This window comes from Perca flavescens, chromosome 15, assembly GCF_004354835.1.
Source record: "Perca flavescens isolate YP-PL-M2 chromosome 15, PFLA_1.0, whole genome shotgun sequence".
In the NCBI taxonomy this organism is placed as follows: Eukaryota; Metazoa; Chordata; class Actinopteri; order Perciformes; family Percidae; genus Perca; species Perca flavescens.
In genome coordinates this window covers 34,080,303-34,152,391 of record NC_041345.1, presented here as the reverse complement: position 1 = coordinate 34,152,391, position 72,089 = coordinate 34,080,303, and the positions used below count along the sequence as shown (strand labels likewise).

The window sequence follows — 72,089 nt, the reverse complement described above, 5'->3', positions numbered from 1 at the left end:
GTTCCTTGTGGGTCTTTTATTACATTGAAGTAATTTCACCTTCCACATTTTGATGACACATAGACACCACATTTGACTAAGACTCTTGAAAGATTATCTAATAGATACAAATTATCACTAAGGAATGACTTGGGTTTAGTTAGGAAATGTATGCGTGATGTAGGTCATAATGATTTTTGTTCACTATTTCTTTGCTCACAGAAATAAGCTATTTCCAGTGAAACTACACACATAGAATAACTGAATTTTATTTGTGCTGTGACAGCACTTAATGATGTTAGAGACAAGGAGGGGTCAGTCTTATTCTGATTCTTCTCAACTTTCACTCTGTGAGAGCTTTGATAATTGCACTGAGCGTGTTTCAATTGATTTATATTAAAATAACCAAAAAGGGGGGGGAAGCATTTGATGGCATTGGATAATTTAATTATCAGCTTTATGGAAAATTTGACTTCGCCTTATGGGTAGATATGAAATTAGTAAATGTTCACACTTCACACCAGGTTATTTTAATGTTTAAATACATAACACTTTCTTTACACAAATTATAAGGCAGTAGTCTGATGTGACATTAACCAGTGACATTTATGTCCAGGGTTTTTAGCAGATTATGTTTGGTCTTCAGATTTGTTTTGTTTGCTATGTTATTACCCTAATCAAGAAAAAGAGTTCTTCATTCTTATGGTAAATATGATTGAGCCTTCTGACGTATTCCGTCTTTCTAAATATGATAATAATGTTTGGACACCGTCTCTGATACTTTGGGAGATTGATTCATTTTGTTTTATTCTTTAAACATAACTCAACTATTGTGTTGCCTCGTCGCTCTGTAGCCGCGGCTAACGCGGCACAAAGTCGCCACTAGCTGCACTGTACTTATCGTATTATTACGGTATTATAACAATGAGATAAGTACAGCACAGGTTATGAAAAATAGAATTTAAAGACTGTGTAAAGTGAATTCAGTCATTTTCTTCTAAACACAGCTAGCTAGGTCATTAATGTATTTCTCAACAATGTGTAAAAAGCATTTAAACCATTTTGACAACTAATTTCATAAACTTATCAATATTTTTAATCATTCAAATTTGGCTGAGTGGTTAATAACACTTTCTTCTTTAGTCTGACAAACTCAAAACACATTTATTTTTACTTTACACAGACTTTAAACTAGTTAGATGTTTGTTAGATGTGGTTGGCTAGTTACATGCCAACCACAGAATTACCACGGCTAACGCTAGTCTAAAGTAGCAACTAGCTAGCTAAGCCAAGGTAATTTTTTCAGCAAATGATGCTTAACTAGCAACGGTTACATGGACACAGAAAAGTTTAGCTACGTTACATCAACACTGAAAATACTCGAAAATACTCACTTACCTTGAATACACGACAAAGTCAAAACTTTTCGAGCGTGAAGCGCGTGAAGCGCACGAAGCAACGGTTATTTCAAACGACTGTGGAAGGAGGTGTTTCTTCTTCCTCTTCTGAATTTCTGGCAGACTGATGTGTATGTGGGAGGCAAGGATATAATATATGAACTTATTTATTCGTATTTATTCTTATGATTGTTAATATTATAAACCATGTTGACAACCCTCAAACAAAAAATAAATGAGAGAGAGAGAGAGAGAGAGAGAGAGAGACAACCCTATAACCCAGAACATGGGTTACTCTTTGAAAAATAACCCAGAAACCCAAACAACCCAGAAACCCAAACAACCCAGGCATTGGGTCAAAATATTTGCCCTATAACCCAGAAAATGGGTTACTGTCTGAAAAAATAACCCATGATTTTAACCCAACACAAATAACCCAGAAACTGGGTTGAAGAAATAACCCAGGAGTTTTTAGTGTGTGTGTGTGTGTGTTTGTGTGTGTATCTGTGTGTCTGTGTGTCTGTGTGTGTGTGTGTGTGTGTGTATATGTGTGTGTGTATCTGGGTGGAGTGGATATGACACATGCCTGTGGTGTGGGAGATCTGGGTTCTATTCCCACTGTGATACATCAACCAATGTGGCACTTAACATATGACATATATAGCAACTGTAAGTCGCTTTGGATAAAAGCATCAGCTAAATGACATGTCATGTAATGTATCTGTGTGTGTGTGTGTCTCTGTGTGTGTGTGCGTGTGTGTCTGTGTGTCTCTGTGTGTGTCTCTGTGTGTGTATCAGTATGTCTGTGTGTCTGCATGTGTGTATGTGTGTCTGCGTGTGTGTATCTGTGTGTGTGTGTGTGTATCTGTGTGTGTGTGTCTCTGTGTGTGTGTTCATGAGTCTCCCTGCCTGAGAGTAAGAAGTGTCTCTGAGGTGGGATGTCTGAGCCCCGATGCACTGTAAATGTTATGGCTGCAACTTATGGTTATTTTTAATCAATTAAATGTTTAGTCTATGGAATGTAACCATAGTTACAAGCTATAAAGACAAGCGCGTTTTGCAAGATTTCATGCGCTTTCAGCAGAGCAAAAATTATTTCAATATGATTTATTATTTTAAGTAGTGGCTCTAAACCTGCTAGCATTTACAGCACTTCTCGGTACTTCGTGAAATGGTCACGTTATTTAATCTATGGATTCGTGTACAAGGACACGTTTTTCAAATTTTTGGGTTGGTGAGGACGATTTTTAAACTAATGAATTTCAATGGGAAGCATATTTCGTTACACGATTACAGTAGCGAGTAGTATGAAATGCCGAAAATCGACATAGTGAGGTTGGTTGGGGTGATGGATGGGTCAAACTTTCACCCCGGAGACCGGAGTTCGCGTCCTGGCGTAAACCCCAACCGTCCCGTTGTGGCACATCAGCGTCCCTGTTGTGATGTGTAGCGGGAGGATGAGGACCCAAATGCAGAGGGAGGCAGACAGGCAGGAGATGGTGGAACACAGGAATTTATTAACTGAAAATAGCAGTACAAAGACTGGAAAACTCACAGAAATAAACAGACGGGCAGAACACAGGCAGGAGTAAAACTGACGCAGGAACGGACACAAGGCACAGGGAGGAAACACAAGGTCTTGGCTACAAAACGATCTGACAAGACACAAAGGGATTCACAGAGGTTAAGTACATGAGGTAGGGAGCAAACAAGGAACAGGTGGTAACATCAGGTGAAACACATCAGGGCGGGGCAGGACAATCAACAAAGGCAGGAAAACTCAGGAAGTAAATTGGACAAGACAGAAAACCAGACTATCAAAATAAAACAGGAAGCGGGAACAACAGACAGAAAACATGGCATCAACTAAACACAGAAACTTAACACTAGACAACACAAGGGGGAACAGAACACAGGAATCAAAACACAATACACAGAACAGTAATAAACACAACAGAAATAAACCAACAGGTAACAGAAATGGAACAAAATGCAAAGCAAAACACTGAAATCATACAAAACAAAAAACAAAAAACAACCCAAGGAGGGCGACCAGGGAAGCAAAAGTTCACTGGGGCACAGGGGAGCAGAGAGCTCCGGGGCACAGGGAACAGAGGGGCCCTGGGGCACAGGGGGACCCTGGGAAAAGAGAGTCCAGGGGGCACAGGGAACAGAGGGCCCCGGGCACGGGGAACAGAGGGGCCCTGGTGCACAGGGAACAGAGAGAGAGCCCCGGGGGCACAGAGAACAGAGGGGACCGGGGGCACGGGGAACAGAGAGAGAGACCACTGGGGGCACAGGAAACACACAGAGCACTGGGGGCACAGGGAACACAGAGCACTGGGGCCACAGGGAACACAGAGCACTGGGGGCACAGGGACACAGAGCACTGGGGGCACAGAGCACTGGGGAGGGACCACTGGGGGGCTGGGAACACAGAGCACTGGGGCACAGGAACACAGGGGCACTGGGGAGCACTGGGGCCACAGGGAACACAGAGCACTGGGGAACACAGAGCACTGGGGGCACAGAGCACTGGGGGCACAGGGAACACAGAGCACTGGGGGCACAGGGAACACAGAGCACTGGGGGCACAGGGAACACAGAGGACCGGAGAGGCCTGGGGAAAAACAGAGGGTCACTAGGGGGAAAACAGAGAGGAGCCACTCGGGGGGGAATAACCAAGAGGGGCCACTCGAGGGGAAAACAGAGACACTGGACAAACTTAAACGGGACCGACTCAGACAAAACAGACAGACAAATCAGACTGGGACAAAACAGACGCGGACAGGACAGACTCGGACAGGACAGACTCGGACAGGACAGACTCGGACAGGACAGACTGGGGCTAAACTAGGGCTGTAGCGATACACTAATCTCACGATACGATACGATACACGATATTCAGCTCACGATACAATATATATCACGATATTCAGCCAACGATACAATTTGATACGATTCGATATAATTCAATACACTTACATCATTTTCTGAAAGATTTAAAGGGGACAGAGTGATTTTGGTGACATCTTGTGAGTGTTCCATTTCCTTGGATTTAATTAATTGAACTGCATTAATTGAAGTAATGTTTCTGACTGGACAGAGAGTCTACAGCAGGGATCATCAACTACATTTTTTTCAGAATTTTTCTAAGCACTCTGGCGACTGACTGACTTTCAAATGAAGAAAATAAAATGAATTTATACCTAATACGCCTATTCTTTTTCACTTTCTTACTGAATTAATGCTATTTTTTAATTTTTTTTACATGTATTAGTGTGAGCAAACTCCTAAAAAACATAGAAACTCCATAATGATAACTGGCTCTTTAACTAGAAAAAGATCTCACACTAGGAGGCAGTTCACTGAGGAGTGATGGTTAAAGTCTGTGATTATGGAAAAATTATTGTAGTATGCAGCATCCTGATTGGTGGAAAATGCTTGCAGAAAGAAAGGCTGTTGTCAGGTAAACATGTCACTGTCAAAGAGGCTGAAGCAAAAAGTTGAAGTGGAAAAGCCAAAAGCCCAGCTTTAATGATGAATGGACTGATAAGCAGGCTATACACTCGTCATGTATGCCTCATTTGCAATGAAACAATGATGTTACAAAATAATACAACCAGCATCATCATCATCACTCGAACATAACGATCGCGTCATTCACGTGCATATTAAGTAGGTTTAATTGTAGCCTATTTACAGAAAAGAGACCAGCGTGAGTTCATCTGCCCCAGCGGCCGTTGGTAACTCTGTATCGTTCCCAGTCAGGTGCTGCGTGTTTTAACCTTCAACGCACACACAAATCTCGGCGCAGCTGCGTGTGTGGAGCTCGGGCATTGCTGTACAGACTCCGGGCATGTGAATAGAGATGTAAATACAGGGGGCTGGGTTTTTGCTCTAAATGCTTGAAATGATAAATAAAAGAACACAGTTTTTCCTCTTTACATTTTGTGAATTCATGATTACTCTGGGGGCCAGACTAAAAGCTTTGGCGGCGGGCCGCCAGTTGACGTTGGCTGCCTACAGCGACACTAGCGGCTGGCTGACCAAATCGCTCTTCCTGCAACGTGAACGGGGGTAAACACGGGGGATTTGAATGGGACTTATGTATCGATACTTGCGGCATAAAAATCGATACTTTCTTGGGGAATAAAATATCAATTTATATTGCAGAATCGATAAAATTGCTCAGCCTTAGGCTAAACAGACTCGGACAGAACAGACTCGGACTCAGACAGGACAGGCTCAGACACAGACAGGACGGACTGGGGCAAAACAGATGCGGACAGAACAGACTCGGACAGGACAGACTCAGACAGGACAGGCTCAGACACAGACGGGACGGACTGGGGCAAAACAGACTCAGACAGGACAGACTCAGACTCAGACTCAGACACAAACACAGACGGGACGGACTTAGACTTAGAGGCAGGGAAAGTAATAGGGACACAGATAGTGAAGGGGACAGAGACGGGCACAGTGACCGGAAGGAAGACGGGCACGGTGACAGGGACAAGGATGGGCACGGTGACAGGGACGGAGACAGGCACAGTCTTAGGGGCGGTCCCAGGGGCGCCAGAGACTGGCAAAGTCCCAGAGGCGGTCCCAGAGGCGGTCCCAGAGGCGGTCCCAGAGGCGGTCCCAGAGGCGGTCCCAAAGTCCGGAGAGGCGGTCCCGGTGAGGGGTCCCGGAGACGGTATGGTCTCAGGGGCAGGGGATCAGGGGACAGCTAGCCAGCCGGGGATCAGGAAAGCTGCTAGACAGCAGGGGATAAGGGGAGCTGCTAGTCTGCCGGAGATAGGGAGGGCTGCTAGCCAGCCGGGGATCTGGGGCACTGGACAGCCTAGGAACTCTAGGGAACTCTGGGACTCTAGGAGGCTCAGGGACACTAGAGAGCTCGGGAACACTAGAGAGCTTGGGAACACTAGAGAGGCTGTCAGCCAGCTGAGAATAAGGGGGGCTGCTAGCTAGTTGGGATTCGGGGGAGCTGCTGGCTAGCCGGGACTCGGGGGAGCTGCTGGCTAGCTGGGACTCAGGGGAGCTGCTAGCTAGCTGGGACTCGGGGGAGCTGCTAGCTTGCTGGGACTCGGGGGAGCTGCTACCTAGCCTGGTTAAGGGGGAGATGCTAGCTAGCCTGGTTAAGGGGGAGATGCTAGCTAGCCTGGACTCAGGGGAGCCGCTACACGGCCGGGACTCAAGGAACTCTGGGGGGCCGCTACACGGCCGGGACTCAAGGAACTCTGGGGGGGCGCTACACGGCCGGGACTCTGGGGAACTGCTAGCTACTTGGGGCTTAGAGAGGCTGCTAGCTAGGCTGGAGCCAGTGGGCCTGCTGGCTAGCAGGAAATCAGGGAGGCTCTTAGCCAGCCAGGGATTAGGGAGGCTGCTAGCTAGCCTGGGATCTAGGAGGTTGCTAGCTAGGCTGGAGTCAGGGGGGCTGGTAGCTAGCGGGGAGTCAGCGAGGTTGCTAGCTAGCCTGGATTCTGGGGGACTGCTAGCTAGCTGGGGCTCAGGGAGGTTGCTAGCTAGCTGGGGGTCAGAGAGGCTGCTAGCAGGCCGGGAGTCTGAGGAGACGCTGCTGGCAGGCCGGGAGTCTGGGGAGAGGCTGCTAGCAGGCCGGGAGTCTGGGAAGGGGCTGCACGTCAGCCCAGAGTCAGGAGAGCTGCACGTCAGCCCGGGGTCAGGAGAACCGAAGGGTTGCACGTCAGCTTGGGGTCGCTAGGGAGCGAGGACTCTGGGGTGAACAGCGGAGCATGGCGACTGGAACCACGGCGGCCTTTTCGCCGTCTACGGCCTCCACGGGTCCCACAGAAGACTGCCAGGCGGGTGCCCTCATAGGACTCCTGGTGGTTGGGGGCGTCTGAGCAGTCCAACGAGAGCTCTGGGGAAGCCGGTAAAGGGGCAGGCTGGCTGACAAAGCATGCACCGACGGCCACGGTGTTGGCCGACTGGGGAGGAGGCAGGCTGGTGGTGGGTGAGTCACTGGGGGTGGCTTGTACACACATAGGACCAGCTGTTATAGAAGGTACTACACACATAGGACCAGCTGTTATAGAAGGTACTACACACATAGGACCAGCTGTTATAGAAGGTGCTACGCACATAGGACCAGCTGTTATAGAAGGTGCTACGCACATAGGACCAGCTGTTATAGAAGGTGCTACACACATAGGACCAGCTGTTATAGAAAGCTCTGGACCTCAGCTGTCATGTAGATATTGTCACCAAACCGTACCCACTGTAAGCACTGTCATATATGGTAATACACTATTTTGACCTATTTAAAATTTTAATTAATAATGAATTCATTAAATAGGCTTCATTCCATTTCAGATCATATCGTAGTTCTATTTTACAGCATACTGTCATATTTCACCGGTATTAAGACCGAAATAATATGATTTAAATAAATAAATGAATGCTATGATAACATCTAAATAAATGTTGATAGATTTAGCGTTATAGTTTTAAAAATATCAATAAACAACAAAGCAATCCAGCAGACTGAAATAATAACATTAAAAGAAATAAATATAATCCATGATAAGATCTGGTGAATACATTGTTATTAACGGTTATAGGGCTAAAACTACCAAAACTTTCGACAATATCCGACGGTGAGGTACACCACTTTCGTTGGAACTTGACTTCAGGGGAGCTTGACCATGCGTCAGACATTTGATGAGTAGGGAGTGAGACTATGTTGGTTTTAATGCTCAGGTCAGGTCCGTGGTTTTGATGAGTTTTGTGTGCAACAGCGCATTCTCAAGAACGGGTTTTTATGATCTTGTACAACAATGTATGTTTAATTTAAAGCAATTATGACCTAATGTATATTTGCGTTTATAGTGGTGGCGCCCTGTAGCAGCTGAAACAGCCTGGGGCAGAAATTTTGGCAGATTTTAGCAAATTTGAAAAAACTGAAATGTTAACACATATCCTCCTTAAGCAGAAACATGTCTGCTAATTTCTGCAGTTTTTCATTCTGGATAAACGCTGAAAGCGGTATATACTGTATTATGCAAATCCCGTTTGGGTCTTTTGATGAGATTCTGTGTGCTTGGTTTAACAAATGGCAAAAACAACAAAAAATGAAGTCTTTTTAAAACGGTCAAAGTGTGGAGTGGAGACAGTAGTTTATAAACTGGTAAAATATCAAGAATATTAATACGTTTGGGAGATTTCTGCAAAGAAGAGTACAGGCCGAAGAGGAAGAATAGAGAAGGGGAACCGCCCTGTCCTCCCACTGACCTTATGTCTCAACCCACATTTGATCATATATTCAGTGTTTCCCAAGAAGTGCAGACATTTCTTCGCCAGCGTCCACCAATCACAGCAGGCAGACATTTCTGGGAAACCTCGTCTCACATAATTCCGTGAAATGAACTTGGCCCCTTAACTCAAAATCTGTGGCAGTTTCACGGAAACGCTTTAACGTATCACCAGAGGGATATCGCCTTCACCGACGGCCGCCAGAGGGATATCTCCTTCGCCGACGGCAGCCAGAGGGATATCTCCTTCGCCGACGGCAGCCAGAGGGATATCTCCTTCGCCGACGGCAGCCAGAGGGATATCTCCTTCGCCGACGGCAGCCAGAGGGATATCTCCTTTGCCGACGGCAACCAGAGGGATATCTCCATCGCCGACGGCAACCAGAGGGATATCTCCTTCGCCGACGGCAACCAGAGGGATATCTCCTTCGCCGACGGCAACCAGAGGATATCTCTTCGCCGACGGCAGCCAGAGGATATCTCCTTCGCCGACGGCAGCCAGAGGGATATCTCCATCGCCGACGGCAGCCAGAGGGATATCTCCTTCGCCGACGGCAGCCAGAGGGATATCTCCATCGCCGACGGCAACCAGAGGGATATCTCCTTCGCCGACGGCAACCAGAGGGATATCTCCTTCGCCGACGGCAGCCAGAGGGATATCTCCTTCGCCGACGGCAGCCAGAGGGATATCTCCATCGCCGACGGCAGCCAGAGGGATATCTCCATCGCCGACGGCAGCCAGAGGGATATCTCCATCGCCGACGGCAGCCAGAGGGATATCTCCATCGCCGACGGCAACCAGAGGGATATCTCCTTCGCCGACGGCAACCAGAGGGATATCGCCTTCGCCGACGGCCGCCAGAGGGATATCTCCTTCGCCGACGGCAGCCAGAGGGATATCTCCTTCGCCGACGGCAACCAGAGGGATATCTCCTTCGGCGACGGCAGCCAGAGGGATATCTCCATCGCCGACGGCAGCCAGAGGGATATCTCCATCGCCGACGGCAGCCAGAGGGATATCGCCTTTGCCGACGGCAGCCAGAAGGGATACGCCTTCACGGACGCCCTCCAGAGGGGTTTGGCCTTCGACAACCTGTTTGGCCGCCTGAGAGGCTTTGCCTTTGCCGCCGACCGCCCGAAGGATTCTGCCTTCGTCGCCGGCCACCTGATGGATTCTGTCCCCTGTTGCCGAGGCCTCTCTGTTTCCCTGTCCTGGGGCCTCTCTGTTCCCTGTGGCCCTTCTCTGTTCCCTGTCCCGTGTGGCCTCTCCGTTCCCTAGCACCATTTGACTTTCTTTGTTGTTCGTCCGCTCGTCCCTCCTCCTGTCCCCCTCTGCCCTCCCGGGGTTGGCTTTTGTTTTGTTGGATTTTGGGACATCTGGGATCTGTCTTTGGTTTTTCCTCCTTTGTGATTGCCCTAATGTGTTTCACCTGTTTCCCAGCCCTAGTCTCACCTGTTACTTGTTTCCTCATTTACTTTGTGTATTTAGTCTCTGTGTTTTCCTTTGTGTGGTGTGGGAGCATTAGTTCTGTTCTGTGTTGGGATTTATGTTGTTTTGTCTCTGGTGATTTTTGCCTCCAGAGGCCTGTACTACGAAGCACGATCAACTTGTCCTGGATTTCTTTCAGTAATCTGGCTTCACTTAACCTAACAACCGCGGTCCCGCATAACCTGTACTACGACGCTGGTTATCAACTAGTTCAGTCAACTCAGGGTTTCCCAATCCAGTGGCGCGCGGTGTTTGCGCACCACGACCAATTGCAAACATCTACCAGAGCAGCATGTTATATATAAGAAGAGCAAATTATAATTCTCCATAAATATGAAGAACACAGACACGGTTTTACAGGGAAAACGCAAAACAGTCGCTGCTTCCTAAAACAGGAAGGAAAGCTGGCAAAAAAATAAATAAATAGCCGACGCTGTAGATGTTTAAATCACAACGCTTATTAATATCACTTCCTCATCAGTCAGGACCAAGATCTGACCATAATTACATTTGTGCTTTCCATAAACTGTTGTTGCTTTAGCCTGTTATTTCAGTTGCAACCCTGGCAGTGGAAGCGATCGTTAGAGCAAATAAAAAATATAAAAACATAATTCAAACCGATGTGCGCATTGGCGACACACGGCTCAAGAAGCCGATAAGTAATTCCCTCCCATTAAAATATATAGGCTATATTTCATAAAAATACCCATGTTAACGGGGTTGTTGGTCTCTATAAAAATAAATGTAAATGTTTTAACTTTTATGAGCGCACCCCTCTCTCCACCTCTCTCCCCCTCTCTCTCTCTCTGCACCGAGCTCCGCCTGATCTTCTTTAAGAACGGTGACGCCGTTATCAATCGACCTATTGATTGGTCAGTAGGCGATGCTTTTACCCCGGTTGATTTCTGATCTCCAACTTAACCTGCTCCCCACCAGGTTAGGTGTCCAGCATGAGTTACCACGGTGATTGAACCCGATAACAACTGATCCACCTTTGTAGTACAGAAAATCCTGGGTTGAACCTTAAATTAGCTCGTTAACGCCAAATCCTGCTTCGTAGTACAGGCCTCTGGTCTTCCTGTCTTTTGGATTATTTTGTGTTTATCTGCCTGCCAACCTCTGGACACTTTCAGTTGTAAGTTTTTGCTTTAATAAACTCCTTTTTACCTGCTTTTGGGTCCTAGCCTAGTCAATCCCTCAGCAAACTCTGACAAATTCTCTGTTTGTGTAAACGAAGGGCACAAACGAAGGAAAATGTCTCCATTTGTCAAAATAACCGTACGTGTAAACAGGGCCTTAAACACTGAATGTTAAAGCCTGAAGAGTTACCACATGGGGAGCGCAAAACAATCTGGCGAGCTTTAAGGAGTCTCCCCCTGCTGGAAGTTAGAGAGAATGCAGCTTTAAAGGAGAACTCCAGGCAATTTTTACGGTAATCTTGATAACTATAAATATTTGAGACCTGTCAATAGAAAAAAAAAAAAAATTAGCCGAATTGGTGCTAGCAACACGGAGCTGCTTCAGCTAATGCCCAGAGCTCCCACTTAGCTAAAACGGCAGTTATGGGGGCATAATATAAAGAGTGCCTTTGTGCCTCTTAATAGACACAAAATGCAATTAAAGCTGCGAGCAGCGATGGACGGGCCCTCGCGCCTTTGCGCGCGTTGGGGTTACCGGCGAACTCAGACACCGCAAATCATCAACAATGAAAAGGGAACTCCCCGCTGAGTTCAATGATACCTCACACAAGACTCTAAATCATACGGTTCATTAGCTGTGAAAAGGGGCGTGGCTAAAGCAAGGGGGGCGGGCCAAACCATCACCAATGAAGAAGGAACTCTGTGCTGAGTTCAATGATACCTCACACAAGACTACATTAAACGGTTAAAATGTTATGAAAGGGGGCAGGGCCTGAGTAAGTGGGTGTGGTTAAACTATAGGGGGCGGCTCAGTATCACATGTAGATCACACATTATGAGTTTCATGTAAATCGGATAATTTTTGTCATATAAGGCGTATTTCCTCTTGCCAGTGGGGGGCGCTATGACCAAAAGTCAATTTTAGCCTGTAGGTGTCCTCAGGCCTGGACCCTTGATAATCGTGAGAAATTACTTAAACTACTTCTTTGTTCATCGCTAAAGACTCAAAATGGCCGCCACGTCATGCCCAAAAGTTTTTCTTTTAATAAATTTTCATCGTTAAGGTGTTGGGATGGTACAGACCAATTTTGAAGTTTATCGGATGAAATCTCTAGGAGGAGTTCGTTAAAGTATAGCACCTTGACTTTTAGGCCTACTTCCTGTTGCCACTAGGGGGCACTATGACTTTAAGTAAATATCGGCCTTTATTTGTCCTCGGGGTTGGACTCGGTGAAATGCATCTGTAACTTCTTAAGATGGCACAGACCGAGTTTGAAGTTGATCGGATGAAATCTCTAGGAGGAGTTCGTTAAAGTACGACATGTGGAAATGGCCAAAATCGCACTAATTTTGAACTTTGAAATCAAAACGGCGGACTTCCTGTTGGGTTTAGGGTATGGCTCTAATGAAGTTTTTTGTACATCTTGACATGATACATATGTGTACCAAGTGTCGTGAATCTACGTTAAACGAACTGCAGGGGCTCAATTTTTTTAACTTTCAAGGGGGTGCTAGCGAGCCATTTATCTCCGAAACCCTTAAAATACATAACTTTTCACCAGACTTGATGCGACCGCCAAATTTGGTGAGTTTTTGAATATGTTAAGCCCCTCAAGAAGCAGAATTTATATGTTTACAACAATTAGAGTTATTGTTAACACTATGGAGGAAATATTTATTCATAATTCAAATTGAAAGTCCAAATTGAATTTTCCATTTGGCTTTGGCTTTTGAATTTAATATTTGGCTTTTGAATTTCAATTTATCATTGGCTTTTAATTTTCATTTAATATTTGGCTTTTGAATTTCAATTTAACATTGGATTTTAATTTTCATTTAATATATGTCTTTTGAATTTCAATTTAACATTGGATTTTAATTTTCATTTGGCTTTTGAATTTCAATTTAACATTGGATTTAAATTTTCATTTAATATTTGGCTTTTGAATTTCCATTTAACATTGCCTTTTCATTTGGACTTGACACATGTCAATGTAAATGAGGAGGCGTGGCCCAAAGGCTGGTGGGAGGGTCTGAAACCAAAGGGGTGCAGAGGCACCTTATGAGCAGCAGGGGGAGCTTACTGCTGAGGAGCACACTGTTAAGCATCTGTCTGCAGATTCACCACTAGGCTGGCTCTGGTTTCACATGATAGAAAATGATGATGGAGGCTAAACACAAACCACATTTCCTGCTACAACCGTGAAGTTTTCATGTAGTTACTATAACTGGTCCCGTGTTAGTGAGGACTAGATTAGGACTGGATTTAAAGCTGATTCTGGTTCCCAACTTCGCCCCAGGTGTGTCTGTTTAAAACACGACTCAGACAACTTCTCTCTTTTGATGTTATATTTAATTAAGCAACAGTAGAAACATGGGTGTGGGTAGCTCTGCTTACGTGTGTTTGTGTGTGGTCAGATTTTGAGGATGAACACACACACTTAACAGTGTGCTCCTCAGCAGTAAGCTCCCCCTGCTGCTCATAAGGGGCCTCTGCACCCCTTTGGTTTCAGACCCTCCCACCAGCCTTTGGGCCACGCCTCCTCATTTACATTGACATGTGTCTAGTCCAAATGAAAAGGCAATGTTAAATGGAAATTCAAAAGCCAAATGAAAATTAAAATCCAATGTTAAATTGAAATTCAAAAGACAAATATTAAATGAAAATTAAAATCCAATGTTAAATTGAAATTCAAAAGCCAAATATTAAATGAAAATTAAAAGCCAATGATAAATTGAAATTCAAAAGCCAAATATTAAATTCAAAAGCCAAAGCCAAGTGGAAAATTTAAAAAATAATAATATTTTTAATTTGATCTCGCTTTGTTTTCCCTTTGGACTTTCAATTTCTCTTTGGACTTTCAATTTGAATTATGAATAAATATTTCCTCCACTTGCTAAAATCACAATTTGAAGATGAAAGTCTAATAGGCAAACATACTTTTCTTCATGCAGGTTTTGTTATGAACAGTATTAAAGTTTGGATTGATAACGAGGACATTATGGGTAACAATTGAGCGAGAGTCTTTTCAGACTTTAACATTTGATTATATATGTGTAATGGGAAAAATTACATTTAAGCATAATGCCTTATATTTTTATGTTTTATTTCTACTTTAATTCTCTCACATTATTGAAACATTATTAAACTGCTGAGTTGTCCAGTCTGGAACATTATGTGAGCTGTTTGTCTGAACCGATAAAGGTACAAGGTCACCCTAAAACTATCTCATGTTTTCCCATGCCAGTTAAGATGTAACTGGGGGGGTGAAAGTCATACAGGGAGGAGGAGGTGAGATGGCTCCAAGATGTCTCTTGTATTTCTCTGATTGTCTTCACGTGTATCAGATTGCCTGTCAAAATTGTAGCGTCATAATAATCTAAGTGCGTGTGTGCTGTCACTCTGAAGATGTATATAAGTCTGGTGTTCTGTTCACTCATTGGAGAAACTGACTCCACACTGGGCTGCAGCCTTTTGTGAAATCATGTTGCTCCATATTTGCAAATATATATTTTTTAATAAAATACTAAACCCAACTTGGTTCTAGTCTCAGTCTGTCTTATTTTTTTCAATTTACATCTACATTTAAATCTGAAAAACTCTCCCCCCTGCTGCAAAGGAAAGTTCCACGACAAACATGGCAACGAGAATGGGAATCATGCAACATTGGTTCACAAATGATTTCTTTTTGGATCAAGACTACTGTCAGCTAGTGTAGGAGCCAAAGCCCTACTTACTGAAATAATTCCAAAATGGAGAATTCCTACCAAAATCTGAAGTATAGTGGTTTGCATTCAAAATGCAACATGCCTACATTTGACAAAAGCTCTGCTTATTGTACTGAGGTATAGAATGTGCACGCGCAAGCAACTTAACCTGTCACCTTTTAGAGATTTTGTTTACAGCACCTCCACACATTGGACTTGGGTGAAGAGGACACCCACCAGACACACCACTGTGTGAGGACCAACTGGTAACGGATTATGTCTCAGTGCAAAAGGCACAAATTCCTGATGACATGCTAACAACCACAATGAGAGCAGCAGAGCCACTCAGTGAGGTGATTGGTTAACCCTCACTGTAGACTAAGCTTACAGAGCAGCAAGGCCATAGCAACACACACACACACACACACTCAGAGATAAGAGAAAAACAGGAGCTGTGCATGTAGAGTTCAGCAATGATTTTGATATAGTTTGTCATGAATTATAAGAATGTGATATGTTTCCCATATCAGGTAACAAATTGGATAAATAGAGGTCAAATTGGAAGTACTTAGGTTTGTTCTATAGGCCTAAAAACTTTAATTCATAATGATTTTTAGAACTACCAGACAGCAAGTAGTATAACTTTGGGTTGCAAACTAGAGATAAAAAGAAAATAAACATATTTTTGTTTAATTTGTCTTAGTTTATTGGTTATATTGAAACCAATACAGGTTGATATGAGATTTCAGTCTAAAAACAGTTAATTTAATATTGTACTCTAGTGAGTTTTTTTTTTTTAGTAAAACTGCACTAAAGACTTTGTTTGTATTTTGATTTGCTATATCACAAATAGGTTCAAACTAAATTAATTGATGTTGACGTTGAAAACACTTTGGTGAATGGTTTTCTTTTAAAAGAAATGATTTATTGAATTTTGTGTTGCTTTTATTCAGGTTTTGCTGTGTAACACAGGACAGTGTTAATGGCTAAACCACTGAACAGATTATTTATATGTGCTGCGTTGTTTTGAGTCATGAGCTTGTCATGCCTCAAATAGAAAGGATATAGTAGCAATAATAAATTGGGTGTTTAATGAATGGGGTGTTCACATCATTTTTTTAATTTAAAAACTATTCTAAAGAATTTAGTTTTGTTTTGATTGACTTTCACTATTTACTGAAACACAACCCTTAAAGTAATCTAAAAGAGAACAATTACAAAAGCAGTGTTTCCTTTTTAGCACAATGGATGTATGGATTTTATAGAGTTAAACCAGCATGAGGGAAAGAAATGCAGTTTTATAATTATTGATATTCATTAAAATAAGTAGACACTTTTCCAAGTGATAATATTGATAAAAGAACAAATAATGCTTTTTGGAGTTCTGTTTTGTGCCACACGGCGCCTCATTTGTGTCAGTCGGGTCCATCTCGCCCCCCCTCCAGCTGCAGGACCAGTAAAAACTGTCTGGAGGTTCGGACCAGCAGACGGACTGAGAGAAGGAGGGGGGGGGCACCGTTCTGCTCTGACACATCTGACACATTGTGAAGTTAAGTAGCACACAGACTCACATTCTGAAAATACACACATTATTAGGAGAAGATAATTAGAAGTACTTATTTTTACTTTTAAGATAAGTATTCAGTTGATGTGTCAGGAAATGTTTAAAGTACGTTTCATTGTTCGAATCTGAATTGGATTGATGAAAATTTGATAGAAATAACTTTGGCTTTAGGTAAAGTCTGACATAAAACATCTGTAAACTATTTTTGGGTAAATACAGGCATAAATGATCCATTCAAAGACTTCCTAGAAACCTGGTTTGAAAAGGGGAATACCTTAATTTGTATTTTTTTAGTCTTTTGCACTTGCTGCATCTTTCCTGGTGACCTGTGTAAGTTGTGTAAGGGTTGTGTGAGTGCTGAGATGGGGTTTGAAACCATGATGATTAAATGTATCAACAACTTGGAGATATGATTAAGACTAAATATCTAAATGAAAATGTTTAATATTGATGTGACTGCTTAATGATGTACATTATGAGTAATGTACTGAGACAATGGTATACACATATTCATTTACTATTTACTCTCATATTTATATGTTTACACGAAAAGTAAAATATAATATAAGTTAAAGATAACTCTTATAAACAGTAAAAGATAATACTTTTATACCATAAAGATAATAATATATAATATACTAGTATACTTTATAAATAGAAGGGATAAAAATTCAGTCAGGAAAAGCTTAGAGGAAACAAGTTCTTTAGAGAGAAGTGCACTGGATGACTGGCTCAGGTTACAGCAGGCGTGTCCAGCGAGGAGGAGTCTGACACAAGGCCTCGTGTCTCGGAGCTTTCAGCACACCAACATCAAAACTGGAATTGACTCAAATGCCTAAAAGTTTAGAAAAAAACAGAAGTTGCCTTTCAGGCCAGTTCCTGCTGGTACCAGAGAGCTAAACGTACTTTTGAATTAGGATAATAGGTTTCCTATTGATGGATTGGATAGGAGTTCAAATTAACAGTTACTTTCAATCGGAAGTCAATTATATTTGATCTACTTCTTGCTTTTATCTGAGGGAATTTCCCCACTGGGGGCTAAATAAAATCTTTCTTATGTCATATAGCTCATAAACAAACATTTGGTTTTTGATTTCAAAGACAAATTATGTCATTTTTAGGAATAACTAATTTGGATTTCAAAGACAAAAAAGTTAGTATCAGAATTTTGTCAAATGCTTACAGATGCTATTTGTAATCTGACATATTTGGGTTAAAAAGAATTAGGATTTTTTTACACAAAACATATGTTTATGAAATATAATGTTTTATTATCATCAAACTGCCCGACCAATATATAGGCCTACAAGTGCAACTGAAATGATTAGTTGCTAAATCAATTAATTGATTGACAGAAAAACTGCTTTGATCGTTTCCAGTTTCAAAAAATGGTTGGACTTTTCGATATTGCTGTTTTTATTGTACCTTAAGTACATATTTTTAATGGAATATTGGTGGTAACAGAAAATGTTTACTATAACTATCTGTATGAACCTTGTTTAATTGACTAACCCCAATGTAGCAATATTTTTGAATGAATGATGACATAGATCAAACTTTGAAAAGCAGTGTGTTTAAATGCTCCTTCTTACAGAGGCTCAAAACAGCCAAGAAGGGGACTACACACACACACACACACACACACACACACACACACACACACACACACACACACACACACACACACACACACACACACACACACACACACACACACACACACACACACACACACACACACACACACACACACACACACACACACACACACACACACACACACACACACACACACACACACACAGACACACACACACCCGAAACAATGGTAAAGATTGTTTCCAACGATTTGTCAAGTGCTTGTGGACGAACCTCTGACAATGGAAGAACATGGAAGATGCTATTGGCAAAAATAGATATAATCATTAAAGTAATTTGTGTATTGTGATTATGTTGTAATCAAAAGGGTGGAATGTAATGGGAAAAATTATATTTAAGCATAATGCCTTATATTTTTTATTTCTACTTTAATTCTCTCACATTATTGAAAGACAGTTTATCTCAGTTTCTGCTTAAACTACTGAACATTATGTGAGCTGTTAGCCTGAACCGATAAAGGTACAAGGTCACCCTAAAACTATCTCATGTTTTCCCATGCCAGTTAAGATGTAACTGGGGGGTAAAAGTCATACAGGGAGGAGGAGGTGAGATGGCTCCAAGATGTCTCTTGTATTTCTCTGATTGTCTTCACGTGTATCAGATTGCCTGTCAAAATTGTAGCGTCATAATAATCCAAGTGCGTGTGTTTTGTCACTCTGAAGATGTATATAAGCCTGGTGTTCTGTTCACTCATTTGAGAAACTGACTCCACACTGGGCTGTGGCCTTTTGTGAAATCATGTTGATCCTATTTGCAAATATATATGTATTTGATAAAATACAAAAACCCAACTTGGTTCTAGTCTCAGTCTGTCTTATTTGTTTCAATTTACTAAACTCTGAAAAACTCTCCCCCCTGCTGCAAAGGAAAGTTCCACGACAATATGCACAGTATTAAAGACAGATATTTAGTTATTTGCACTGTGTTCTGCCATTATCTAATGCTAGGGTATTTCATGCTGTCCTGTATTCCATACAGTCGGGCCATCTCATCCTGCATGCGCTCTGTAGCAGACAATGTGACGGTGAGACAGCGCTGATTAAATATAAAGAAAAAGTTTTGATTTAGGATTTGAGTTGGATTTTACAAGATGTTTATGGAACAATTATCACTCAGTACAAGTGCAAATAACACTTCTGGATTTTATCTTCATGATAATGTGGATGATATGGAGAGAAAAAACGTGTGTGAATCACCAATACTAGAAAATATTACGAGTAATCTTATTCCCACATTGACTCTCTGTAGTCTGACTTCAGTTCACCACCTCACCATCTGCGTCACCAATTCCCATTGTCTCCAAAATGTGCGTACGCATGGGTCAGAGTTTGCGTGGAGGACCGCACATTCTCCCGTCAAACTGTCAAAATTTTGCGTCGATAAGACCCTTATGACCCTCTTTTATAAATCATACATTGAGTCTGTACTAACATTCTCATTAATCTGTTGGTATAGTAATCTCAGTGTCAAGGCCAAAACTGCTCTTTCCAAATAGTGAAGGTCAGCAGTAAAATGATAGGTGTCCAGCAGTGTAGCCTCACTGACCTGTATAATAGACAGGTAGTTAGGAAGGCCAATGCAGTTATCTCTGATAGCTCCCATCCCCTTCATTCAGAGTTTCAGAGCTTACCTTCTGGGTCTCGGTTTAGATTACCTCCAGTAAAGAGCAATAGATACAAGCACTCATTCGTCCCGACAACTATCTCTTTTCTAAACTCAGCCCGGAAGAGTAGAGAGACTATAACTATTAAACAGTGATGGGGTTATTAGAATACATATAGTATTGACTGATGGTGATGATGTTGTTGATGAAATGGTGATTATCAAGGAAATTTGTATGGAAATGTTGCTATAATATTTTTAGGAGGAATATGTTAGATGTTCCTTTTAACATATGGTTCCTTTAACATATGGTCATATTTATCTTCTTAATTTCTCTGTTGTTTAACCAGAGCTTGTAACATTAAGTATTTTTATGTAGTTTGGTCTTGCATTTTTGACTGTCCTGTGTTTATGTCTTGCTGCAGAACCAATTGCCCTACGGGGACAAATAAAAGTCTAAACTAAACATAACACCGATCATGATTCCAGTTGGTAAGAAGTGTAAAAGTGATAATAAAGAGGCAGAGGTCTCCAGCCTGACCATACTGGAAGCTATTCAAAGCATGGGAAAGAACTTTGATAAGCAATTAGCACAACTCAAGGAGCAAGCTAAGCAGAGCAGCTGTATGATTGCAAGCTTAACTAAAGCGTTTCAATTTAATTTACCTCTTCGATAAGATTGCTCCTGACATGGAAAAGTGCCAGCTAGAAGACACCATTGACATTGTCCACCGGGTTGGCCGAAAGGAGGACAACAAAAACTGACATGTGGTCATCCTGTTTGCCCGGAGGCTGGTTAAGGAGGAGATATGGCGCGCAGTAAGGATTCCCCAGTATGCAAGGAGAGAGGCGTCCGCTTTGCTGAGATGCTACCACTGGAGGACAGGGAGGCGACGAAGAACCTGTGGCTGCAGATTGAGCAAGCTCGCTGCAAAGGCAAACGTGCTTTCTACCGTGGACCTCGTGGATACATACAGGGTTGACAAATAGGCTAAATAGGAAGAAAAGGTTTGATTTACAAACTTAACATGAGTGTAAAACAATAATATGGGACACTTTATCTGTTACTTACAGATAAAGTGTTACTTACTTACATTTACAAGTTACTTCTAAGTTCTGTTGTTGGATTGGTTATTTATCCATCTTCAGTGTTCAATCGCACTTTTTCTTCTGCTACGTTAAATGTGAGGGGTCGTAAAAACTTAGTCAAAAGGAAAGCTTTATTTTTATTTTGCAAAGGGCGTAAAACACAATGCATTTTACTTCAGGAAACTCATTCTTCCGACGCAGATGTACAAGTTTGGACTAACCAGTGGGGTGATCGAATATTGTCACGGAACCAATAAATCTGCTGGTGTAGCAATCTGTTTTAATAGGTTCCCAGGAGACATCATTACATACAGAGCAGATGGGGAAGGCCACTGGCTAACGGTCGTTTTAAAAGTTGAAAGCCATTTTCTCATATTAACCAATGTGTATGGATATAGAACTGTTGCTCAAAACAAACAAATGCTTGACAAGGTTACTAACACTGTAGCAGAGCTTAAAGCTCTCCACCCCACAAACTTAATTTTAATGGGATGTGATTGGAATATAACCCCTGATGAATGGAAAGATAGATGGCCTTCTACATTTTACAGTAATCATTACAACCCCATAATTAGAGAATTTATGAATAACAACTGCCTGGTTGATATATGGAGAGGAGGAAAAACAATACACATGGTACAAACCTAATGGTACATGTATATCTAGAATTGACTACTGTGTTGCTGCTAGTTCATTTGGGGAGTATACCTTTCAAGCTTCGATCACTAAAGCCCCTTTAACTGATAACTGTATAACAGAAGCAACTAAATCCAACATGTAGGAAACAAAGGGTACTGGAAATGTAATTGTACTTTGCTAAAAAATAAGGATTACTGTGCAAAAATAAATGAAATAATAAGTGAAATTGAAACTACAGAATCCATAAATAACTATTGTAATAAGTGGGGATATGTAAAATATAAAGTTAGAGAATTTTCTATAAAATTCAGCAAAGAACTTAATAAGGAAAGGAGAAAAGAGGAAAGCAACTTGTCAGTGTTGTAGTAAGCCTGAATTGAATAGTGAAGACAAGGAGAAACTAATGAAATTACAAAACCAACCAGATAACATATATCTTAAAAGAGCCCAAGGTGCATGTGTAAGGTCAAGAGCTAAATTGATTGAGGAGGGAGAAAAACACACTTCATATTTTTGCAACTTAGAAAAGACAACAAAAGAAGGCAATTACAAGCTTACTGATAGAACCAAACTAAATTAATAGAAAAAGAAGTTTTCACTTTTTACAAAACGCTCTACACATCTGCCTACTTCTGTACTGATTCTATTAGCTTTTTTGACAAAGTCATACATTTCATACCAACCATTGATGATGTATTTAAAGGAATTTGTGAATCAGATTTAAGAATAGAAGAATTACATGCTGTTAATTTGAAATTGTCAGTAAACAAATCCCCTGGCTCTGATGCACTCACCGCTAGCATTTATACGTTTTTTTGGAAGGACATAAAGCAGTGTTTCTCAACGGGGGTGGTACCCCCCCAGGGGGCGTTCAGAAGATGATGGGGGGCGTTGGAAGCAATATTTTGGAAAGGGGGCGTTGAGGTGCCCTTGGGGGGCATTTGTTTGAAAGCTAGTTTAAACCAAAGATTCACAATAACAACACATGTTTACACTTAAACTACTAAAAAAATCTGTGGTCTGCACCAATAAAAGCTGCCAGTTCACGGCACTGGCACTGGACGAGACGGGTATCAGAACTCTTCTGTGCATCTCTCAGCTTTGTTTGGCGTTACTCCGTGTTGCCTTCATGGAAACGGGACGTCAGAGCATCATCTTAAATGAGCTCTGTACTACGTGAAGCTGCATTCAGATAAAAAAAAAAAAAAAAAAGCAATCGCCAAACCACTAGGCAACACAAGGAATAACAGAGAAGACAGGAATAACCGAAACACAATACATCAACACAACAGGGAACAGAAATGTACAGAAAAGGCAGACACAGAAAACATACAGAAACCAATAAGGAAACAGAAATGCACAAACAGGCAGCAGAAACGGAACAAAATGCAAAGCAAAACACTGAAATCATAACACACTAACTTTCAAAGGTTGTAAACTTATTTCCATTTGGAAGTAAATCCTTCTGCTTTTACCCCTTGATAAGTGCCAGCTTGTTTTCCGTTGGAACAATTCGATTATAGATTTAGATTTGAATGAAAAATAGATTTGAATATTAAATTGCTAGCTGTTTCTGATTGGCTACTGTTAGTGTGTGTTTACCTAATAAAAGTTTGAATGTTACATATCTAGTTATTCTGATTGGCTGCTGTTATTTAAATTGAATGTCAAATGGTTGCATTTTTTTAAACACTTGTAAATATAATTTCTATATTCACATGGGTTTTTGACACCTGGGGAACTAATAAATATGTTGTCATTCAATGATATGATTTTGTGATTATTTGTGATAACAATAGTAACAACAATAATAGGCCTAATATTAGGGCGTAATCATTAATATTTGGGGCAACTAGCCACATCTACATCTTATTTGATGGGGGGCATTAGGGACCTGGATTATGGATAGGGGGGTGCTGGCCCAAAAAAGGTTGAGAACCACTGACATAAAGGAAGGAAATATGCTGTTAAAGGCACTACAAGAATGTATAGAGAGAAGTGAATTGATGCCAAGTATGAAACAAGGTCAAAGCCTGGCAAGGATAAAAGAGTAGTAGATAATCGTAGACCAATTACATTACTCAACACTGACTATAAACTGCTTTCAGGATGTATTGCAACTAGACTTAAATTAGGTTTGTCCCAGATAATAAACTAATCTCAGTCTGAGTTTCTTGGTGGAAGATCTATCCACAATAATATAAGACTGGTTTTAGATTTGATCGATTACAGTCATCTGTTTATAGAAAGTGGATTTATTTTATTTCTAGATTTTTACAAAGCCTTTGATTCGGTAGAACACCTATTTATTTAAAAAAACAATTTTAAATATTTTGGATTTGGTAAAAAATGTATAGATTTAATTGGCATGTTATACAGTGACATTAACAGTTGTGTAGCTTTGGAACATGGTACCTGTCCGAGATTTAAAGTCAAAAGAGGCATTAGGCAAGGTTGCCACAGCCCCCCATTATTATTTATCTTGGTTGCTGAACTTATGTCAATCATGATTAAAAATAATGGTACAGAAGGCATAAACATGTTGGGCAAAAAAATTGTAATAAGTCAATTTGCGGATGATTCTACATTATTTATGAAAAACAAAAGGCAAATCCCCAAAGTATTAGACTCTATTAATCAATTTTAATTAAATTAAATATTGATAAATGTGAATTATTTACTTTACATGATCAACTCGCTCACGCAATTTGTAACATAAAGGTTAAATCACAAGTCAAATACTTGGGTATAACTGTCACCAGGAACAAAGAATTAAGAGAAAAAGAAAATATTTGTAAAAGAGTAGAGAAATGTAAAATCATTCTAAACTCATGGTTACAGAGGGACATTACCATATTTGGAAGGGTCCTTTTATCTAAAATGGAAAGCCTCTCAAGAGTTATATACCCTGCATTTGCATTGGAGGTTTCAGACAAAATGGCTCAACTTTTTTTAACTTTATCTGGAAAAATAAATGTCATTATATCAGGAAAGCGGATGTGATTAAGAGTGGTGAAGAGGGTGGACTAAATGCTATTGATTTTTTGGGTGTTCTTAAATTAAAATGGCTGAATTCATTTATTTCACACAAAAGCTCTTTTTGGTACTCCATACCAGATGCAATTTTCCAGTGTTCCTGGCTTTAAAGAGAATAGTGTCACTTTTCATATTCTTCCCAAGGAACCATCCACTCGACGGGCATGGCTGATGTTTTTCTATAAGAAGATCCCTGTGGAGTTCAACACTCAATTATTTGTTTGCTCGAACCATTTCACCAAAGACAGTTTTCAAAACCTTGGACAATTTAAAACGTGATTTGCTAAACTGCTATTGCTGAAAAAATGGGCTGTTCCAACTGTTTGTTCATCACAACCGCAAGCTGTAAGTATGATTTTGTCGCTAACAGTTATTAACAATGCTAACATACAGGGCTGTTACAGTAGTACTCGAGTCCCGGTCTTGGACTCAATGGTATTTGGACTTGGACTTGTCCCTGTCCCAAATATGGCTTTGGTCTCAACCGAGTCCAGGTGTCTTTATTATATTCATAATATTGGAGGAAAAGTGAAACACAGCTTGGACGGGGAGTTTAGACAGCTGGCTACGGCTAACCTGACGTGAGCTAACGTTAGCGCAACAGCGTTAGCCTAGCCTTTCAGGTAAATATTACGAAATGCCTTCGGAATTTTCTATATCTGCATCCATGTTGTCAACATAAGACCTGCAGCGTTAGTGCTCCGTTTGTACCATCATTGTATTGAATTTAATGTTAAGCTTCGCTCCTATGACATGGGCTATAGGTAGCCTGTACGTATGCTAATGGACATTAGCTAATGCTGCTGAGTAAGCCAGCACCTTTGGCAGTAGAGTTTCGGCGAGCTAACCTTGACAGTATTGTCGCACACAATTGTTTGAAAAGACACACCGTGCCTTTTCCCGGAGATCCTGGCCATTATTTTAAGGCATAAACCAACCATAGGGGTCCACTCTGTGGTCACTTATTTTTTTTCCCCAGCAAGATGGCTAACTGAAGCTGAGTACAATCATGATAGTTTGGTTGCTAAGCTCTAACATTACCCACCTATGTCTATGCCTTTAGCTTCGGAAAAAAGATGTGGGAAGAACTAACGTTATCATTTCAAATGATATCTAGTTAATCTGTTTAAAACAGTGTTGTTTAGATACAATATATTTATTTGCATGCATTGGCATCTCACGGGACACAACTGTCTCGTATGACATTGAGACCTCACCTACGAAGCAAAGGTAACCATTGTAATTATTTTTACAAAACCAGATTTCTTATGGTGTTTGTGTGTTCCAAACATGTGCAGCATTATGACTGGGTAGCTTTAGAAGAGCAGTGTTATTTTAGATTATGTTTACCATGATGACTGAGTAGCATCTTTTATCAAGTATGTGAGCCATGAACAATTTATAGGACGAATAAAACTATTCATACTATTGATCTGTATTATCAGTGATTTTTCTGATCTCAATCAATTGCATTACCTTTTGTGTTGGAGGCCTGATTGAAAATAATTTGGTTAATAGGTATTAATGGGTTTATATATAAATTATTTAACAGAATGGTAAATTGTGTGTTGAAGATGCATTTTCATTTACTTGTGCTATTGTATCACAGCAGTACATTGTCCTTAGGCACTAGCAATTCAGACACCCCACTAAAATAGTCTCCCCCTCCACCTTTGAAGGCATACAGGCAACAGTGCTATGCCAAAGTGTGGCAGTAGGCACAAGTGCTCCCTCAGTCTATGGGCCATTATCTTCAACTCCTTTGAAGGGTGTGAGGCCAGCAAAGAGACCTCGCCTTGAATTTGAGGAGGAGGTGGAGGATGTTTCCTATGCTGGCACTGAGCCTCAAGATTCCACATTTGATCCTGCACAGTCAGTTACAACGGAGACGGAATCATCTCAGCTTTTGTAAGCAAAGTTGCAACTCTCAACAATGCATCATTTAATGCAGTTATTTACATACATTGTGACTCTTGATTTTTGACTGAGATGGACAATGTTGATTTTTCTTTTATTATCTCTTGCAGTACATCACTGGTTTCATTGTATGGTGATGCAAAATACATTGTTTTTGAGCAATGCCCCCTCAGCCTGTTTGAGACTTGCCCTGTGTGCACAAGGGTCTGTAATGTCCACCCATGCAGAAAAGGGTCCTTCCTAGCTGTTGACCAACTATGCCCTCACTGCCAGTTCTTCAGACAGTGGAAGAGTCAGCCAGTTATTGGGAGCACCCCTGTGGGCAACCTTCAGCAGTCTGCTGCCATTTACTTTTGTGGAGCTTCATTTTCAAAGATGAAAAAGGTACTTTGATCTTTGTCCCCTGCAGAATGTGTTTGTCTTAACCTTCATTTCCCAACTGATTTAGTTTTAATTCTTGTATAGATTTTTGAGGCAATGCAGCTGAGAACACATACTTATGATGCCTTCAGAAGACATGCCAGAACATACCTGGAACCAGCTATAATCCACAGCTGGACTGAATGGCAAACACAAAAGCTTCAAATGCTCAGTGTGGCAAACAGTGTCATTCTCGGGGGTGATATGCGAGCAGACTCACCAAGTACACTTTTTTTTCTCTCTTTTTAAAAGTGTATGCATTATACCAACAATTTCAGGTGAGGTGTCGCCTTACACTGAATAATTTCACTCTTATGTTTCTTGACTAAAAATGTAAAAACTATTGCATTCTAGGACATTCTGCAAAGTATGGGAGCTATACAACGATGGATGTGCAGACCAACGAAATCGCAGACATACAGCTGGTGCAGGTATTTGAAATCACATGCATATGCACAAGTAGTACTGAAAATAGTGTCATTAGAAACCCTTATTAGCCGTATCTGTAGTATCAGTGTTACAGTTTACATACAGTATGTGGAAAAATGGTCAGATAAGTGTGTGTACATAATCCCCTGTTTTGATACAGAATGGAAGGTTAATGGACAACTATTGTATTTGTGTCTCTCTTTCTACCACAGAGCAACGAGGTGGGGGGAAGCTCGTACATGGAGAAGGAGGGTCTTATAAGAAACTTGGACCTCCTACATGGAAGTGGTGTGAAGTTGGACTGTATTATCACCGATCGTCACCCTCAGATCCAAAAGTTCCTGCGAGAACGTAAAATCACCCACTATTATGACGTATGGCATGTAGCAAAAGGTAATGTGAGCTTTTATTTATATATAAAGTAGTTAAATACATACATATAAAGATGTAGATTATTGAACACTTTTGTGAAGTGGTTATCAAAACTTTTGCATAACTTCAATGAAAACTTAACAATTTGTATATCTAAATATTTTTGCTATGTAAACTAATTTCATTAGGGTTGTCAAAGAAGCTCAAACAACTTGGCAAAGACAAGGACTGTGCTTTGGTGAAAAAATGGCACAAAAGCATAGTAAACCACCTGTACTGGTGTGCCACAAGCTCCGTCTCCGGAACAGAGAAGGTAGCAAAATGGAAGTCTTTGTTGAACCACATTCAAGATGTCCACAGTCATTCTGATCCAGCTTTCCCTAAGTGTTTACATCCACTGAAGGCCTCAAAGGACCATAGCGTGGTTTCAACCAGGTCTGTATTTTAAAGCAATGATTACACATTTGTGTGCATCTTCATCAATAGTCATGGTTTTAAATTACAATTTAAATTTACTTTCTCTTAGGTACGTCAGCTCTGAACAGAATTGACAGGATCCTAAAAAAAAAGAGGTACATTACTGATGTTGGAAAGCTTAGCCATCATTTCCAGACATAAACTATGGAGTCATTCCACAGTGTCATCCAGCGGTTTGCTCCCAAAAATATTATTTTCCCCTTCATTGGAATGCTATGCAGGTATGTACACTCCCTATTAACTTCATCATACAACAAAACAAGTCTTTAGAAAGGCATATGTGAATGGAAGACAAATTGTCTGCAGAAACTGGTTTTGTTCAGTGAAGGTGTGAGACATGAGCAATGGTCTGAAGACATCATGCCTAATTGCCGGCCATCTAAATGCAAATCATTTCAGTTTTTGGCTGCTCTAACTGTAAAAGCCGGTACACACCAACCAGACGGCCGACCCTCGGCAGAAAAGCCAGTCGAAATGATCAGTCGGGTCCCCGAGGTCCAAAAAACTGCCTCGGAACACACTGAGGCGACACCGACTTGAGAAACGTAATACATCTCCATAACAGCAGGCGGCGCTACTCTGTATTGTTGCCCAAGAAATGAAAACCGGCAGCTGATTGGACGAACGCGTCACATGGGTTTGTTTTCTCCGGAAATTCAAAGCTTGACTGTCATGGCGGCTCATTCAGAATATTATCTCATATTGTACTAAAATAGTTCACTGAAACATGTTTCTGAAAACATTTTAAGCGAGAAATAGGCCGTGCAGTTGCTGAATCTGTCTTCATTTCAGCTCAACACTGGTTAGAGTACAGCTTCGGCACAGCTTACAGGTTTAGCAACTGCTTTTGCTGTGAGTTAACTGGAGTATTTTGCTTGTTGTGTGCAAAAGGTACTAATACAATTGTGCTACAAAATTATTTTTTTTAGGTTGTACCTTGCAGCCATGCACTTCAATGAGAATGCTGAGCGCCCACAATGGAAGACAGCCAAGGGGAAACTTATGTACAGACTTCTGTTCCCAAAGGCCAAAAGGGGAGGTTACAACGTCAAACAAGTCAAGACAGAGCCAACAATTTGTAAGTTTAAAAATGTTTTTTTTAAATTACAAACATCAAATAAAAATGTGCAACATATAAGCGCTAAAAATAACTTTTCACACACTACAAACAACAAATCCAAATGTGAAACGGTACAGGTGCTAAAAATAAATTTTCACACACAACAGGTTATGTCTTAGACCTGATGCGACTGGTGTTTGAGGAGATCATCCATGACCCCCTTCCTTATCTGGATGCAGTGCAGCGGATTCTTGTGCCCCAGGACCTGTGTGCTAAGCTTGACAGGCCTTCCATGGACGATGCTGTTGCTGAACATGTGTCATGGTTCAGTCAAGGGGGGGTCTGAACCTGACGTACTGCCCTGAAGCATCCACAAACTCCCTCCGTATGCGCAGCACCACACAAGAGGGGATCACGACACGAGCACTCCTTCCAAGAAAACCCCAGCACCAGCTCACAAACGTCCTGTAGGCCAAGTGTCTGCATTGTCTGAAAAGAGAATAGGGTGGAATGGAAAAGCAAACTTTTTATCTGTTAGATTTGAGAGTATAAAACTGGATGATTGGGTTGAAAGAAAATAAAGTTTTTCATGTTGTTGTCTTCATCAAACTGTGTGTTTTTGTAATATGCTGAACCAATAATGAATGTGTATTGTTATTTATTTTAAATGCTAAAACTTGTATCAAATTGGCCTCACCTTTCCATCCCTCTGATTCTCAACCGGCCATGGTCAACTCTGTAAATATTAATTGTATTTTGCAAAGAATATATATTGAGGCACACCGGATGAAGGCCAGGATTGTCAATCATACAGCTCATCTCCTCAGGAACCTGGGTCATTCTTCTCATGACCTGTAAAAACAAACATAATGACCTTGCTGTTATTTTTTAACAGCAGGGTAACCAGTTTTAGTTACCTGAGGTATTTCCTGGCAACATATGTTTTCTCTCTCCTGGGGCATCTGTGCACAGTTTCCACAAGTACACCTGCCAAGAGGAGATGGATGTAGTTGTAATATCACATATTACTACATGGTACATTTGACACACTGAGCTGCTCTCTCCTCTTCCTTTCTATTACTATTTGTGTGTATCCAGTCCCAGAAATGCTTGTTACTAATCCTAGCTTCTGGGGAGTTTACTCCCCGGAGTCCTTATGTTTTTTCCCCCAGCGTATTTCCTTGGAGAACGTTGGCACCAAGATCCTGGTTCCAGCTGTCGCCGTGGTCCTGCTGCACTCCCTGCTGAGCTCAGCGGTGCCCTGCAATGTCATGCTGCTTCCTGCTGAACCCTGCTGCTTCCTGCTAAACCCTGCTGCTTCCTGCTACGTCCATCCATGCTCTGCTGGGCCACGCTACATCCTGGAACGCCCTGCAGCGCCCTGATATGACATGAACTACTGCGACTACCATTTGAAGTCACTGTTCCATTATTAATTTAACTATTATCGCCACTGTTCATCATATCCCCAACCGGCCCGTCAGACACCGCCTACTAAGAGTCTGGGTCTGTCCCAGGTTTCTTCCCAAGAGGGAGTTTTTCCTCGCCACTGTTGCACTGCTTGCTCTTTTTAAATTATTAGAATTGTTTGGGCTTTGTAAATTATAGAGTGTTGTCTAGACCTACTCTATCTGTAAAGTGTCTCGAGATAACTCGTGTTATGATTTGATACTATAAATAAAATGAATTGAAATCTCATAATCAGCAGGATAGTAGTTACAAGATAACATTACACCTGACAGACAAGATTAGCAATACTTTAGTTACAGACGTAGCCTACACACTCAACAGAAATAGTAGGCTCCTGCCCAGCTAAATGGACATCCCGTTGTAAGATCACATATTATTACTACTACATGGCAAATAATGGAGGTAACTCATAATCAGATAACATATTCAGCAAGAGAGTATACGGTAACAATATCACAATAAAGTTTACTTTCGTTGCGAGCAGCACTATGAACTGCCCACTACAAACTTGCCACTAACTTTTCAGCCAACTGGACGTCTTGACAGAAATTGCACGAGGGTACAAGTTGTAAACCACTTGTCTCTTATGTAACTCTTATGTTACTTACAATGCTAAAAACAAACCTAATACAAAGTTATGCTTAGGCTACAACACTGTAGTGCGAGTATTACACTAGTATAACAGCTAACGGGTAATGTTAGGCTATGTGTTGCAAATGCAAGTAAATGCTAAATGACAAAACTTACCACTAAGAAGGAGACATTTCCAATCAACGGGCGACTGGTTGCTCCTCTACATCAGATCCTTCCTCTGATTCAGGCTCAAACAGATACGGTTCAGCACATAAAGTCTCCATGCTATCTCCACCTTGGATGTTTTAGTGAGTGCTGTTGGTCATGTTGCTATGTGTGCCGCAGCAAAGCAAAAGGGACATTTTCAGCACAAAAAATGTTACGTACCCTATTAGGAGACCTTAAGGAACAGTGTTAAATACCCTATATAACCATTCTATCACCCCTTTAAGGATGTATTATGTACAAAATATTATCTCTTTCAACTGAAAAGAAAATATATTCTCCGAGACTATAGTGGTGAAGAGGCACAAAAGATTAGGAAACTATCCTTATCCTATCCTCTCCCACCAAAAGCCAAAGAAGTGACATTTAAAATATGAAATGTCCATTAAAAAAATGTATCCATCAAATCACTTCCTACATGTGAAATTTGAATTGGGAAAGTAACTGTTGTACTTTCTGTGAGAGCGATATTGAGATGGTTGAACATATTTTCTTTCAGTGTGAACCGATTAATGACTCATGTCTTTATAATGCTGGCTCCAATCTAAAGGTGTACTGCTACACCCATTAAACGGAATGTCAATTAAAGCAGGAATATTTTTGAAGGATAAGAATCTAGAATTCTTGATAAATAACTTGATTGAGCATTGTAAACATTTTATTCATAGGTGCAAATATTTAAAAGGTCAAACCCCACATCAACGGTTGGAAGAATGACTAAGTTTTTTGCTACATCTTAACAATACATGACAGAGGAAAATGCCAAGAGGCTCCTTTATTTATTGGCCTTACATTCCCTACTGGACTAAAAGACCCCTAGTATCTTATTTTCTTTATTTTCTTTTATGTTTTGTTGTATATACTGTCTCTACCTCAAAGCTGTGAACACGTTTTTCACAAATGTACAAACACATTGTGCCTTGATTGTTTGTAAGACTATTGTACAATAAAGTAAAAAAAATAAATAAACTCAGTCTGCTATCTCTCACTGTCTCAGGTAAGCTGATGGTTTAAACCTGAATTCCTGTTGCATGCAGGTGACTATAAGTCTATATTGGCATTAAGATGTCCTCAGGCCTGGACTCTCATCAAGGATGAGACATTTCGAGCAGAGTAGATAATGTGCACTCGAGTTACAACAACTTCCTGTTTAACGGCGAAACACGCAAAATGACCGCCACGCCTAGGCCACACGTACGAAAACTTAAGCTTTGAATAAGTTTCCATTGTTAAGGTCTCTTGATTGCACGGATATTCTTTATAAGTTGATCAACTTAATCTGAAGGAGGTGTTTGTTAAACGTCTGCAAATAGCAAAAATGTACTAAAATTGCACAGTAAACAAAAGATGGCTGACTTCCTGTTGGGTTTAGGGTATGCAAATTTGCATTTCCTAGGTTGGCGAAGGAATGTCCCGCCCAACTCTGTCTCTGAATGACTAGTACGTACTTGTTGCCTTCGTTGGTTGGATTGGTTAAGTTGATGCATGAATGTGGAAGCGTTCACGATAGCTGAGGAGATGCTGATTTTCAGGGGGAATAAAGTGAGAATCTGTTATTCAGGTGGTGATTGGTCTGTTCACTGACTGACCAGCTGGAGCTTCTGTGATTGGTCACCCCAAAAGCTACTTCCCAAAGTGAGACACTGAGTGAGGGTCAAGAGAGAACCAGACATTCCAGCTTTTTGCTTTGTTCTAGTTTACATCTGAGTAATGACTTCACATCTAACTTTTCATTGTTTGAAAAAACACTGAAAGTGTTCAAAAATGGAAAACAAGTAATGCTGTGACAACTCTGTCATCATTTTACAGCTCTATGTCCGGTGTGTATGTTTGTTTTTATCAGGTGTCTGGTGGGCGGGGCTTGCTGCAGCTCGTGCCGTCTGCTCTCTGCTGATAGAGCTTGTGCTCTCACACACCGTGAGCTCTGATCACAACGTGAAGAACTTTACCTTGTTGGGTTGAAGAGGTTTCCCTGTGGATGAGCAGGACTTTATGGGGACTTCTGGACTCCCGTGGACTCTGTTAGGATCTGGACTCAGTTCAGTTTTATCAAAGTTTTAGGAAAGAAAAAAGAAAATAGTTTTAAAATTCATCAACAAAAAAAAGGTAGGAAGACTAAAATACATCGAAGCATTCTAAAATGGAAAAAAAAAACCTTAATGACATGAATAATTATTCAATAATTGCATTTTAAAATAAATATACATGATTAAAAACTGCTAATGATTATTCATTATATTATAACTTTCAATTTAACGTTTGTGTGTCCAACTCCAGTTTGATTGGTCCATTGTTCTCCGGTGGCTCCGCCCACTCCTCTGACATCACAGCGAGGCATTTGAACCGGGGTCTCTGAGGAAGACGATGCTGCCCTGGACCGCTGATGACCACTCCACCGTCCAACCAGACGCTGCGGCAAACCCTCTGTCCAATCAGGACGTGAGCTTCGACTCGGAGGAGGAGACGGCGGCGGCGTTGTTGTGGCAACAGAAGGAGGAGCGAGATGAAGAGGAGACGCAGGCGGTGGCCTCGTCTCCGGACGGACGCTTCCTCAAGTTCAACATCGTGATCGGACGAGGATCGTTCAAGACGGTTTACAGAGGACTCGACACCGAGACCACCGTGGAGGTGGCCTGGTGTGAGCTGCAGGTAAACACACACACACACACACACACACACACACACACACACACACGCACACACACACACGCACACACACACACACGCACACACACACACACACACACACGGCCTGGTAGTAGGCCAAACAGCCAATAGAAAAGAGGTATATGCCATGACACTACTGATCGTAAGGTCGGTAAGCAGGTTTGATTCCTGGCCCTGCACTATACATTTCTAAGTGTCCTTGGGCAAGACACTGAACCCTGAACTGCTCCCGATGGGGCTCCATCTGCGTGTAAATGTGGTACATGTTTTGAGTAATTGGTAAAACTACTAAACCTTTGTAATGTTTTCCCTCAAAACCTCCCTCTCACACTCATACAGCCACTGTTCGCGCCACTGTTCTGCTTCTGTAACTGTGTGTATACTGTATATTGTTGCTCGGACAGATTTCCTGCTCTCAGCTTCAGCCAGGCTGCGTCTGTGGGCTCCTGAATCCTCTGCGCGTTCTTGTAACAGCTCCAGGTGTAACGAGATCTCGTGAGATTGAAACGTTATGATATGTCTCATCAAGGTTTGAAGTTGTCTTGGATATCAGTACACAAGTTCAGAGTCTGTCCAATCTGAGATTTCTCTTGCATGACGCCCAAGACTATTGGGATTGGTTTAAAGAAATACCCACAAACCAGAGCACGTTTTTCTCCAGGAATGCTATGTGGACTCGCCAGACCCTCCTCCGCTTTGCAGTTGTGGTTGGTCTGGCAAAGCAAGACTACACCCATAGTAATAACCCTGTCAAAATTCCCCAACCAATATACTGCAAGGTGTAATGTTGACCAATGAAATGGTCCATTTACATTTAAAAAACAATACACGTGTATAATATTGTGAGTGTGTGGTGAGGCAAGAACCATGAACCAGAGTTTGCTGAGACAATCTCTAGCATTTTGGCCCCTTGCCATATTATTTTTTTTGCAACGGGATGTGATGATTTTTGACGAGATGGTAGAGCTAGGGAGGATGACGAGGCCAAGCCAGTGTTGTTTATGGTTTCATGGCGCTGTGCTAAGCTAAACGCTAAAGGGTGTTTGTGTGTGTGAGAGATAGATAAAGTGTTTGCAGTGACTTTGCAGTTTTTCTTACCGTATACAGTATCTGATAGACAGCTGCTGGTTGATGTTGATAACAGCTCACACTAAACAAATATGCTAAAGAAAAAGGCAAAATACTCAATGTTGAAATGTTGTCAGGGTTCATTAGTGGAATTGTTTCCCTTATTAATAAAAAAGCAAAGGGTGGCTACTTTGAAGAATTTAAAATATAAGTATAGAGATCAAAATGTTGCTTAAGTAATTCTAAACACAGTAAATGAGGTCAAATGTCAGCTTTCTGTGATAAACTTCCTGTTTTGTGTTTATGGTTCTTATTCTCTAGGTCGGGAAAAACCTAAAATTTATTTGAATGTTCTGATCGTTACTTCCTGCTGCTGAATGATCATTGATCTGTTGTTTCCTGATAATGTTAATTTACTGTACTTTAGTTAATTATGCTAAGAAAGAACTTAATTTGAACTAAAAAGTGTTAATTAATTCTTCATGTATTCATTATTTTACTTCAATTTTAAGTTTTAATTTAAATAAATTATTATTTTACATTATTTTATTTGACATTGTCTGCTTACATTATTATTACATTTTTGCTTATTTTATTGGGCTTAGTGTGTGTGTGTGTGTAATGGAAGTGGTGAATGGTGTGTATCACTTCTGACCTGTGATCTCAGAGTCACTGCCTGAGCCGGGCGGAGCGCCAGCGCTTCACGGAGGAGGTGGAGATGCTGAAAGCTCTGCAGCATCCAAACATCGTCCGATTCTACGACTCCTGGAAGTCGGAGCTGCTGAGGGGCTTCGTGCTGGTGACCGAGCTCATGACGTCTGGGACGCTCAAGATGTGAGTTCCTGAATGTCCCACAATAATTATTAAACGTCTTAAACGTTAAACATTTTAGGCTACATCTCCATGGCTACGTTTTGGTTTAAAAATTAATATCTTCTGCTAAGTTTCCCCCTCTCATTCCCCCTGCTCTGGTGTTTCCCCTCTCATTCCCCCTGCTCTGGCGTTTCCCCCTCTCATTCCCCCTGCTCTGGCGTTTCCCCCTCTCATTCCCCCTGCTCTGGCGTTTCCCCCTCTCATTCCCCTGATCTGGTGTTTCCCCTCTCATTCCCCTGCTCTGGTGTTTCCCCCTCTCATTCCCCCTGCTCTGGCGTTTCCCCCTCTCATTCCCCCTGCTCTGGTGTTTCCCCCTCTCATTCCTCCTGCTCTGTCTCAACGGCCACAAACAGAGACCTTTGGCAACACCGACACTGACGCCAGGGCTGGACTGGCCATCTGGCATACCGGGCATTTTCACGGTGGGCCCATTGGTTAATTTTCTTTATTGGCACTGGCCTGACCCAATCAAATCCAGGAACCCCCTTCCCCACTCCGGGCCGCAAATTTACAAATCCCACTATGGCCACGCCTCCTGGCCCTGACACACAAGCTGTAATAGTTATGCTTTTGCTGGAAGTTTAGTATCCACGTTAAAATGGACAAACAACCACCAAAGCGCAAGGGAGGTGCAGAGAAATTACAGGAGAAAAAGATTAAGAATCTACAGGCGGATTCCTCAAAAACTTCGGACATGTTTGGGGCTGTAGTAGCTGCTTCAACATCAGCATTACCTGAAGCCGAGGAGGAGGAGGAGGAGAGGTGGCTGGCTATACAGAGAAGCAGAAACAGCATCATGACAGGGAAGAAGAGGAGGAGGAGGAGGAGGTGGCTGGGAGAAGCAGACCATGACAGGGCCATGGGAGGAGAGGGAGGACCAAAAGGGCCATGGGAGAGAGGGAGGAAAAGATGGAAGAGAGAGTAGATGACGATGTGGTAAGGAGTATTCAAATTAACAGGGACTCTCAGTGTATGTGTGTGTGTGTGTGTTTGTGCACACGCGTGTCACGTCATAACAACAACAAGCAGTTTGGCTACAACATTAAAGTTAGTGGCTGTCAGGTAACCTATCTGACAGCCACTATGCTTTACTCAGCGCAGGGTGAAGATGGCGGTGCGCACCAGCAGGCTGGCTGGTCTAGCTGGAGCACACGCAAACAATACTGCCAAATCTGACCTTCCTAAAGAAACCAGTTTGTTTTCTAAATATATATATACAAACAGCATAGACTGACCGACATAGTTCAAAGACTACTTGTTTTAAACTATGTGTTTGCACTACTGCTACTATCTGTGCGCAATTGCCACTCATACCAAGTAGGCCCACAACCCGGGTGTGAACGTGATGCTTTGCGCGGCCTTATCCATAATCCATGGAGCCAACATGTAATCTACGTCAAAATCTTAAACAATGGCCGTGCTACCCAACCAACACCTTGGATAAATACCCGAGGAGCTGAGAACTTAAAACAACCGCACAGAAAGATCATCTGCCTGATGGCAATCCTCCCACTGGCTGGTGATATTCAACCTAATCCGGGACCTCATCTGGCCTCTGCTAGCGATCTGCTCTCTCCGGGTGCCTTGGATTTTCATCCTGCTCTGGTAATGCGTCCGTCGGCATGTGAAGGTACCCACGGTGGACACCTGTTGCGGCGGGGGGATAGCTATGGCGAGTGGAGTGTCCTGGCTGCCTCGTCCGGTTTGGGGAGCGGCGTCCTCGATATGGCGCAGCTGTTGTCGGGGATTCGCCCCGGGTGCGGTGCAGAGGGCACTTAGGTCCATGTACACCTGGAAGCGGTGAGTTCCAAATATTGACTGCTCCCCCATCCCAAGAGAACAGGCCCAATCGTACAATAAATTCCGTCAAACAGACCCCTCTAAACCGGCATTTGGCTAGTACAACGCCGGCGCTAACAGGGGAACCTCAGCCTGACGTTGTGAGGTGCATTAATCACGCTCTTGAAAAACATTTCAAACAGTCAGTCATGCAAAGGTCATCTGGGACCCGAAGCTAAAACCGAGGGGACTTTTTGGTGGTCACCTTAACATCAGAAGTATTGTCTCAAAGACCGAACAAATGACCCATTTATTGGGAAACTCAAACTTGGACTTTCTGTGTCTATCTGAAACGTGGTTACAACACTCTACTCCCATTAGTGTTTTCACAATGACTGGTTATCAATGTTTCAGACGAGACAGGTCTGTGGGGAGAGGGGGCGGGGTACTATTGTATGTAAAAGACGGTATTAAATGTGAACACATATTTTTTAAAGCAGCAACCACATTGGAATATATAGCACTGAAAGTTGTATTGTGTCAGCAAATGTGTTTTATCATAGGATTTTATAGACCCGACTGCCAACGACACTTTTTATGAACAATTTACTGGTATTTTAAAAGAATGTAATCATAACAAAGAAATCATTCTCATGGGGAATTTCAATCTTAACTGGGAAGATAAGACTAAAAGGAAAAAGCTAAAAGCCATCACAGACAAATACCATCTAGAACAGTTAATAAAAGGTCCAACCAGAATCACAAAATGCTCAAGTACACAACTTGACCTATTTTTTACTAATAAACGAGAAAGTATAACAAAAAGCTATAATCTGATCACTGGTCTGTCAGATCACAACTTAACTTTGGTGGCAAGGAAGCTAACTAAAAAAAGATTTCAGAACATTACACCAATACCACGCCACACAAATTTTCTCTGTATACCTAAAAATAAACAAGAGATATTTGATAATGAGATTAACAATATGGATTGGAGTGACATACTATACTCTGAAAATCTGGAGCTTGGTTGTCAATTATTTACATCTAAGATTAATGCTGTCAGAGATAAGTATACTGTGAAAAGCCAGAGAAAAAACAGAAATAAAGTCAACCTGCCTTGGTTCAGTGAAAACCTATGGCAACTGATGAAAAACAGAGACACTGCTTTGAAACGGGCCATTAAGACCAAAAGAGACACCGACATTTTGGTTTACAAAGGTCTAAGGAACAGAGTGATTAAAGAACTGAGACTAGCAAAGTCACGTCTTTTTCTCCAACTTATAAACGAGGCTAAAGGTAACAGTAAAGTGATCTGGAAAAGTATTAACAGTTTATGTCGTTCAGGATAAGACAATAGATGATAATTGCCTCTACATTTAATTCTTTTTTTATTGAATCTGTTCAGGAGCTAGGAAATAATTTCAGATTTATGGAACAGAATAGTAATCTGAATGCCATGGCGCAGAGCTTCGACCTAGACACAGTCAGTGAAGAAGACAATTAGGCCCTTAGAATCTTTGTACAAACAGGCTTTGAAAGTATTTGACAAAAAGCCGTTAAGGTATCACCACTGTGGAATACTACACAAACACAATCTACTCACCTTTGAACATTTTAGAGTGTTTTCAAATCTATGTACAGTTTATAAAATTTGAAAAGGTTTGGCTCCTACCTGCTTGCATAAGTTTGTCTCTTACCGTGCTACTGGTTCTGTAAGGTCCACTAGAGTAGCTTCCATACACAACTGCATTGTACCTTTTCGCTCATCAGCCTTCTCTTTTAAAGCCATTACTCAATGGAATACTATGTCAGATAATGTAAAAAGCTGTGGTTTGCTTGGCAGCTTTAAAGCTAATTTGAAAAATCACCTAAAAAACTCTCAGCAATGTACACACACTGTTAGTTAATCACTCCTCAACACTCTGTCTCACTGTTCTCTTGTGTGTGTGTGTGTGTGTGTGTGTGTGTGTGTGTGTGTGTGTGTGTGTGTGTGTGTGTGTGTGAATGGGGGGGTTGTGTGCTGTGCATACCGCTACACCTCTTGATCACGTTGTGTGTGTGTGTGTGTGTGTGTGTGTGTGTGTGTGTGTGTGTGTGTGTGTGTGTGTATCTGTAACATGAGATGTATTTTATTGTTGTGTTTTATTTGTTTTTCTTACTACGGTAACTGAGCATTGCTTGTTTTTTAAATTGTTTGTATTTGTGCTTTCTGTGGGACTACAGATGCAAATTAGCACGCTCAGCCTGTTGGCTAGCTGAGAAGTCTGTGTGATCTATAAAATCAGTGTTGATACAAGCAGCAGTGTTCCTTGAATGGCTTAATTAGTTTCTCTTGTATTGGTGCTCTTTTCCAGGGCATATACTACTCTCAGCTTTATTGTAGCTTTTGGTTCTTTATGGTTATAGTATTTAGCAGACACTTGTGTCCAAAGTGACAAAATATGAATCTTACAATAATTAAAATTAACAGTAAACAGTTTTTAGAGTTGCTAAGCCAATATTAAGCAAAATAGTAGTAATAACAATAATGGCAATACAATATCAAATATCAATAATACAAATTATAAAAATACCATAAATATACAAATCATAACTCTAAGAATGAATTAATTATTTAAGTGTAAGATCAACAGATAAGTCTTGAGACCCCTCTTGAAGGATCCAAAACTATCACATGAACGCAGAACACTAGGCAACTCATATCATAGAATGCACGCATATTTTAAGAGGACTGTCTGCAGGGAATGTGTCTGACCAATCACAGCGGGTGTGGGCCGCCTGGGCCAAAAATGCCAGGGCCAATATTTTGTCCCAGTCCAGTCCTGACCGACGCCAATGTTTCTCCTCCTGATTGGGTCTCATCAGTTGCGACATCTCGTTCTCTGAGACTAAAGCTACTAACGTTACCATGGTAACTACCAGCAGTGGGCGGAGTCTCCACGCTGCCTCCTGTTTATGTCCAGTATACCAGGCTGTTGATGAGATATTTTGGATGGGCGTGTTAGTTTAAACAGATATTAGTTCTTCTACTGGAGCTAAAAACACTTGGTGCACAGAGATCACTTTGGGATCAAATCTCAAACGCTTAAAAACCAAAACGTAGCAGTGGAGATATAGGATTAGTCCCTCGGCTGCCCCTGGTTGAACTGGCCTGAGATCAGGGTTTTCCTCCTCCATTATAAGGTTTAGGTGCAACACCAAACTGAACATCAAAACTAACTTTTTTTTTTTTTTAGCTCTAATGATTGCAGTTGATAGATAGAGATAGATAGATAAATCTTTATTGTCATTGTATGCAATACAACAAAATTCTGTTGGAGCAATCTTCTCCAAATAGCAGCATAGAGTAAAAAGATAAAGATATACACATATATACATCCATATACAGAGTAAGAAGATAGATAGATAGAGATATATATATATATATCTATATATATATATATATATATCTATATCTATATATCTATATCTATATCTATATATATACACACACACACACACACACACACATATGCACATACACTAATACATTCTCAATAAATTGATAAAACAGCTAAAACAGTGAACACAGCAGTTATTGCTCAGTGTCGAGTCCGATTGCACTGAGGGGGTAAGAGATTTTTATTTATTTATTTTATTTTTTTGTATGCGTGGATGTGTGTATGATTTTTGTAATATGTTCACAGCTCTGGGGAAGAAGCTGGGCTCCACTGGACTTCTTTAGCAAGTTTTGGCTTTAAGTTTCTTGAGCGTTATTCATTCATTATCTGCTCTATACGGTGGCCCTGAAGTGCAAATCACAGCGGCAAATAGAAAAACGCAACAGCAAATCATGAAACACAATGGCAAATAGGAAAACATTTCAACAAATCATAAAACACAACAGCAAATGGGAAAACAAAACGGCAAGTAGGAAAACAAAACGGCAAATAGGAAAAGACAGACAGTCCGTCTGTCCAATCAAGAGGGTCCATCCTCTACTAGATAGGCCCTACCTTTCCGGTAGAAGTTAATGCCGTTGTATTTTATGATTTGTTGAAATGTTTTTCTATTTGCTGTTGTGATTTGCACTTCAGGGCCACCATAGAATAGATCTACCATTTCCAACATTTAAGACACATATATGGGAAGAATAATGGTCCAAAAAGTTGTTAAACTGCATATTTTATCAGTGAAAAATGTAAAATTTTCTTGAGAGAGAAACTCTAATTCTAACCCCACCAAAAACGTGCACCTAAAGCTGTTGACACACTAAGCCGATAATCGGCCATTGGACAGTCTGGCGAGGTCGGTGACTCGAGTCTGTTCGGTGTGTTCCGTGCGGTCATCAGTATTATGGGCCGTCGGCCTTCATTTTGGCAGATTTTACACGTATAAATCAGCGGGGCAGGCACTGCCGGTAGTCGGCCTCAAATGACCAATAAGGACCCATCTGATTGGTAGAGTGCTAACCCGGAAACAGGGAGCTGAATGAGCGTGTCAAAATCTGATAAAAATCTGTTGATTGTCGATGTGAAATGAAGACAGATTCAGCAACTGCACGGCCTATTTCTCTCTTCAAATGTTTTCAGAAACACGTTTCCGTGAACTATTTTAGTACAATATGAGATCGGATTCTGAACGAGCCGCCATGACAGTCTGGCTTTGAATTTCTTGAGAAGTCAGACCCACGTGACGCGTTCGTCCAATCAGCTGCCGGTTTTCATTTTTGGGCAACAGTACAGATTAGCGCCGCCTGCTCTCTCTTTGGTGTTTTTCCGAGGCATTTTTTTGACCAACTCGGGGAGACTGAGCAGTCCAACTGCCTTTCCCGCCGAAGGTCGGCTGTCTGGTTGGTGTGTCAGGGGCTTAAGTCTTCTACAAACCAAAACACTGGAGTTGAAGAGGTGTGTCTCTTTAAATCCCGTCAGGTACCTGCGCCGGTTCCGTCAGATGAAGCTGAAGCTGCTGCAGCGTTGGAGCTTCCAGATCCTGAAGGGGCTGCACTTCCTGCACTCGCGCTGCCCTCCCATCATACACCGAGACCTCAAGTGTGACAACGTGTTCATCACTGGACCCACCGCCTCCGTCAAGATCGGAGACCTGGGCCTCGCCACCCTCAAGAAGGCCTCGTTCGCAAAGAGTGTCATCGGTAAGAACAAGCAGTATGGAGAGCAGGGTAACAATTTTGTGTTTTAACAAGACAGTCCTCCCTGAAAAATGACCACATAAGTGTTTTGTTTCAGCATCATTCTGACCTATATTTACATTTTTACAAAGAGTTGTCGTGTCTTTGGTTGCACCAAAAATAAATCCAGAGTACCGTGTACGGTTTGGAGGACTTGTTGGTCTTTTTATGCAGGTGTTGTAAGTTTCTGATGTGATGCGTTTAGGGACCCCAGAGTTCATGGCTCCAGAGATGTATGAGGAGAAGTACGACGAGGCCGTGGACGTTTACGCCTTCGGCATGTGCATCCTGGAGATGGCGACGTCGGAGTATCCGTACTCTGAGTGTCAGAATGCCGCCCAGATCTACCGCAAAGTCACCAACGTAAGGATCCGTCCAGCTGAGTGCCTTCTACGTCCTGTCTTTGCTCACGTGTCATGTCATGACTGTTTGCCATCTACTTTCTGTGTACATGTTTGACTGACTGTTTGTTTCTCAGGGAGTCAAACCAGACAGCTTCTTCAAAGTTAAAGTCCCTGAGCTAAAGGAGATCATTGAAGGCTGCATCCGAACCGACAGCAACGAGAGGTAACGTGACCAACCACAGTGTAGAATGTACACCTTTAACTCCTGGCTGCTGTGGGAGGTCGTTATTTAGATGATCCTTTTTCAGTATATCTATAAATCGTGTTGGTTTTCTGCCGCAGGTTCACGGTTCAGGACCTGCTGGATCACCGGTTCTTCCAGGAGCAGCAGGGGGAGCAGCAGGGCGTCCACGTGGATCTGGCCGAGGATGAAGATGGCGTGAAGGCGGTCCTGAAGCTCTGGCTCAGGATGGACCACAACAAGAAGCTCCACGGGAAATACAAAGACAACAATGCCATCGAGTTCCTGTTCGAGCTGTACAAAGACGTCCCAGAGGAGGTGGCCCAGGAGATGGTAGGTTTTATCTACACTACTCTAGTTTTTTTCTTTCCACACCTCCATTGGCTGGTGCGTTTTCAAATCGATAGATAGAAGATATCAATGTTTGTTTTCAAGGCCTTAAATGGCCTGGCCCCGGAGTATTTCACTGAGATTTTAACCCTTCACGAGCATAACAGGTCATTTCGTCACATACCTACATCATCAAATCAACTGGTTTTATTTATTTAGAGGGCCCAATGTCAAGGTACAAACTCTGGGGTGATCTGACTTTGGAACAGGTTACCCCCTGCTCTTTGCACAATTGCAGCTGTAGCTGTTTTTAGATTCAAACTCAAAACTTATTTATTAAGAATGGCTTTTAAGACATGGTAGGAGTGTGACATTTTAATCGCCCACAGGCCTTGAGTTTGACACATTTGACAGGAAACAAGCAGTGAAAACATTTTCTAGTAAAGTGATGTAAAACTAGCAGACATGTCTCTGTCTCAGGTGGTGCTGGGGTTTGTGTGTGAGGCGGACTACATGCTTGTTGCCAAGGCGATCAGAAACCGAGTGACGGCCATAAAGCGCCAGCGGGAGAGACAGCGCCGCCTGCCGGAGGAGACTGACCCCGCCCCCCTTACACCTGAACCCTCGGCTGCCACGAGTTCGTCTGCTGCCGGGAGGGCGGCCAATCAGGTGTGTCTGAGGCTACAGCTACGCCTCTACTTTTTGGTTTTTAAGCAGAATGTTGAGCCAAAAAGGATCTCCGTGCACCAAGGGTTTATAGCAGAGTAACCAGTTTTCTTTACCTCTTCGTTAAAAACCTAAATTTCACTGTATTTTATTAATCATAAAGCAGAAAAAAGTCACTAGTTATGTTTTAACAATGCCAGATAAAAGTTTCTTTCAGATTCAAATAAATGAACAAATATATACATTGTATATTTTTAAACTTACAGCAGGACATGGATCCCTGGATACAAGCTCCACCCCCCGTCCCGTTGGTAACGGCGACATCATCGACCAGCAGCCCGGTGGATTCTGGGATCAGCAGCATCTCCAGCCGGACGGGAGGAGACGGAGATGAGGACGACAACAAGACAGCCAGACAGACCTCGTACTCTTCTGCTACATGTCAGGATTGTATTACAAATCACTTTATCATTGTATCTGTAAACAGGGTTCAAAAATAACTTTTTTGTCCAGCAGCCAAATGACTAGTACATTTTACCAGCAACTCAATGGATAACCATTGTTTTTTTGCTGGGGATTGAAGCAAATCTACCAGCCACAGGCATATTTTACCAGCGTTTGGCTGGTTGATGGTGCTAACTTTGGACCCTGTTTGTAAATGTATCGTTTATTAAAATAACTTAATTTGTATTCTGTGGCAGCGGAAGGCGAGATGGATAGCTCTTTCAGCTCCTCGGGCATCCCGAAGAAAGTTGAAGCCACGCCCCCTCCAGTCATTCCCCACACTCCCCTATATTCTGCCCCTGCTCCTGTGGCTCAGGAAACCCCTCAACCCAAGGTTCCTCCCCATGTGAGGCGGGCTCAATCCAAACCTCCGCCACTTCCTGTGCTGCGTTTCCCAAAGGTGAGCAGGGGGCGGGGCTAACGTTTAGGCAGGGGTTGGTTCACACTGTTGCTGTTGCTAAAGTTGTAGTACTCATCGTGTCCACAGAGGGCGCTGTTAGTGTCCATGCTGTTAATCTCTTTATTATCTCAGCAAGGTGCGGACAGACGTTACAAAATGAAGTTCAAGTACATTTTGAAGCACTTTTTCCCCGGACATTCTCACTCACAGCTGGAGTTTTACTTTGTTAGAACACAATACTTCCCAAAGTAAGTGCTTGTAAAACATGGAGATCTTGTTCTACTACGTTAACCTATCGTCTACTACGAGCCCCTACCTCCACCAGCGCTAGATGCATCGTCTGTGTTTAATTATTATTAATTAATTTCTGTGATTTTAGAAACTTTAGCTATAAACATCATCAAAATTACTTGTCGATCAGAATCAAACATTTCTATGTATGCCGGCGATTCTTGTTTTCATTGAAAGCAGACTTTTGCTTTTTGTTGAATCTCTGTGTTCAGTGCAGAGATAAATTAGATCTAGGGCAAGGGTTGCCGTACAAAGTGAAGCCAAAATCTGCGTTATACATAGGGTTGCACGATATTGACAAAATGTGATATTACTTTTGATATTTTTAAACATATGTAAAATTACAAAAGTTATGGGAAATGCAACAAATACAACAAGTTTTCTTACAACACAAGGTTTATTTCAACTCAATCATTTTGGACTGGTACAACATGAATAAATAAATAAATAAATAAATAAATAAAAATACTTATTGCGACACTTTCAATATAATATTGCACAACGTGATATCGCAATAACAATATAGAGTCGATATATCATGCACCCCTAATTATGCGGCTGGAGAAAGTGGAAATGCGTTGGTCATTTTAAATACAATCTGTGGCATACACAGGCAAGCTCTATTAATAACATTCAGACAAAACCCTGAAGATAAAATGCATAGACAGACAAAAATAATCCATCACACCAGCATTGTTTACCCTGTTTACAAGAATTGGCACTACACCACGAATCCCCGCTCCAAGAAGCTAGTTCTCTGTAACAGCTTCATCACGGCATCAGAATTTAAAAAAGTTGAGCCTGAGTAATTTTATTATGATGACTTGAATGAAATAATTTGTTATGGGGTTCATTTGCCATTCACAGACATTTTAAGCACTAACTTAACTAACTTAAAAAGTGGCTGTTTGTATCCCTCAAGCACTTGGAGCAGCATTGAACCCTCTCCCAGGTTATTTCTGTCTGGTTGACAGCAGAGATGCAGTTTGTGTTGTTTCAGAGACTTCGTCACAATATTAAAGACATTAATATGTATTTATGAAAGTTATTATTAGTAGTAAATATGTCTCACACACTCTTATAAACCCTCTAATATGTAAATAATAATTGTACTGTCTGTGTATACAGCTGTCACCTCTCAGCATTCAACATCATTTTAACAGAAATGTGCTTTTCAGAGTTCTAAAATTTAAATTTAAGACCTATTAAACAACAGCTGAGGAGATCACAAAATACTGACACCAGAGAGCTATAGACCAATCAGCTCTAAGTCGTCTCACTGACCTTCTGGGGGGAGGATTTCCCATGAATCAAGGGGGAACCAACAGGTCATCATTGGGAGGTAGATCTTAAGTTTCTGTTTGTCTTCTCCAGAGCATCGCTGTGTCCATCAATGCAGAGCGACAGACATCTGGATCCGTCTCTGGCTTCTCTTCACCTATTGAAAGGTAACACAAACACACATTCATCACTATCACCGCAACCAAAAACTGATTCTACATTCTCCACAGATTACCTCATTCTCAAGGTCTATCTTCATAATAATAATAATAACTTTTTTGTTTATTTTAAATGCAGCTAAAAGTGCTGTACAGTATGGCATTAAAAACCTAACACAATAGAGAAAAGACAAATATAATATAAGATAAATAAGTTCATGAGAACAGAATAAAAAAGAAACTCATAAACCTTAAGTCCTCCCAAAGAAAGTTCACAGACATGTTCCATAAACCAGACATGGGGGACTCGAGTCACATGACTTGACTCGAGTTAGACTCGAGTTGCAAATTTTGGACTTGAGACTTGCTTGATTAACATTCATAAAAGACTCGACTTTGACTTGATATTCATGACTTGAGACTTGACTTAGACTTGAGTCAAATGACTTGAAATGACTTGATTTTCTGTTTAATAAATATATTTTTACCCCTCTCTGATATTGAGGAGGAGTTAACTTCATGATTTTAGTGCTATTGCATGCGCAGGAACCATTGACATGATGACGCGGCGTGGCGGCAGACCATCAGTAAACAACACTGGCTATGGCTAGTAACTTAACGTCATGGATCCCTCTCAAGGGCTCCGATACCGTGGGTGCTCCGGAGCTTGAGCACCCACGGAAAATACTGCCCACCCACGTGTTCCAGACTGCCAGTTCATTTTTACATTAATCTAAAATTAAACACTGCAGTTGTGGAGCGTGTGTCATAGTGTGATTGGTTATGTCGGTGGCATTGATTCTTAATTTCCCATGAAGCTGATCACAGTTACTGCCAGTTAAACTTTTCATCTCCAATCCTGTCTGTATTTGTGAGAAGTGGTGCTGTCCTGGCTTTATTACGGCGTGTGTGTTCGTGTCGGCTGCTGTCCGTTTCCTAAGGTTCTGAAATGCAAACCCTTTTTTTGTAAAGGGTGTGCGCGTGTGAGCACCCACGGAGGAAAACATAAATCGGCGCCTATCCCTCTGCACAGAAAATAATAAAGTTTGGCTGTAAGGATTACACATCTGACCAGGCAAAGAGAAAACATATGGCAGTTTGCAAGGTCTGCAGTACTTATTTCCGACGTCGAATTTCATCAGACACTTCAAATCAGGAGAGATTTGGGTTCCATTCCCCATATTCAGCTGAACCACTATTTGGACATTTGTGATGGACAGAAGTCCCTTCAGCTTTTGGCCATGAATAAGCACACCCTCCCCTCTTTGTTGAGCGAATAAAACTAGGCACACATACACACACACAACACAAACTGCTCTCTCTCTCTCTCTCTCTCATAAACACACACACATGCAGACGTAAGTATGTGAATAAAGCAAGGCACACATACAACGCACTCTGCACTCTCACACACACACACATTCACTCACCAATATTAAGACATTTTCACTCACTCTCTCTCAAATACACACACATTCACTCACAAATACACTGTCAAATATCAACATATACTTTCCATTCCATGTGATAAGCAAAGGTGGTGGGATTCAGCTCCTCCTAAAGAATATGTTTTGTTCTTTAAGAGAAGGAAAGGTTAAAGGATGTGTTTCTGTCTCATAAAAGTGAGGCATGTTTGAAGAATATTATTTGACTCAGGAACCATTATACTTTAATTGTTTGAAGGAATTTCATGATTTAATGTCATGTTTGAGGCATATTGAACAATGTTGATTTATTGTTGGCCTAATATCAGTTTTAGGCTGTGATTTTTTATCTGTGATAATTTAAACTCTTCAGATGTATGTGGACGCAATGTCTTTTGAGTAAAAAATGCAAATAAAACTCCAGCAGTTCATAACCACTGTCTTTAGCTTGTTTAAAAATGGAAACCTTTGTATGACTTGACTTGTGACTTGCTTGACCAAAGCTATGACTTGACTTGCTTGCTTGATTGTCACAATAAATGACTTGGACTTGCTTGAGACTTGAAGGTTAAGACTTGAGACTTGGTTGCAACTTGCCCATGTGTGACTTACTCCCATCTCTGCCATAAACCAAAAAAAACCCTTTTGTATTGTTTGTTTTTCCTCACATTTAAATGATCTTTTGTTTCTTCACTTCCTGTAACGTAGCAATGCCTCCGATGTGACCTCAGGTTTGAGTGACGGCAATGACAACCAATCAGACAAGGACAACCAGGAAGTGACCAGACGCGAAGCTTTGAAGCAGTTCAGGGGGAAAGCGAGGGCTCGTCTGAGAATCATGGGGGTGATGTAATCTTTTAAGACTGCAACTAATGAATATATGTGTATATATGTGTGTGTGTGTGTGTGTGTATATATGTATATATATATATATATATATTTTTTAATACGTGTTCCTTGGGAGTGTGGAATCAGTTTAAGTCAAGTTTAATACTTGACTTAACTAATCAATTCATCTTTGCAGTTCATCAGCTTCATTAACACAATGTGAATAATATAACACACTGTTTGTAACACTGTGTCGTATTATAACTAATTCTACTGTTTTCTATTTCTTATACTTTGTGTATTTTTTCTCCTATGTCTGCTGATGTGTATTTGTGTTATTCTGATGTGTGTCATTTTTTTTCTTTTGAGCTGCTGTATCACAGGAATTTCCCCAGTGTGGGATTAATAATGTCTATCTTATCTTACCTTATCTTCTTCAGGTGTCAGACCAGGAGGACCGCGTGGTGGAGTGTCAGCTGCAGACTCACAACAATAAGATGGTCACCTTTAAGTTTGACCTGGACGGAGACAATCCAGAGGACATCGCCTCTGTAATGGTGAGCACAGACAGACAATCACAGATGATTGATGTGATGCTTTGGTATTTTTGCTAGAAAGTTGACTTTTGTTAAAGTTCTCTATGTTGGATTGGTTTAGCAACTCTTTGCCATGTCTGTGTTAAGATCCACAGAGACTTTATTGTGCCGACAGAGCGAGAAGGGTTCATCGTCCGCATGTATCACATCATCAAGAAGGCCGAGTCTATGATACATCATCAGCAGCCAGCCGACACCCACAACTTATCTCACCTGAACGCCTCCAGGCCGCCCGAGAATACAGTATTGACATAAAGAATAAACAGACTCTTAGATTACATTTAACTCACGATTATTGGAATACTGCATTGGTCAAACTTTCTGACAGATGTCTAATAATTTTATCTTAATGATGTAGACTGAGACGTCTTTTTCCTAAATGTTATTTAATTTTGTCTTCAGCCGAACCTGCCGGCACAGAGCCTGTCCAAAACTCTGTCCTCGTCTTCACTTCCTGGTAAGAAAAGATGGAAATATCTATCTGTGCATCTATCGAGGAATTAGCTTTATGTAGCATTAGCTGCTGTAGCCCCTGACTGTTGTGTTGTGATCCGATCCATGTAATTTACACGCCTAAGATAGGCCAACTGATCTATGAAGGCATTTTCCCATCAGACATTGCAAATGCTGAACCCTCATCTTTGAAGGGCGGACACGTTTACATCGGCCCTGGGGCCACGCCCTCTGTCACACCGCTGAGGTCACAGTCTTTCCCCACCTCCTCAGGTACATGAACACCTCACCTATTCATGAAGTAAATACATATTGTCCACTTTCCAATTTAGAACTTAAGGAAAGTCCAACATTTGAATACTCTTGTTCTCTGTCTTCAAATTGTGGGGTCCCTCAGGGAAGCATCCTGGGGCCTCTGTTGTTTTTTTTTTAACTTTTGCTACTGTCATAATTAAACTTAGACAAATTAACACAATTCTCACCTTGTGAGAAAAAAAATGATTGCAGCTTGGTAAATATGGTGAATATTTTGTAGTTTCTTCTCTCCTCTGTGACAATAAATGGAATATGTAGACATCCAAGGATGTCATCTTGGGCTTTTGGAAACACTGATCCATATTTTTCACCATTTTCTGACATTTTAGAGACCAGACAACTAATCCATTCATCCAGACAATAATCCACACATTAATCGACAGTGAAATAAATCAGTAGTTGCAGCTCTACATTGGATGGTGGATTTATTCTCATTCGATAGCTTTCCTGGTTCCAGTCTTTGTGCTAAACTGGGTTAAACATGCCTTACATCTGTCTCTGCACTAGACACAGAGATGAAACAAAAGCAAAAGTCTACCTCCAGTGTAAAACAGACACATTGACACATACATGAGAATTAAAGTTTCTACAATCACAGAAATAACTGTAGACTGACGATGACCATCTGATGTGTTTAAATTATTTGTTAATTATCTTACCCCCCTCCGTCTCCAGCTGCCTACCGTCAGCCCCTCCCCTACCCCATCCATTACCCCCAACCAGACTCTGCCCCTCCTCCTCTGTATAACCTCCCATCTCCCCCTTACTCCCCATACAGCGCCTCCTCCCCCAACTTCAACCAAATCTACAGTGACCTCTCCCTCCTCACCCCCTCCTCCTCTTCCTCAGCACCACCCCCTTCTCACTGGCCCCCCCCTGACCAGCCTCTCTTCTTTCTTGCCAACGTCCTCTCACTGGCCATGAGTATGGCCCACTCCTTCATGCCCCAACCTGGGACCCCCAACCAGGGCTTTCCCCCCCAGTTCCAGCCCATGTCTCCCCCATTCCCATCCCCTCCCCCCATTTCTCCATCCCTGGACCCTAAGCTCCATGCCTCCTCCTCTGGTCCTTTCTCCTCCCAGCCATCCTTCAGCCCCCTCAGCACTCAGACAGGCTCCGCCCCCAACAGCCAGCAGGGGGGGGCGCCCGGCCGGACTATCGATGTCGCTCAGGGACTGGTGAGTTTGTTAGAAATAGTCTCACATTTCCAGCTCTATCTCCACAGCGCTGTGGAGTAACGTCTGACTACACCACAATTGCATTCTGGGATAGAAGACAAAAATGCACTGGGTTGTTGCATTTTAGACCAATCACAATCATCTTGGGCAACGCTAAGGTCCAGACGCAGTGATGGTGGCTCTGCTAAATAGTGTCAGGAAGGAACTGGTTCTGGTGGAACATTTACACTCCGCAAAAGAAAACGCCACATCCAATATTAAATGAAGTTAACTGTTGTTAACTGAGTGTCCCTAAAACAAAGTGGAAACTTAAAGGGGATCGTGCCTTTGCTGTGGCAGCTCCACAAATATGGAATGAGCTCCCTCTGCCTATTAGACCGGCTTCTTCACTGTCTACTTTTAAATCTCTTCTTCAAACCCACCTTTTTTCCTTGGAGTCTGACATTTTTGTGCAAACATTTTTTACTGTGATACTGCTTCATGTTTTAAATGTTAAATGTTTTAAATAACTTCTATTTTGTTCTGAACAGCACGTTGTACAACGTTGTTTGCTTTATAAATGAATTTTGACTTGATTGATCGTCTTCATCACTTCACATATTCAGCATGTAGCTCGTTAGCTACAAGTTTGTTGTTGTTTCACGAAGCGAACAGAGTTTAAGAATGGAAACACAGAGAGCAGAAGGTGAGGGGCAAAGCCTGACATCTTTATCCTGGAAATATTCAGTACAGGCCAAAAGTTAGGAAACACCTTCTCATTCAATGTGTTTCTTTATTTTCATGACTATTTACATTGTAGATTCTCACTGAAGGTATCAAAACTATGAATGAACACATATGGAATTATGTACTTAACAAAAAAGTGTGAAATAACTGAAAACGTGTCTTATATTTTAGATTCCTCAAAGTAGCCACCCTTTGCTCTGATTACTGCTTTGCACACTCTTGGCATTCTCTTGATGAGCTTCTAGAGGTAGTCACCTGAAATGGGTTTCCAACAGTCTTGAAGGAGTTCCCAGAGATGCTTAGCACTTGTTGGCCCTTTTGCCTTCACTCTGCGGTCCAGCTCACCCCAAACCATCTCGATTGGGTTCAGGTCCGGTGACTGTGGAGGCCAGGTCATCTGGCACAGCACTCCATCACTCTCCTTCTTGGTCAAATACACTTGGGGACACATTTAAAGTTTTCGCAATTTTCCAGACTGACTGACCATCATTTGTTAAAGTAATGATGGCCACTCATTTCTCTTTACTTAGCTGATTGGTTCTTGCCATAATATGAATTCTAACAGTTGTCCAATAGGACTGTCGGCTGTGTCTTCCACTAATTAACCCTGACAAGGCACACCTGTGAAGGTAAAACCATTTCAGGTGACTACCTCATGAAGCTCATTGAGAGAACACCAAGGGTTTGCAGTGCTATCAAAAAAGCAAAGGGTGGCTACTTTGAGGAATCTAAAATATAAGACATGTTTTCAGTTATTTCACACTTTTTTGTTAAGTACATAATTTCAATTCAATTCAATTCAATTTTATTTATAGTATCAAATCATAACAAAAGTTATCTCGAGACACTTTACAGATAGAGTAGGTCTAGACCACACTCTATAAATTCCAAAAGCCCAACAATTACAGTAATTCCCTCAAGAGCAAGCATTAGCAGTGGCTATTGCGACAGTGGCAAGAAAAAACTCCCTTTTAGGAAGAAACCTCGGCAGACCCAGACTCTTGGTAGGCGGTGTCTGACGGGCCGGTTGGGGGCGTGGTGAACAGTGGTGATAACAGTCACATTAGAAGTCACATTGACTTTGAAGGTTATCGTGGAAGTTCATGTCATAGCAGGGCACATCGTGTCATACTGAGTAGTGCAGTCTCCTATACCGGATCCTGACTACTCTGTGCATAGGAACATCACAGCAGGGCGTTGCGGGATGTAACGTGGCGCTGCAGAGCACGGGGGGAGGCTGCGGATGCAGCAGGACGCAGCAGGATGCAGCCGGGAAATGCAGAGAATCGCAGAGCTATGCTCTGCGATTCTCTGCAAGAAGAAACATAAGGACTCCGGGGAGTAAACTCCCCAGAGCTAGATTAGTAACAAGCATTTCTGGGACAGGATGCATACAAAAGTAACAAGTAGAGATGAGAGAGCAGCTCAGTGTGTCTTAGGGAGGAACAGCCTCCCTGGCAGTCTAGAATTGTAATAGCATAACTTAAGAGAGGCAGGTTAAAGAGAGGTGCCTGGTCGGGCTAGAACTCCCCCCAACCGGGTCGGGCTGTACTGGACCGCCTCCCTCTACTCTCGCTCGATTATTAATTATACAGTATAGAAAAAAAAAAAACTGATGACTACGAGGAGAAGCAGTGGGCCGGGTTAGGTGGACGCTTCAACTCCTCGTCCCTAACTATAAGCTTTATCAAAGAGGAGGGTTTTCAGTTTACTCCTAAATGTTGTAACGGTGTCTGCCCTCGAACCCCGACTGGGAGCTGGTTCCATAATACTGGAGCCTGATAGCTGAAGGCCCTGGCCCCAGTCTACTTCCAGAGACTCTAGGAACCATAAGTAGCCCCGCATTCTGGGAGCGCAGTGCTCTAGTGGGACAATAAGGTACTATGAGCTCTTCTAAGTATGATGGTGCTTGACCATTTAGAGCTTTGTAAGTCAGGAGGAGGATTTTAAATTCAATCCTATATTTCACTGGAAGCCAATGCAGAGAAGCTAATACAGGAGAAATATGATCTCTTCTCTTAGTTCTCGTCAGAACACGTGCTGCAGCATTCTGGATCAGTTGGAGAGTCTTAATGGACTTATTTGGGCAACCTGATAATAAAGAATTGCAGTAATCTAGTCTAGAAGTAACGAATGCATGGACTAGTTTTTCAGCATCGTTTTGAGACAGGATATTCCTAATTTTGGCAATGTTACGAAGATGGAAAAACGCTATTCTTGAGGTTTGTTTTAAGTGGGCGTTGAAGGATATATCCTGATCAAAAATAACTCCTAGATTTCTGACAGTAGTGCTGGAGGCCAGGGTAATACCATCCAGAGTAACTATATCTTTTGAAAACGAAGTTCGGGCGGTGCGTTGGTCCTATCACAATAACTTCAGTTTTGTCTGAGTTTAACATCAGGAAATTGTGGGTCATCCAGGATTTTATATCCTCAATACACGTTTGAAGTCTTGCTAACTGACCACTTTCATCTGGCTTAATTGACAGATATAATTGGGTATCGCTCTGCGTAACAGTGATAGTTAATCGAGTGTTTCCTAATAATATTACCTAGAGGAAGCATATATAAGGAAAATAGAATTGGTCCAAGCACTGAGCCTTGAGGAACGCCATGGCTAACTTTTAGCGTGCTTGGAGGGTTTATCATTAACATTAACAAACTGGGATCGTTCAGAGAAATAGGACTTAAACCAGCTTAGTGCGATTCCTTTAATGCCAACTAAGTGTTCCAGTCTCTGTAACAGGATAGTATGGTCAATAGTGTCAAATGCAGCACTAAGATCTAGTAGAACAAGAATGGAGACAAGTCCTTTGTCTGCAGCAGTTAGAAGGTCGTTAGTAATTTTCACCAGTGCCGTCTCTGTGCTATGATTCTTTCTAAATCCTGATTGAAAATCATCAAATAGACTGTTGCTATGTAGAAAATCACATAACTGATTAGCAACCACCTTCTCAAGGATCTTGGATAGAAAGGGAAGGTTAGATATAGGTCTATAGTTTGCTAAGACCTCAGGATCTAGGGTGGGTTTTTTCAGAAGAGGTTTTATCACAGCAATTTTAAATGACTGCGGTACATAACCTGTTAGTAAGGACATGTTGATCATATCTAATAATGAAGTGTTTACCACGGGTAACGCTTCTTTGAGTAGCCTCGTTGGGATGGGGTCTAAGAGACAGGTAGACGGCTTAGCTGAGGATATCTTTAACATTAATTGTTGAAGGTCTATAGGATAAAAGCAGTCCAAGTATATGTCGGGAGTCGCCGTTCTTTCTAGCGGTCCTGCATTTAAAGATGAACTGTTAGAAGTTAAGGGCAAAAGGTGTTGAATTTTATCTCTAATTGTTATAATTTTATCATTAAAGAAGCTCATGAAGTCATCACTACTCAGAGCTAGAGGAATAGATGGCTCAGTAGAGCTGTGGCTATCTGTCAGCCTGGCTACAGTGCTGAAAAGAAACCTTGGGTTGTTCTTGTTTTCTTCTATTAATGATGAGTAATAGTCTGATCTGGCCTTTCTTAGGGCCTTCCTATAGGTTTTCAGACTGTCTTGCCATTCCAAACGGGATTCCTCCACTTTGGTGGAGCGCCACTTACTTTCGATGTTTCGTGAGATTTGTTTTAATTTGCGAGTTTGGGAGTTATACCAAGGAGCTAATTTCCTTTGCTTTATCGTCTTCTTTTTGAGATGAGCGACAGAGTCTAAGGTCGTCCGTAGGCAAGTCGTAGCACCGTCTACAAATGTATCAATTTGAGAGGGACTGAGGTTAGCATAGAGGTCCTCTGTTATGTTAAGGCAAGACATAGACTGGAATGCTGTAGGAATATTTTCCTTAAATTTAGCTATAGCACTGTCAGATAGGCATCTAGTGTAGAAGCTGCTATCTGGTTTAGTACGGTCAGGTAGCAAGAATTCAAAAGTAATTAAAAAATGATCTGATAATACCAGATTCTGCGGAAATATTATTAAATCCTCAATTTCAATACCATATGCCAGCACAAGGTCGAGGGGTGTGGTTAAAACAGTGCGCCGCCTTGTGCACACTCTGACTGAAACCGATTGAATCCAGTAATGAGTTGAAAGCAGTAGTAAGGCTATTGCTGTCAACGTCCACATGGATATTAAAATCACCAACAATAAGTACTTTGTCTGATTTAAGGACTACACATGATAAAAACTCTGAGAATTCAGATAAAAATTCGAATCACGGACCTGGAGCTCGGTAGACAACAACAAATATAATTGGCTGTACTGATTTCCGTGTTGGATGTTGAAGATTAAGAACAAGGCTTTCAAAAGAGTTATAATTTAGTTTGGGTTTAGGGTTAATTAACAGGCTTGAATCAAATATGGCTGCAACTCCCCCTCCTCGGCCTGAGCCTCTAGGAATTTGAGTATTAATATGACTGGGAGGGGTGGCTTCATTTAGACTAACATATTCTTCATGGCCCAGCCAGGTTTCAGTAAGACAGAATAGATCAATTTGATTATCAGATATCAATTCATTTACAAGTACTGCTTTAGAAGACAAAGATCTGATATTTAGTAATCCACATCTAATTTTCCTATCCTTTTCTATCATTGCAGTGGTAGTTTTAATTCCAATTAGGTTGTTAAGTGTTGCCTCTCTATTCACCACTTTGTGCGGTCTGTTATTGATAACTACTGGAATAGTACTAGTACCACATGTTACTGGAGTAATACTAGTACTACATGTTATCCTACAGAAAACATTTTCAGATCCATCCACTTGTATAGTGCTATCAGGATCAATACCTGGGGGACATGAATCTGTGATATTTTCAACATAATGTCAATACTTGCCTTCTGTCAGTGTGGTCGTTATGTTGTCAGATAGCAGCCTGGCTCCGTGTCGGTTTGGGTGGAGACCATCACGCTTCAGCAGGTTGGGCATCTCCCAGAACAAGTTGAAGTTGTCGACATAGGGAAGGCCCAGGGAAGTGCAGAGTGGTTCCAGCCAGGTGTGGAGCCAGAACAGTCTGGACCATCTCTCCGCACCCTTCCTGTAGGTAGGTAGAGGCCCAGAGATGACAATCCGCTTACCTGTGCCCATCAGGGTGGTGATGAGAGTGGTGAAGTCTTCCTGGAGTGCTATCGACCGTCTCTCTCTGATGTTGTTTGTGCCCACATGCACGATGATGTTGTCAACCTTGGAGTGGCGGGCGAGGATGCCGGGAAGTTTGTGCTGGATGTCACGGACCTTGGCACCGGGGAAGCAGTAGACCTTGGAGGGACCGCTGGGTAAAGGGGGAATGTGGAGATCCCTTACCATGGAGCTTCCGATGACCAGCGTGGAGATTGATGAGTCCGAGGGGGAGAGTCCGCCCTCAATGGGGCGCGTCGACTGTGTGGATGGACCAGGATGAGCTGCGTGGGGACGTGGCAGAGAAGGGAACTCCTCGTCGTTCGTCAGAATGCTGTAGCGGTTTTCTAGTCGTAGGGGTTGGGCTGGGGCTGAGCGTTGTCCTGACCGCCTGCTCTGGTGCTTGCTTACACGCCATGGCTCAGGCTGGTGTGGAGTGGAGCTGGTCAGCAGAGCTGGCTGGGTCCTCGGCAGAAGCCGAGGAGAGACAGCAGGGACAGAGGTTGTATTAGTGTGTGGTGGGGTGAGAGTATTGCAGGGCACAGTGGAATCAAAACATCCATCAGTGTGTGTGTGGGGGGAACTTCCAATGATAATGGAGTCGAGGAACTCTTCACTTGCCTTGATCTGGAGGAGATAATGTGTTCATTCATAGTTGTGATGCCTTCAGTGAGAATCTACAATGTAAATAGTCATGAAAATAAAAAGGAAACGCATTGAATGAGAAGGTGTGTCCAAAGTTTTGGCCTGTACTGTACTTTTACTGTGTTTATCCAGGCTCAGAGTGGTTAGAGGAGACATATCATGGTCTGCATCTTAGAAACCGGGTTTCTGTAATCTAGTCTCCATTTATTCATTGATTGATTGATTCATTCATTCATTCATTCATTCATTCATTTCAGCCCCTCAGTTCTGTTCAGATGAAGGTTGGCTCAGCTCCGCCCCCTCACGGTGAGTCTCTGCTGACATCACAAAGTGACATCACACCATACTGAACAGACTCCTGATCATGTGATCTGGTTCACAGGTCCACTGACTGTCTCTGCTTCCAGTGTTGTCCAGGTGTCCTCTTCCATCGCACCGACACCCAGACTGTCCCCTATACATGAGGGTAAGACAACCCCCCCCACATACACAGGACTAAGTTCACCTCTACTGCTGTTAACAGATGGTCTTCTATTTCTCTTTCAGTGAAGAAACCTGCCATCCTCACCGTTGGTCGTTTTCAGGTGACCGCATCTAAAGACACCCCCGCTGTCCTTGACCAGGAGGTCCGCCACATCAACCAGGCAATACCCACCACTCACTCCCCGCCTCCCTCTGTGTCGAACCAATCAGAGAGCTCAGAGAGCAGCACGGAGAAGCAGAGCGAATCAGAGAGCAGCCTCAGCACAGTGACTGTCTCCCCACCTCATGGTTACCATGACAACTCTGGAGGACAGGAGGAAAAGGAGGACAGGAAGATAAGGAGGGATCGGCGGCTGTGGGAGGGGTTGGCCGGCAGCTTCAGCCAATCACGGAGCCGCGCAGCACATTACATCAGCTCCGACGAATCAGAAAGCGATGACGAGGAGCTGTGGGAGGAGCTGACCGAGCTCCGTGAAAGGTGATTGTTTGATACAATTATTTTTAGAGGAATAGAGTGGTGGACCACCATGGGACTTTGTTTCATAAAACATACGTGAAACAAATAATATTTTGATCCCATTTAAAGAGCCATGAATTGCACGTGTTTGTCAGTTTTAAAGATAATTTAAGTGAATAAATCTTTGCCTCTCTATAATATATAAATGACAGAATAACATTTATTTATTTACATAAGAAATAAAATCCCACATGAATTACTTTAATCCCAGACACCAGGCGGAGGTGCAGAACCTGCAGGCCAATCAGAAGACAGAGATGGAGGAGCTGTACCTGCGGAAGGGTAAAGTCCCGCCCCCTGGTATCGTCTCTCCGGCCGCCATGATGAACCACCGCCACCGCCGCCTCTCCAAAACCGGAAACTACCCTCCTCGGAAAAACAGCCTGCAGAGACTGGACATGGCGCCCCCTCAAGGTCAGGAAACACAGAAACTATTTATACTGATTTCACGTCATTATTGGCATGGCAGTGATGCGGTTAGGACCGGTAGCATCACTGAAGTACCAATAATATTTTGTTAAATCTAACACTCTGTTGCAAAATAAGTTACGATAAAATTATATTCATATCGCGGCAAATAGCTTTTAAAATGAAAAAGCATTTCTAGTCCTGTTTACCCTGTTTAGTCAGCCGGCTAATTTAACCTTAACCTTAGCTTTGTAGAGTTTGTGGGATTTCCCAAACTGAATAAATACTGCACAAACAAACACAAAACTGCTTTGCTAGCTCAATCATGTTGTAACTAACATATCTACAACAACAATAATATAATAATATACAGATATAGCTCCTGTACATCCGTGAACTTCACATGTAGCAGCTATTTTAAACATAGCATGGAGTCAGCAAAACCAAACATTACCAGTAGCAGTTAAAGCTTTAAGTGCGTAACTTTGTCCGGTACATTCAAGTAGGGATGGGCGATACCACACTTTTAGGATTCGATACAATACCGATACTTTTACTTGCATTTTCATCGATATCGATCGATACCGATACCGTTAATTTCTTATTGGCAATTTTTGTCAGTAAAAATGTTATTACATTTAAGACAAATCACAAGACAAATACAGACCATTTATACAAAATGTATTATGGTCAATACATAATAAAATTTAAATTAAAATAAATAACAAATATGAATGAAATAAATTAAATATGAACAAAAACATACACATTTTAACTTTTCTTATTTCTCAAAAAAAGAAAAAAATGCTCCCGCATTCGTGCTGGGCTGGCCTTGGCTGTGTCGCTGTCGGCTGTGTCGCACGTTGACGCTCATTCACTCGTCTCCTGTCACGTGACATGGGCCAGCTCAATACACTGCCAGGTACATGGGTATCCCATCACATAGTAATTTAAGTAAATAATCTAAAACAGCTGAAAATGATGCATGCACCCCCAATTATTATTTTTTAGTTTATATCGATATTTTTTTAAGGAAATCGATGCCAAATGAGTAGCGTAAGTATATCGATCTGTTGATACCACAGGATCGATACGCCCATCCCTACATTCAATCCATTCCCAAATGAGTTGCTACAAAGCTAATTAAGACTATCAACTCCACACAACTCTCTCTGGATTTCTCAGTGGGACTATGTTCAGAAGATTTAGGCGTCCGGTGACTTTCCCGTGCAGAAACTCGAGTTAAGATAAATGACCTCTTCTGAAGGGTCCATTATGGTTTTAAATCCTCCGTGTCCTCCTTGGTTACTAGTAACTGTTTGGAAGGGAGGGGGGGGGCGGTGTTGCGCTTGATCACGGAAGGCTTGTATCATGTGGACGCGCCGACAGTTTTGTTGTTATTACTTAGAATTCCTCGTGGGGGAGACAGAAATTACACATTACTATAGCTTTAACTCCAGGGCGTTGTAACAAATAAGTTGTTTAATCCAATGAATCAATTTCTATAAATTTCTAGAAGACTTTTTGTGTTTTCCACTGTGGTTCCTGATTTAGATTGTTAAACTGTCACATCATTATTGGCATGGCATTGATGCCATTAGGACCGGTACCAATAATATAATGTTAAATCTATATATTTTAACGGGTTAACTTGTGGAACATATTTAAATAATATTGTCCTCAACAAACATAAAGAGTATAGAAGTTAGTTTTGTTCTGTTTTTAGTTTTTTTTTTAAATCTCTTTTGCTTTGTTTTGATTAGTTGTTGTACCTATGTGTATTCCTGATATGGACCGAGATAAAGTCTTACTACTGTTGTGTAATATAAAAGATGTTTATGGTTCAGGTATCATGAGGAAGAGGTCGGTCAGCGGCAGCAGCAGTGGATCTCAGGACCGAGTCGGGAGAGGCGTGACCTTTGCCCCCGAACACAGCTGCACAGTGAGTGAAGCCGTTAGCTTTAGCCTTGGCCTGTTAGCATGAAATCATGACCTGGGCTTATTCGGTTAGTCAGATCCTAGATCTCAGGACACTTTACAGATAGAGTAGGTCTAGACCAAACTCTATAATTTACAGAGAAACTGATACAGAGATACAGATACAGAGATATAGAGACACTGATACAGATATATACAAATATACAGTTATAGAGAGACACTGATACAGATATACAAATATACAGTTATACAGAGACACTGATACAGATATACAGATATACAGATATATAGAGACACTGATACAGATATACAAATATACAGAGACACTGATACAGATATACAAATATACAGATATACAGAGACACTGAGACAGATATACAAATATACAGATATACAGAGACACTGATACAGATATACAGACACTGATACAGATATACAAATATACAGATATACAGAGACACTGATACAGATATACAAATATACAGATATACAGAGACACTGATACAGATATACAGATATACAGATACACTGATACAGATATACAGAGACACTGATACAGATATACAGATACACTGATACAGATACACAGATACACTGATACAGATATACAAATATACAGATATACAGAGACACTGATACAGATATACAAATATATAGATACACTGATAAAGATATACAGATATACAGATACACTGATACAGATATACAAATATACAGATATACAGAGACAGTGATACAGATATACAGAGACACAGATACACTGATACAGATATACAGATATACAGATACACTGATATAGATATACAGAGACACAGATCCAGATATACAGATACACTGATACAGATATACAGAGACACTGATACAGATATACAGATACACTGATACAGATATACAAATATACAGATATACAGAGACACTGATGCAAATATACAGAGACACTGATACAGATATACACTGATACAGATATACAGAGACACAGATGTACAGATATACAGATACAGATATACAGAGACACAGATGTACAGATATACAGATATACAGATGTACAGAGACATTGATACAGATATACAGAGACACTGATACAGATATACAGATATACAGATGTACAGATATACAGATATACAGATGTACAGAGACACTGATAACAGATATACAGATATACTGATACAGATATACAGATATACAGATATACAGAGACACTGATACAGATATACAGAGACACTGATACAGATATACAGATATACAGATACACTGATACAGATATACAGAGACACTGATACAGATATACAGATACACTGATACAGATACACAGATACACTGATACAAATATACAGATATACAAATATACAGATATACAAATATACAGATATACAGAGACACTGATACAGATATACAAATATATAGATACACTGATAAAGATATACAGATATACAGATACACTGATACAGATATACAAATATACAGATATACAGAGACAGTGATACAGATATACAGATACACTGATACAGATATACAGAGACACAGATCCAGATATACAGATACACTGATACAGATATACAGAGACACAGATCCAGATATACAGATACACTGATACAGATATACAGAGACACAGATCCAGATATACAGATACACTGATACAGATATACAGATACACTGATACAGATATACAGAGACACAGATACACTGATACAGATGTACAGATATACAGATATACAGATACACTGATACAGATATACAGAGACACTGATATAGATGTACAGATACACTGATATAGATGTACAGATACACTGATATAGATATACAGATACACTGATATAGATATACAGATACACTGATACAGATATACAGATACACTGATACAGATATACAAATATAAAGATATACAGAGACACTGATACAGATATACAGAGACACAGATGTACAGATATACAGATATACAGATGTACAGAGACATTGATACAGATATACAGAGACACTGATACAGATATACAGATATACAGATGTACAGATATACAGATATACAGATGTACAGAGACACTGATAACAGATATACAGATATACTGATACAGATATACAGATATACTGATACAGATATACAGAGACACTGATACAGATATACAGATATACAGATACACTGATACAGCTATACAGATATACAGATATACAGATATACTGATACAGATATACAGAGACACTGATACAGATATACAGATGTACAGATATACAGATATACAAATGTACAGAGACATTGATACAGATATACAGATATACAGAGACACTGATAACAGATATACAGATATACAGATATACTGATACAGATATACAGAGACACTGATACAGATATACAGAGACACTGATACAGATATACAGAGACACTGATACAAATATACAGAGACACAGATGTACAGATATACAGATATACAGAGACACAGATGTACAGATATACAGATATACAGATGTACAGAGACATTGATACAGATATACAGATATACAGAGACACTGATACAGATATACAGAGACACAGATGTACAGATATACAGATATACAGAGACGCTGATACAGATATACAGATATACAGATGTACAGATATACAGATGTACAGAGACACTGATAACAGATATACAGATATACTGATACAGATATACAGATATACTGATACACTGATACAGATATACAGATACACTGATACAGATATACTGATACAGATATACAGAGACACTGATACAGATATACAGATATACTGATACAGATATACAGATATACAGAGACACTGATAACAGATATACAGATATACAGATATACTGATACAGATATACAGAGACACTGATAACAGATATACAGATATACAGATATACTGATACAGATATACAGAGACACTGATAACAGATATACAGATATACTGATACAGATATACAGAGACACTGATACAGATATACAGACGTACAGATATACAAATGTACAGAGACATTGATACAGATATACAGATATACAGAGACACTGATAACAGATATACAGATATACTGATACAGATATACAGAGACACTGATAACAGATATACAGATATACTGATACAGATATACAGAGACACTGATACAGATATACAGACGTACAGATATACAAATGTACAGAGACATTGATACAGATATACAGATATACAGAGACACTGATAACAGATATACAGATATACTGATACAGATATACAGAGACACTGATAAAGATATACAGAGACACTGATAACAGATATACAGATATACTGATACAGATATACAGAGACACTGATACAGATATACAGAGACACTGATACAGATATACAGAGACACTGATACAAATATACAGAGACACAGATGTACAGATATACAGATATACAGAGACACAGATGTACAGATATACAGATATACAGATGTACAGAGACATTGATACAGATATACAGATATACAGAGACACTGATACAGATATACAGAGACACAGATGTACAGATATACAGATATACAGAGACGCTGATACAGATATACAGATATACAGATGTACAGATATACAGATGTACAGAGACACTGATAACAGATATACAGATATACTGATACAGATATACACTGATACAGATATACAGATACACTGATACAGATATACTGATACAGATATACAGAGACACTGATACAGATATACATATGTACAGATACACTGATACAGATATACAGATATACAGAGACACTGATAACAGATATACAGTTATACTGATACAGATATACAGAGACACTGATACAGATATACAGATATACTGATACAGATATACAGATATACAGAGACACTGATAACAGATATACAGATATACAGATATACTGATACAGATATACAGAGACACTGATACAGATATACAGACGTACAGATATACAAATGTACAGAGACATTGATACAGATATACAGATATACAGAGACACTGATAACAGATATACAGATATACTGATACAGATATACAGAGACACTGATAAAGATATACAGAGACACTGATAACAGATATACAGATATACTGATACAGATATACAGAGACACTGATAAAGATATACAGAGACACTGATAACAGATATACAGATATACTGATACAGATATACAGAGACACTGATACAGATATACAGACGTACAGATACAGTATACAAATGTACAGAGACATTGATACAGATATACAGATATACAGAGACACTGATAACAGATATACAGATATACTGATACAGATATACAGAGACACTGATAAAGATATACAGAGACACTGATAACAGATATACAGATATACTGATACAGATATACAGAGACACTGATAACAGATATACAGATATACTGATACAGATATACAGAGACACTGATACAGATATACAGAGACACTGATACAGATATACAGAGACACTGATACAAATATACAGAGACACAGATGTACAGATATACAGATATACAGAGACACAGATGTACAGATATACAGATATACAGATGTACAGAGACATTGATACAGATATACAGATATACAGAGACACTGATACAGATATACAGAGACACAGATGTACAGATATACAGTGGGGGAAATAAGTATTTGACCCCTTGCTGATTTTGCAGGTTTGCCCACTTACAAAGAATGCAAAAATCTACAATTTTAATCATATGTACATTCTAACAGTGAAAGACAGAATCCCAAAGAAAATTCCAGAAAATCACATCATATGAATTTATTAAAATTGATAACCATCTGATGAGGAAAAACAAGTATTTGACCCCCTGGACAAACACAGTTAATATTTTGTAGAAAAGCCATTATTGGCCAGCACAGATGTCAACGGTTTTTATAGTTGGTGACAAGGTTTGTGCACACATTTCGGAGGGATGTTGGCCCTCCTCCCTGCAGACAGCCTCCAAATCATTCAGGTTCGAGGTTGTCGCCTGGCAACTCGAATTTTAAGCTCCCTCCAAAGATTTTCAATCGGATTCAGGTCTGGAGACTGGCTAGGCCACTCCAGAACCTTGATGTGCTTCTTCTTCCGCCACTCTTTTGTTGCTTTGGCGGTGTGCTTAGGGTCGTTACTGAAACACCCAGACCCATCTTCAGCTCTCACTGAGGGAAGGAGATGTCGGTCCAGAATTCCACGATACATGGCCCCCGTCCATCCTCCCCTCAATACGATGGAGTTGTCCCGTCCCCTTGGCTGAAAAGCACTCCCAAAGCATGATGTTGCCACCACCATGCTTCACGGTGGGGATGGTGTTCTTTGGGTTGTACTCTGTGTTCTTTGCCCTCCAAACACGACAGAGTTGAGTTGAGGCCAAAAAGTTCTATTTTGGTCTCATCTGATCCCATCACCTTCTTCCAGGCCTCTTCTGAATCGTCCAGGTGGTGAATGTCGAACTTCATGCGGGCCTGTACATGTTTCTTCTTGAGCAGGGGGACCTTGCGTGCGCTGCAGGATTTCAATCCATGACGGCGTAGTGTGTTACCAACCGTTTCTTTTGTAACTGTGGTCCCAGCTGCCTTCAGTTGATTCATCAGTTCCCCCCCCTTGTGGTTTTGGGATGATTCCTCACAGATATGATCAGGGACACCCCAGAGGCAAGATCTTGTGTGGAGGCCCAGACCAGGGAGGTTGGCGGTGGTGTGGTGCTTCTTCCATTTCCTGATAACTGCACCGACAGTTGATCTTTTTCTCCAAGTTGCTTTCCGATTCTCTTGTAGCCCATCCCAGCCTTGTGCAGATCAACAATCTTGTCCCTGATGTCCAGAGAAAGCTCTTTGGTCTTGCCCATGGTGGTGATGTTGGATGCTGGTTGTTTGGGTGTTGACAGGTGTCTTTTATACAGGTAACGAGGTGAGGCAGGTGTATTTGATGTAGATAATTGGTTCGGATTGGGGCTGTGTCTTAAAGAAAGACTAACTGGCTTGTAGGAGCCAGAATACTTGCTGTTTGTCCAGGGGGTCAAATACTTGTTTTTCCTCATCAGATGGTTATCAATTTTAATAAATTCATATGATGTGATTTTCTGGAATTTTCTTTGGGATTCTGTCTTTCACTGTTAGAATGTACATATGATTAAAATTGTAGATTTTTGCATTCTTTGTAAGTGGGCAAACCTGCAAAATCAGCAAGGGGTCAAATACTTATTTCCCCCACTGTACAGATATACAGAGACGCTGATACAGATATACAGATATACAGATGTACAGATATACAGATGTACAGAGACACTGATAACAGATATACAGATATACTGATACAGATATACAGATATACTGATACACTGATACAGACATACAGATACACTGATACAGATATACTGATACAGATATACAGAGACACTGATACAGATATACATATGTACAGATACACTGATACAGATATACAGATATACAGAGACACTGATAACAGATATACAGATATACTGATACAGATATACAGAGACACTGATAACAGATATACAGATATACAGATATACTGATACAGATATACAGAGACACTGATAACAGATATACAGATATACTGATACAGATATACAGAGACACTGATACAGATATACAGACGTACAGATATACAAATGTACAGAGACATTGATACAGATATACAGATATACAGAGACACTGATAACAGATATACAGATATACTGATACAGATATACAGAGACACTGATAAAGATATACAGAGACACTGATAACAGATATACAGATATACTGATACAGATATACAGAGACACTGATACAGATATACAGACGTACAGATATACAAATGTACAGAGACATTGATACAGATATACAGATATACAGAGACATTGATAACAGATATACAGATATACTGATACAGATATACAGAGACACTGATAAAGATATACAGAGACACTGATAACAGATATACAGATATACTGATACAGATATACAGAGACACTGATAAAGATATACAGAGACACTGATAACAGATATACAGATATACTGATACAGATATACAGAGACATTGATACAGATATACAGATATACAGAGACACTGATAAAGATATACAGATATACTGATACAGATATACAGAGACACTGATAACAGATATACAGATATACAGATATACTGATACAGATATACAGAGACACTGATACCGATATACAGAGACACTCATACAGATATACAGATATACATAGACATTGATACAGATATACAGATACACTGATTCAGATATACGGATATGGAGAAATATAATTCATAATGATTATAGCATTTGTTAGGAATGTGAGACTGACCTCTGATCTTTCCCTCCCAGTGAGAGAGAAGCTGTCTACTAACTGAGGACATGAAGATGATGTCCGATGATGAACACTGACAAAGTAGAGGACGGCACTTTATGATAACCTGATTTTTTTGCAATATTTATTTTGATTCCGGATTTTATTTTCTTCTCATATGTGTTTTTTATTTTGAATTGTGACTCGAACATTTTACAAAACATGTCAGCACTTTAGAAAGAAAAAATTGAGCCCCATGTGAGAACAGGTTCTTGGTATTAATGTTTAACTCATGAGGTTCTGCAAGTTTACACTCAGAAAGCATCTTAAAGATGAGGAAGGAGACAAAAATCCCCAAGTCTTAAAAAAACCTGTCTCTCTGCAGAGAATATCAGAGAACTCTCTGAAAACATTCAGCATCTTTCACACTGCCTGCATGGCGTGAGTGTGGCAGCTGTGTGGCGTTTCTGTTTTTATTTTGGCTCTGTGACACGCGTCCATGCTAGAAATAGGACCGACACATTTTTTTACGCCACACGCAAGCGTGTTGGAAGCATTTCCAGGCAAAATAGAATAGGAAAAGATGTCATTTTGACACAAATACATTTAACAAATGACATTTTGATGTTTGAAAGTCTGTAGGGTTTGACATAATTGCAGATCTAAATGTCATTAAAAAAAAAAAAAAAATTATTATTGATTTTCAAACATTGCACCTGTCAATACAGAACCGTCAATCTTGCCAACTTTGTCTTTGTCAATGCGCAGCTGACAAACAGAAACGCCACGCAGCTGACACGCAACAGAAACACCACGCAGCTGACACGCAACAGAAACGCCACGCAGCCAATGAGCAGCTGACACAACAGAAACGCCACGCAGCCAATGAGCAGCTGACACAACAGAAACGCCACGCAGCCAGTGTGCAGGAGACCTAAGGTCTTAAAACTTTAAATGTAATCAGCGTCTGACTCTGAGCTCTCTGTGAACATGGTGTTATCACTGCTGATTCTACAGGATTCTTCTTTCACTTTTTAACTCCTTTAGTCTGAATAATTGGATTTAAAGAGTTTTGTTCTTGCATGAAGTCTCATCACTTACTCTGAATGTTCTCAGCTGATTGAATGGGTGTTGATATCAACACCAGATATGTGAGGTGGTCGGGCCCTACTCTTCCTCCTAGTTGGCTCAGTAGCATTATGCATCATCATGCATTGGCTGGATCGCCCAAGTGTCAACGCTCAGAGCAACTGCAAGACCGTGGTGATGTAACATGACGTGGTATAAAGAACTCAGCGTTAGGAGGAGGGTCGGGAGCCAGTGTGAAACCAAGTGTCAACATTGGTTCTTTTATAACCTTCATGACCTAACGTTCTTTAATGCCACCAAAGTTAGTATTTTAATCATCCTGTTGTCTTCTGGGTCAAATTAGACCCATTTTCAAAACGTTTCTGTATCAGTTATTGTTATTGTTTCTTTCAAACAAATTTTAAAAAAAAATAACAAATGTTCCCTACAACGCTCTTCACAAGTTAAATAAATGATCAGTTCATACTTTCACCACAGGTTGAGATTGTGCTTCCTTCTCCTCCCATCCTCAGTCCATGAACCCAGTAAACACATGAATGAAGTAGCGCGCCGAGTGACAGCGTAGGGTTCGGTGGGAACACATTCTAAAGTTCAGCAGAAACCCAACCCCGTCAAAAAGCCCAATATTCAGCCCAATCAGAATCCTGGATGTGTAAATACAGCAGCTTCCACTTCATGAATTAACACTTAGATCTGCTTATAACAACATGACATCTGTTATAAACGTTTATTACCTGTTTTACTGATTTAACTAAAGTAATCTGCAGTAGAGTTTCTGTCTGATTTATGATCTCAGTGTGTATTATTTATTGATCATTTCACAGTAATTATAATATTTAGAGACGTATTTCAGTTTATAAAGTTTGAATCATTCACAAATATGAAGCCTGATATTTGAAATCTTTTTGCAATAATGTGTCCAATAAACAAAACAAATGAATCTGCAGAAATGTTTTTTACAGTTTTCCCCGGTGTTTGTGTGTGTGTGTGTGTGTGTGTGTGTGTGCGCGTGTGAGTGTCTGTGTGTGTCTGTGTCTCTGTGTGTGTGTGTGTGTGTGTGTGTGTCTCTGTGTGTGTGTGTGTGTCTGTGTGTGTGTGTCTCTGTGTGTGTGCGTGTGTCTGTCATCCAACCCAATGCAAACAATCATTAACTATTATCCTGGAGATTACCAGTGTACATTTTTTATTTTACCTTTTATAACAGCTGACTCTGAGTCAGCCAATAGAAAAACCGAAGCATGCAACAGGACTGTTGGTTCCACTCCTTTTGCAGGAAAATTGAAGGTGAATCAATTAGGGATGCACTGAACCCAGATTTTTTGGGTTCTGCCGAATACCGAACCCACTGGTTAAGATTCTGCCTAACCCCGAACCGAACCGACCCATTCTTAACACAGTAAACACATTAATGAAGTAAACAACGTCCACAGCAGGGCATTTTTCATTTTATTTTAACTGTAAAAAATAAAAAAGAATAGGCAACATTAAGCCTGGCACACAAGTGGGAAAAACTATTTTTGACAAGACCTATGTTTACCCTATCTCAAGATCCAACCAATATCCAAAATATTATGGATATTATTATAGCCTTTTAGATTTATAATCCCATAAAGTAGGCTACCCCCACGCGCTATTCACATCGTAGGAAAGTACATCACTATCGCCAGATGAGTGACAATTTTGTTTTGCAAATTGTCGCTAACCAGTGTATGATGAAGACATGTTGGGGGGGGTGGAATTAGAAAGCTACCGTTAGCTAACGAGCAGCAGCCAGTCGTTCGGTCGCTCTGCTCCCGCTGTAGGAAGACTCATTTCCAGAGAGAACAGCTGACAGCCGGGAGAGGCTCGGTCTGGTTAACACCA

General features: G+C 41.1%; 2 protein-coding genes across 4 annotated transcripts; both read left to right on the top strand.

Annotated features, from left to right (window-relative positions):
- The first annotated feature begins 24,748 nt into the window (after window positions 1-24,748).
- Window positions 24,749-29,859, top strand: LOC114570424 (uncharacterized). Of its 3 annotated transcripts, XM_028600753.1 has the most exons (10): window positions 24,749-24,920; window positions 26,255-26,483; window positions 26,603-26,876; window positions 26,958-27,135; window positions 27,267-27,343; window positions 27,554-27,734; window positions 27,902-28,148; window positions 28,352-28,411; window positions 29,120-29,268; window positions 29,418-29,859. In XM_028600753.1, exons 1-10 carry the CDS (start codon window positions 24,881-24,883, stop codon window positions 29,594-29,596), a joined length of 1,614 nt encoding a protein of 537 aa, XP_028456554.1. In that variant the 5' UTR covers window positions 24,749-24,880; the 3' UTR covers window positions 29,597-29,859. The 3 variants fall into 3 exon arrangements, 2 of the variants coding, with proteins under 2 accessions (XP_028456554.1, XP_028456556.1); XR_003694503.1 differs by lacking the exon at window positions 29,418-29,859 and having other exon boundaries at window positions 28,240-28,411; window positions 29,120-29,157; XM_028600755.1 differs by lacking the exons at window positions 29,120-29,268; window positions 29,418-29,859 and having other exon boundaries at window positions 28,240-28,680.
- A 2,633-nt stretch (window positions 29,860-32,492) lies between these two features.
- wnk4b (WNK lysine deficient protein kinase 4b) lies at window positions 32,493-69,646 on the top strand. The gene is made up of 24 exons (XM_028600506.1): window positions 32,493-32,515; window positions 33,362-33,624; window positions 33,796-34,167; window positions 35,921-36,087; window positions 42,819-43,039; window positions 43,281-43,438; window positions 43,554-43,642; window positions 43,762-43,993; window positions 44,471-44,659; window positions 44,923-45,097; window positions 45,358-45,560; window positions 47,226-47,299; window positions 49,423-49,558; window positions 49,983-50,099; window positions 50,226-50,381; window positions 50,541-50,595; window positions 50,754-50,864; window positions 51,582-52,084; window positions 58,818-58,866; window positions 58,943-59,026; window positions 59,107-59,521; window positions 59,772-59,974; window positions 61,816-61,910; window positions 69,176-69,646. Exons 3-24 carry the CDS (start codon window positions 33,883-33,885, stop codon window positions 69,176-69,178), a joined length of 3,720 nt encoding a protein of 1,239 aa, XP_028456307.1. The 5' UTR covers window positions 32,493-32,515; window positions 33,362-33,624; window positions 33,796-33,882; the 3' UTR covers window positions 69,179-69,646.
- Window positions 69,647-72,089: the final 2,443 nt, after the last annotated feature.

Bases quoted from the DNA above. Each gene is read 5' to 3' on its own strand.
- LOC114570424 (XM_028600753.1), top strand. From the start codon at position 24,881: ATGGGCTGTTCCAACTGTTTGTTCATCACAACCGCAAGCT. The intron at 27,136-27,266 runs GTACACTTTTTT...ATTGCATTCTAG, and splicing joins TATGCGAGCAGACTCACCAA to GACATTCTGCAAAGTATGGG. The intron at 28,412-29,119 runs GTATGTACACTC...TATTTTTTTTAG, and splicing joins TTCATTGGAATGCTATGCAG to GTTGTACCTTGCAGCCATGC.
- wnk4b (XM_028600506.1), top strand. From the start codon at position 33,883: ATGCTGCCCTGGACCGCTGATGACCACTCCACCGTCCAACCAGACGCT. The intron at 43,994-44,470 runs GTAGGTTTTATC...TCTCTGTCTCAG, and splicing joins AGGAGGTGGCCCAGGAGATG to GTGGTGCTGGGGTTTGTGTG. The intron at 59,027-59,106 runs GTAAGACAACCC...TTTCTCTTTCAG, and splicing joins ACTGTCCCCTATACATGAGG to TGAAGAAACCTGCCATCCTC.